The sequence below is a fragment of the Notolabrus celidotus genome, chromosome 2 (assembly GCF_009762535.1).
Source record: "Notolabrus celidotus isolate fNotCel1 chromosome 2, fNotCel1.pri, whole genome shotgun sequence".
Taxonomy (NCBI): Eukaryota; Metazoa; Chordata; class Actinopteri; order Labriformes; family Labridae; genus Notolabrus; species Notolabrus celidotus.
Window position 1 is genome coordinate 35,170,505 of NC_048273.1, and position 72,089 is coordinate 35,242,593.

At 40.2% G+C, this 72,089-nt stretch overlaps 2 protein-coding genes across 2 annotated transcripts in view; both read right to left on the bottom strand.

Moving 5' to 3' along the window:
• Positions 1-9,323: 9,323 nt before the first annotated feature.
• Positions 9,324-20,737, bottom strand: lmo4b (LIM domain only 4b). The gene is made up of 5 exons (XM_034676139.1): positions 20,246-20,737; positions 18,439-18,679; positions 13,854-13,950; positions 12,446-12,601; positions 9,324-10,264 (listed from the first exon to the last, which is right to left on the bottom strand). The coding sequence occupies exons 2-5, from the start codon at positions 18,672-18,674 to the stop codon at positions 10,256-10,258; spliced, it is 498 nt and encodes a 165-aa protein (XP_034532030.1). The 5' UTR covers positions 18,675-18,679; positions 20,246-20,737; the 3' UTR covers positions 9,324-10,255.
• A 47,826-nt stretch (positions 20,738-68,563) lies between these two features.
• hs2st1b (heparan sulfate 2-O-sulfotransferase 1b) overlaps positions 68,564-72,089 on the bottom strand; it is a 16,827-nt gene continuing 13,301 nt past the window's right edge. Inside the window, exons 4-7 of the mRNA XM_034711990.1 lie at positions 71,779-71,917; positions 71,596-71,693; positions 69,395-69,552; positions 68,564-69,214 (exon numbers count right to left, since the gene is read on the bottom strand). Coding sequence (XP_034567881.1) covers positions 68,988-69,214; positions 69,395-69,552; positions 71,596-71,693; positions 71,779-71,917 — 622 coding nt within the window. The 3' untranslated portion in view covers positions 68,564-68,987. The remainder of the gene's footprint in view (positions 69,215-69,394; positions 69,553-71,595; positions 71,694-71,778; positions 71,918-72,089) is intronic.

Consider the following 72,089-nt stretch of genomic DNA (forward strand, 5'->3'; position numbering starts at 1 on the left):
GTGTGAAAAGGCGTTCTTCACTCATCGTTTTAGTATATGTGCAATGCTGCAGTCACACAGAGGCTGAAATCAATCCACAGGATACCCATTCAGCACTTCATTTTAGGATGGCTGATAAACAACAACATTTGGTGACCTTTCGGTGTTCTTATGGGGGATTTAACCCCCTGCTCAGAGCTGCACCACGCTGCTGACTCCAGCAGACAGGAGCATGATGTGTGCTGAAACTCACATGGGACTCTTTTTCAGCAGGCATCACAGGATGCCTGCGCCAAAGCAGTCATATCACACATCCAGGTCCTCTGATTCACCGGACAGTGCGAGACCATGTCTGACGGGGATTTAAGACTCATCACTCAGAGTCACAGACAGTTTGTAGGAGTCTATTGTGAATGTGTGTGACAGAAAAAGAAGAGTGGGGGGGGGGCTGTGGAGGACTCTTCACTCTGTGGGACGCTGTATAAGATGCTTTCAACAGCAGGCAAACTGGTTCTGCACTTACTGTGAGAGGAAGCTCTGAGTGTTTAGAGTACTCAGCCCACTTAATGCATTATTATTGTTACTACATTCTTGAGGAGAATGGGGGAAAATGGAACAAGGAATGCTTTTCAAGAGTCAAACCAGTAAAAGGTTTAATGTGGAGTGTGTGTGTGTGTGTGGGTTTGTGTGTATGTGTGTGTGTGAGAGAGTGCGCCCGCATGCAAGGGGGTAAACACAACACGAGTGTTGACTGTCTCATTCCTTTTATATTTATGCTCATTTTTTCAATAGCGTCTCCTAAAAGCAGCCTGAGCTCAGATGTCATGTTTGTAATATTCTCTAGAGAAATAAACATTTATGCCAATGAAGAAAGAGTGGCTCCCATTCCTTTGTGTGTTTGTTTTTCAGTGAAGATGCATTCACTTGATTATTAATGATTAAATTTCCTTATCTAAATTGTCATTCCTGATATAACGAAACCAAGGGTCTGTTTAAAAACTGGGAAACAGTATTTCTGTCATTTCTTAGGAAATCTGAGACTAAGTTTCCTGTTAAGACTCATTTATTAGTTTATTTTTTCAAGTCACAGCACTCCATGCAAACATTTTCTTCTGAGGTAATGTGACTTTAAGAAAATACGAGTCCTGGAGGCAGGAGGTGCTTTGTTTCTCCTGTTGCATTAAGAGTGCATTTCCCCTGCAAAGCACATCTGAGCGTAAAGTGAGCCTCTTTTCGTCAGGACGTGGACCTTTTAACAGTAAAAAGCAAAGCTTTAACTGTGCTCCTTACACCAGAGTTCACAGCATACATAATGGAAAGGATAGTGTTACCTGCTACTTCAGGCCAAACATGACTGCCAATAATTGCCTTACCAATATTTGCATGCCCCTCTCAGTGTTATTGAACACCCTGCTAAGTAACTGAGAACCTCGGCACTGCACTATTTTTAAGTTGTTTGCTGATTCCAAGATAGGCTGAAAAAAGACAATTATAAACCACATTTCACACCATTATGGTGTTTGAAGGGGTTCAGGTTTCACTGAGAGCTTGGATTCTGACCTAAGTACCATGCTCATGTACCAGCATCTAGAGACGGTGTGGCCCTTTAAGGATACAGACATGGTGTAATATGTGAGAGGGAGAGAGTCAGTCTTTTGAGTCACTGGATATGGAAAGTCTCTTAACTCCAGAAAACGAGTTGTAAATACCTTTGCACAGTGATGCTTTGACCTGTAATCGTTATAATCTGCCAAATCTGGAGCGTGCTTGATGTGATGCTTCACTCGCCCAAGTTTTTGTCAAAAGCGGATAAATGGTTTATGAGATACAAATGAACAAAGGAACAGACAAAACCCCTTGGACCTAATCAGTGTAATTACAGAGATGCTGGAACGCGATGGTGGGATGCATAATTTTCACAGGTTTTGGCAAAAACTGTTCCAGACTGGCCAAGGAAACAGATGGATGGATGAGCTAATGAAGGAACAAATAAAGAAATGAAAGTTGAATGATGGTATGGAGCAACTTCTGTTTAAGAAATATTGGAAAGGGTTAAAGCAGCATATAGTATCATTGTTGACATATTAACTTGGTAACATGGAACAAATATTTAACCACCCTGTTAGTGTCTGAACGCAGTATAGAGAAGATTAGCTGAGCTCGTTAAAGATTTAAATTGATTTAATACTATAGTATAAGCATATCAAAAGTTTTTAGAGGCCTTGAGGCTAAAGCTAATGTTTTCTGTCTCATTTTCTGTCCCCCCTTATTTTGATTCCAACACTTTTGGGACTTAAATAAGAGATACTTTGCATGACGACACTAACCATGTGTGTGTAACGTGAACTACTATTCCTCAAATACAGAGATATATCAAAAGGTGAAGCATCAACAGCAGCTATCTTGGTTGTTTACAAAAATGCCTTGACTGCTATAATTGGTTAATAACTCATCTGATTGATTACATTTGACTTAAAAGTTATGCATGCATTTGCATGATTAGAGGGAGAGCTGATTTGACTGACGGGAGGGGATAAAGTAGTGTGTAGGCTGTGTCTGGTTAAACTGGTATATGATCACCTGACTGGAGCTAAGAGTATTTAGCACAGGCATGTGGAACCTGCAAGGAGGACTGAGGTCTGGTGGTGCTAGCTCTGCTACTGTTAGCCAGACTCAGCAAACCAATTTGACGTTTACTCATAGACTCGGTGATCCCACATTTGGGCAGTCCCTCCAGGAAGTTGCGATTTCGCGATCGCAACTATCAACGCAAATTCAACCAATCAGCGTGTTTTTTTCGCGGCCCTGCAATTTTTTACAATCAGCGCAACTTTCCCGCAAATTTGACCAATTACCTCAATCTCCGCCCCTGTACGTCATCGGTTTTGTCATCAATTTGACTTCCTTGGAACATAAACATAAGTCCTCACTTGATCTGCACTTTTCAGCAACAAAACACGCACAGAGAACGGGTGAAGAGAGGGGACAGCAGGCAGAACAAGTGACCATGACAACGTTATTATTTATAGATTGAGGGGCTCAGTGTTAGCTTGGTCTCTACCTGCAGCAGGTGTGCTTTATGAACCAGCTCTCCTCACCTCCATGCATCTGTCTCATCTTCATTGCGGATTTGACAAAGTGCGTTAGTGACAAAGACACAACCGGGGGACATCTGTTTACTATTTGATGTTTGACGTTGTTGCCGTGGTTACCGTAAAAAGCTCTGCATCTACAGCTTGATTTAATCCAGTTTGGTGATACATCAGACACATTTAGTAAGTTTTGATCAACTCCTTGTCATCAAAGATGCAGATAAATTTTAGAGTGCCGTGAACTGACTGTGCATCAGTCGCTGCGAGGTGCATTCAGGGACCGTCGTAAATGTGCAATACAGCCCTTTCATGGCATTTTTCTGTGAATCAAGAGAATCAAAATACAGTCAGTGGCCACATCAAGAATGTTTTCTAAAAACAACTGTAATTTAGCATATTTACTTGCCCCTGAGATGTTATTGGGGGACAAAAGCGAAGAAAAAAAAAATCGCAACTTTCACCGCAATTTTTTCAAAAAGCTGTCGCAAATTCAGGCTTTTTGGGCCGCAACAATCACAAAAAAATCCCGCGAAATCCTGGAGGGACTGTTTGGGACTAGTCAGGTAGTCAGAAATATAATCTCCATTTAAATCACAAACTAATTGCTGTAGAACTTATATATTTTGTGATGTGTGAAAATGTGTCATGTTTAAAACCAAATTGTATCATTATTTCATCATAGGAGTAACTTTTGAACTTCAGCTTTGTACCTTTTCCGTTACCAGATTCACACAAACAACTTCACCGAGTTGATGCAACTTTTTCTAAACAATGTTTGTGTATTTATCTGAGTCACAGCAACCTCTTTGGATTATATGACCATTGTCCTTAATTTTGTTGCGAGCCCTAAAAATATTTGTCCCTTTTTAAAGAAACCTCAGAGTTCATGCCAAGTCTATTTTATTATTTCTCACATACTTTAATCCTTTGTTTAAGGGAAACTTTCCCAGCATGTGGCCTTTACTTAACTGAAAACTGGCCAGTAAACAAGCATTGTTTTCTTTACACTTTTACCAAAGTCAAATCTAAAGAATTTTGCAAAGTTGAAAGGCTTAACTTTTAATTATTTTGTATATACTTTAACAGTTTTCTTTGTGTATTTATATTGTTTGATGCCATCGTATGGAATCCATGAGTCTGACATTGGTCAAACATTTCTGATAGCCAAGTTTATTACATCTTTTTTGTATTTTGCCACAATCATTCCTCATCATGTGACCTTTCTTCTCCTTCTGTAGCTGCTCTATTTTTGGGTTCCAGCTCACTTTTCCCCAATTAAATGATAAAAGTTCAGGTGAGATGTAAGCACCATTTGGGATACGTAGCTGCAGTTTAACTAAGGGGTTTGTTTCTGCATGGAACTATTTTTTCAAATGGGTAGAGCTTATGAAAGAAAGCAGGATAATGACACATAATATATAATATGAAGGTTTTATGTTCGATGGATGCTGTAAGATCAGTTGATGAATTTGGAGGCACTGAGCCCTGTGTTACACAACTCAAGATTAAGGTTTGTACCAAAACACGTCCTCTTCCCAGGTCATAAATCCTTTATGTGCGCAATAAATAAATCTTGTTGAAGTTATTATCTCAAAGCATGTGGAAGGTGTTTCGTGTAATGATTGTGTGACTGTAAACAAAAGGAGAGAAAAGCAGTTTGGCCGAGTTCTGCACAAAGTTGTTTGGCTGGCACCGTCTGTTATCCAGAACACAACATGTACTCTTCCATAAAAATCCCCCTATCATGTTGAGATCTCTGATAATCAAAAACTTGCGGCAGAATGAAAACATAAACTAATTATGAATAAATACAAGGTGACTAATCGTAAGTAATCCAGTTGTGGTGCATCAGCAGACTCCCCGGTGAGAGCAGGAAGGAGCTGGAGTTGCAGCAGAGTGATTTCCCTCAGGCAGACATGCCATTTAAGTGTGCTCCATTGTTGTGGGTGAGATCCATTAGCCCTCACTCTGGTTTGCCACATCAAAGCAAATTTTCACATATGGATTATGTGTAAATAGAGTTTTTTTGAAATAATTTCTCAGAGTGTAGCGCTGACCTATTTGACTTGTTCAATAAGTTGATTTGGAAAAGAGAGACGTATGAAATGTGTGTGTGTGCCACACGTGTACAGCTTATATTTATGTGTGTGTGAGAGAGAGAGAGTAAACAGCTTAATGGAACCAAGCGGATTTCATAATGGAAAAGGCCAACGTCAGTAGCACGACATAGTGTTGTTATGATGTGGATTACTGAGGGCACTTAAAAGCAAAATCAAACCCAAAATCAACTTAAAGGATAATTCATTTAAAAAAATCGGATACTCAAAGGCTTCTTTGGCCTGACAGGCCTTTAATAAGCAGGTGAAAGTGAATGCATGGTCTAGTGCTATCGTCATCAGCCATGGATGACAACTGTAACATGTTTCATAATCAAATCATCCTAAAAGACATTAAATCAAATGCAGCAGTTAAGCTAAATGAGGATGATGTTTTTGAAGCATTTTGCAGTCATTTAAGTATTAGTGCCGACTGCATTTTCATCATGTTTGCATAGCTAGTCCCTGAATATTTCAGTTTAAGTGGTTCATAGGACCTCCAGCCAAGGGTCCATTTAAATGCCACGTGAAACAGCAGAATTATCCCGTCAGATTGTTTTATTTTCGGTCATCTGCATGTGTTGCTTTTGTGCATTTGCAGTGCAAAAGTGGGAAATTACACCACTAATGTCCACATGAAGGAGCAGGGCTGATGTGGGTTCCAAAGTAAAAATGCATGGTATCTATTGACTCTGTTTAAGAATTGCATTACTCTTTTTAAAATGTGCTACAAAGTCACACTGTGCTGATCAGGCTGGTTTGCACACCTTACAACTGTGAGTCTGGCCTGAACCAGGGTGTTGAGTTAGATTTGATCTACATTTCATCAGTCGTACTAAATCAATCAAAGCATCAGCTTTATTATTATTATTTCAAAACAATTGCAACAGTAACGAGAGGCCTGTCAAAACAAGATCAGGAAAAGTAAATTCAGGCACTTGTCTTGAGAAAGTTGGAGAGCTCTTTGAGTGATTCCCACAGTTGAGGATCATTTGTCTGTTTTTTCAACTTATTAAAATTTTCATTACGGTAAAGGATGGACTGGTGTACACATGCCTGACGAACCTGAACAAACTTGTTTGTTTACTCAAATGTTACCTAATCTACCACACATGGCTAAAGTTCACACTCGCTCCACAGCCGGTCATGTCAGTGCAGTTACCTGCTTTGATGAATACCTTAACATGGACGTGAGCGTCTCCATTATGAGCCTTATCCTGTTTTGATCATATTCAGGAGATGGTGTTAACACACACACAGAGAAACCTGCTTATTCACACCTCTTTATACATGATAAATATTTGTATCCCGGTTTCTGATTACTGCATCTTTTTTGCACATGTGCCTGTTATATATATTTTTTTACAACATAAACCGCAACAATTTTGGAACCTGAGAAAAATGAGACCACTGTGGAATTAATTAAAAAGTTACTGGAGCAGAGCCGCTTCTTTTGTTCTGACGTTTGGCCATGTAGTGATGTTTCTTCAGTACTTTCTAACGTGACCTGACTTGCTTTGAAAACTGGCATCCTGTAACCTGTTCACTAAAGACTTGAATAGGCCGGCATTCTGATGCTTTCTACTATCTAAACTTCCAATTATAATGAATCCTTTCACTACTGGGAGACAAAAGTCAGTGTCTTTGTTGCACCAGAAGCAAGATGCTCTTGTTGCCGCTGCCATGGTTGTTTCGCTGTAACGTCACTCGGCTGAGGCCTGCGCAGGCAGAGGGCAGCTGTCAGAAACCAGAGTAAGGCGAAAACATGCTATAGTGTCCTGTTTTCCTTTGAAGTTCTTCCAGAATTGGGTTTCCCAAAATCGGAAGAAGGGGTTATTCTGAAATTGAGATAAGATCTTTACATGCACAAACACAAAAACAGGATACTGGAAAAACACAATCAAAACTGGGATACTCCAGTCCATTTTACCGCACTCTCTGCGGTTATACTGTGTGCTGGAGTAGCATTGTGAGCTAGCACGCTGCTTACTCCGTGTCTTTACAACAAGCTGGTGTCCGTCCATAGCTTCACATTCAGTCAGGGCCAGTTTGTTTGTGCAGTGTCACGGGTCATCAGAAGTATTTCAGTTTATCCAAACATCAACTTGACAGGGGACTAACTTTGTGAGGTTCAAGTCCACAGCGTAGGTGTAAGGCCAGCTTAAAATGTAATACATACTGTATATACAAATAGGTCTCATCATCTGAAGACAGATCTGCAGTGCTTATACTGAAAGTTGGTCCTCAGTTGGACTCATGTCTTAGTGTAAGTTATACTTTTGAAGATTCTTCCAGACACATTGACATTCAGTTTCTTTAGAGCCTTGGAAGGTTTTAATGTTCAAACTCCGTTATAAAGCACAAAAGTCTGTTTACTCTTTGGGCCTATTTCCTCTTTTTTTTAAGCTGATTTTTGCATGAAAGTCTTCTCCTGTATGGCAGCATTGTTTCAGCAGCGTCGGCGGCGGGCTCATGAGGGGCCCAGACTCTCGGCAGATAAGCGCATCAGCCATTACCGGGTTCCTCCTTCAGACCTATTAGGTCCTGCAAGGACTTCAAACACCAATTTGTTCTGCAAATAGCCCATTCAATTTGTGGCTGCCTAAGAGAGACACCTCTCTCCCTCTCTGCAGTAATTGAATCTTCAAAGGGACATTTTCCTCCATTTCTGTCAGGTATTAGAGTGATGAATAGCAAACGGTCATTTGAACAGAGAGAGAGGATACATGTTTATCCATTTTCAGTTAGACGCTCATCATGCGCCTTGATGATTGCTGGGCTGGAAATTGAATGGCAGCACTGCAGGATCTTCAATGAAGGATTTTCAATGGTGAGACTGACAAGTCATGCACTAAATATCAGGCTTCTGCATGAGAGATACATTCTTTAGCACTCTGGTGAAAGGGATCTTGGAGTAATTATGTAATTCAGACATAAGAAGGGCCTTGGAATTATTCAGTGATACAAAAAATAAGGAATCAATAAAGCATCTTCACAACGTTTAGTGAGCGAAGCAGACTCTTAAAATCAGTCACATCCTGCCTCACACACAAAGTTACGTGTCTGACTGTTTTCTGTTTGCTTTGTGTTGTCTTGTCCCTTTTTTAGATAAATCACATCTTAAATAGTTGTTAACCAACTCTATCTTTGCTTTAACCCAAACAATAAAACTGTGGGTGACCTTGTGTTAGTTGTAACTTCAGTTACAGCTTAGTGGATCCTTACTTTGCTGAAACTGTCTAAGATATTGCTCCTCATAATTCAACTGCTGACACAAATGTGACTAAACTTCCTGCAGATTTTCAAATAACTTTAATGCAACTATCTGCAGAATCTCATGATGACCATCAGGAGGCTATAGAAGGTTATACTTGGAAACATGTACAGCTTAGTTGTGCTTGAATATACATACACATTGAGATGGGTTACATTTAGTTGAAGACCAACATCTGTTCAGACTGGGGGGGGCTGTGTTATGATATGAATAAAGGTCTAGAGATATGTATGAACCCACACCATGACTCTTTCCTGAACCTAACCTAAGTTATTTTGATGCCTGAACCTGAGAGTGAAACTGTCACAGGTTTGGCACCAAAACTTTGTGGTTAAGTTAAAGACAAGATCATGATCATGATGTTGGTTTCATCGAGGACTGAGTCTCTGACAGTTGAGGAAGCTTGCCAAACGGTGCCTCTCCTTTAAACCGGTTTTATGAAATCATTCTTATCCTGTTGTGTTTTTGAGAGTCCTGTGTCAATTTCATAATTAAAGCTCCTGTGAGGAACTTTTGGCGCCCCCTGTGGATGAAGTGATACCTCTATTCTTTGCTGAGATCATCCTGTAAATGTGAAAGTCAAACTCTGAAATGTATCAGCAGAATTTTTTACCATGGAAAACAAGAATGTCTGGCTTGAAAAACAGGCTTTCAGTCACGGGCGGTTAATCCATTTGATCAACACCTACCCCCCCGACGGCAGTTTTAGACAATACAAAAGCTACATAGAAATAGTCAGCAGTAATAGGCTGATGGTTTTGTACATCATAAAGAAGCATCAATACTAATTTCAGACAAATGCAAAAAACTCCTCACAGGAGCTTTAAAGTCAGTCCTAACTTGGAGCGACAACTCAAAAGTTTACAATAAAGTAAAGGAGGCTTTTAAATCTTCAATATTTTTATTAATTAAATACACCATACTGGAGCAAATGTCTCGGAAAATATCACAAATAAATTTCTCTTTCATTCAGCATTTATATGTTGGTGATGATCTCTACGTTACGGACTATGAGCAAATTTCTTCAGTTTGCCAAGGGTTCAGGTTTCAGGGGGGGAGGAGGGAGGACTGGAGCTGAGTGCGGAGGGTCAGATGTACTGTAGCCACGCCTAGACAACGACATATACATGCATACTGTACATACATGGTAGTTTTACAAATACACCAAGAGAGTGTTCATGATTTGTTTTCCACAAAAAGCCACAGATTATTTTAAAACCCCATCTTTTTTATATATATATACCACCAAAGAAAAAGAAAACACATTCCCCTTTGACAACACTTAAAATATATAAAGTGAAAACACCATGTTGTTGGGAAATGAGGATAGAAAAGGAAGCAAGGAAAAATGAAAAGTTCCCGGATTTCCCCCCAAATGTCTTTTTAACAAATATGCAGAGTTGAAAAGTCTGCATCTCTTTAACCTCATTAGTCTTTTTCTCTTTCCATCACAACATCCTCTTGCATGTTATGTGATTTCTCTTTCTGAAGAGTCCCCTTGGATTCTGATCGGTCCCTTTTTTTTTTTTTAAATCCAAGGTTATGGAGTCCTCACTGTTCCGATTCAGGTATGTATAAGTGCAAGTATCCACCCATATTTGGGGAAAAGCCGAGGTTGAAGACTGCGCGCTGGGCATGGGTTTGCAGAAATAAAAAGTCTGGATACTGGTAGGATGGGCGGAGGATTCCTTTAGGGTGAAGGGGTCTGGGAGCACAGCTAAAAGGCTGGGGTGCTGCTGATCCACGCTGTCTCGGGTGACAATGAGCAAGGGCTAAAATGAAGGCACACATTCTGCTTCCCGCACGGCTCCCGCCTAACACACCTGAATAATGAGAGATGAAAAATAAAACATTTTAAAATCTCAGGCCCTCATTAAGAGGATCAGTTCAGAAAAATGCCATAAATATTTCACCCTGATGAGTCAACTTTCCACCAGCTCGACTGTTTAATTTATTGATCAGCCAGGCTTTGAAAACCATCTGGTGTCCCATTTACTTTGCATTAACTTAAAAGTGCATCCATGAAGCGATCTCTCTTTGGTATAATTATAACTGCGCTCACACATAACTGCAGGAGATGTTCAGTCCTGTGAAACAGAGATGTTTTTTTCTTCTTCTTCTTCTTCTTTATGATTCTAAGGGTTGATTTACTTTTCCCTTCATCCCTCAAATCACTAGGAGGGCTTCAGTCTATTAGTAATTGCAAACTCCTACTTGGGGGCTAATTAAAGTGACTGACGCTGGGAGGGTCTCACTCCCCTGGGTCAAAGCAGCGCCGTATGAGAGAGGTAATTTGTCTGTTCTGAACAAAGAGATTAGGAAGAAGCTGGGAAGAAAGCTTAATAACAGAGCATCAGATGTCCTGCGAACAGAGCACGGACACCAATTATGTCACGGCAAACTCACACATAATCAAAACAGCGTTCTGTAGATAACCCTCTGTTTCCGTATGAGCAGTGACTGCTTCATTTTCTCGCTGCTAAACCAGCCCGTGTTGTGCTGCTGAGGATACATGAGTTTTATTGATTTGGAGAGCTGTTATCCTACTGTACGTTTGTGTTATTCAAGGCTGTCCACATTCTGTTAGAGCAGAAGAAATGTTTGTGTGATAAAGTGCTCCAGCAGCAGGATAATTCTCCTCATTTCACTCAGCGAGATAACAAAAGCATCCTGAGACTGTTCCCACTGAGCGATGTGTCTCTGTTTATTTAATAATTCTCTCTCTGCTATAATTAAAGCACCAGAGCCAATATTCAGATTGCATTTTAGCATCAATAATTCAGCAGTTTTCACTACAATTGATGTTAGCGTATAAATAAACAATGAGGCCTCATATTTACTACACCAGCCACGCTACAAGAGACATCAGGGGTGGGAGTAAGGACTTAAACAGACATTTAAAATTAAGCTAGATAATGCAACGGCTTTCAATTTGAATGTGAGAAGCTCTAAGAGCTCTAAGAGCTGATTTGTAGAAGTGACAAGCCCTTAAAAGGCCTGTGACGTGGAGGGAGGGGGGAGGTGGGGGGGGCTTAATGGAGTTCTACCTCTCCTCTACTCACAAAACCACTCAAGGTGAAATGCATGCTCCCAACAATATAATTCCTCTTTCAGTCAGACTGTGACACACTCCAAACAGCCTGCCATATCTCTCTGTGTGCTGTGTGTGCAGACAAGGTATCAATAAAGCTCCTTGTTGTGAGGCAAAAATGATTATATCTCCTGCGGGCAGAATGAAGCTATCCCGAAGAATGAAGTTATCCTTAGTATATGATTAGGCCTTCTGTTTTGCTTTCACTGGAGGCATCAAGATCAAATCAGGGGAAAGCCATGATGACAGCTTTCATGATATACTGGCTGCTTCAGCTTGCTGTCTGTGTTCAACCTCAGGGCCCTGGATACATATTTCTGGCCTTGGAGTAATAACTTAGTGCAGGTGATTGTAGTCTTGTTGATACAGTAGTCAAATGCTGTTTAAAAAACTCTGTGTTATTGTCAGCCAGCACAATTTCTCAGCACAATTGGAAGTCTGGCTCAGGATGGAGGATAAATTTAAGATGAGTCAAATATTGTACCTACTCATAACATACTGGTTGTAGGGACAGCAGTACAAAACAATCATTTTCACATGTTTTGTGCTGACGGTTCATACAGATTTTCTGGGTGCGTGTCCTCCCAAAAGAATGATGGAAAAATCCATTGGCTGTCTAAGAATAAAATTCATCTCTGCTCTGTAAGATTTAATATCCAGCCCATGCCTTGCAGTGAAGTTGCATCGACGACATCAATATAAACAGAGTGAAAAATGTTGGCGTGAAAATTACAGATGTTTTTCTTGCCCTGCTAATGACTCCAGCTGACTGATGACAACCTTTTACTGACTTGTCCTTTACTTAGAAGCCCCCTGCTTCCATTATTATTTTGAAATGTGATCACAAAGAACTCAAGGGAGTACTCTCCTCCATCAGGAAGAAAAAAAAAAAAATGCAGGGTGGGGTTCTTACCTTCTGGTCGGGCAGTAGTGGGTTCGTCTGCAGTGAACTCAAATGGCCGTTGATGAGTGCTGTGGGTCTGTCGTGTTCGCAGAACAGGCTGCCGTTGATGTAGTGGAACCGATCCCCGGGGACGAGCCGGTTCCGGCAGGTGGAACATGTGAAACACTGCAGGAGGGGGGCAGAGAGTGAACAGATCACAACCAGGCCTGAGAACCACGATGCAGGACACATTCCTACTGTGAAGTAACACTTTGGAGCAAACATACAGAGTGAGTTTGAGAACGCAAACATGTAAGCACGCCTGCACAGTTGTGGTTGCAGGTGATGCTACTTGAAAATATGTCTTTTCTGTCTGTAAACTTTAGAAAACAATTAAAAGTAAACGACAAAGCAAGATCTAAAATACCAGATAATTAATGTGCCACCACTTTAAAGAAGAAAAGCAGCATTTCATTTAATCTGCAGCTACAGAAAGCTAACGTTCAGCATTTTGAGAATAACAATAAAAACACAAAACGCAAAGTGTAAAGTATCAAGGAACGGATTTTCTGATCATATTTAGTTGTCTAGTTGGCGTCACATTAAAGCCTTACAGCAATTTAATTATTGACTTCTGGACTCAAAAGAGGTCAAATGTTCACTATGAAACTTTTTGATTTAATGTTTTTCTCATCATGTTAAAAACTGAGACTTAACTTTGTTTTCAGCTGAACTTTTTATCTTTTGGGTGAAAGAGACATGAGCATTTTGGTACGTTTTATAACACATCTCAAAAATGAACATTGTTTTTTAATAAAACTTTTCATGCAAACATTTATTTAACTATGTATTTATTTAATTCACTGATATGTGAAAATGTTAACTCTGTTGCTCAGCCTGCACAGAAAAGAAGTTCTGCAGAGTTCAATGTTGCCGCGACTTTAATAAATACAAACGTTGATCCCTCTCGCCTGACTGCATTAAATGTGTTTTTTAACTTATCTTTCATGCATCATGTGCAAGTTGTTCTCTATTCTTAAAATTGCTGCAAAACAGCAATGCATTGACTTGTTTCAGTGTTGCAATCTGCTGAATCTTAACTCCTGTATCATGTTACAAAGATTCTTGCTAATAAATGGCCCTGTTTGTCATCAACTCTCACTGAGCTATCCTCTACTTAACTTTTTCAGTTTACTATCTCATGAGATATCTTGATTGAAACAAGCCGTGTAATTATCTGCTCATTACTTTAATTAGATGCAACTTTTTTTTATCCCTCTAAGCGTGCAGCAGCTCGCCGCTCTAACTTAACAGATAAATAAACAATAGGCGGGAAAAGACAGAAAAATATTCTTCAACCGCCAGGCTGCACTTTTTAAGACCGGGCGTGTTGCATCTTTCCATAATTTGTCTCAAAGCTCCATGCAGGAAAGTTTACCTTGAGATGGTACACATTGCCCTGCGCCCTCATCACCAGTTCGCTGGCTGGAATGGACTGACCACAAGCACTGCAGGCTCCACTGTTTCCGAATAATCTGAGAGAGAACAGATGAAAACAGAGAAGAAGAAAAATGTTAGAGGACCGGCCGTGTACTTCTGCAACAACGTATATACCTCCATCTGTGGAGTGTGCCTCTGAATGAGAACTATTGAATAGTCCGTGTTTAGTTCACTTTCTCCCCGCTGCATTTCTATCTTGAAGGGAAAAGATACAGAAGGAAGGAAAACAGGATGAAGAAATAGAAAATCATCACAATATCAGTGTAAAAATGAATCCTCCCGCACTCTGCTCCCCATAAGCATCTCACACTGAAACTGCATATTACTTTTCCTGCACATTTTTTGCAACCTAATAATAACCTGGAACATAAGCAATCAGGACCTAAGAGGATTTGATTGTACATCCAGGCGGAGACATAGTGCTTTTGCCATTAGGACTCCTGTGAATGCTCTGTCAGTGCCGCGTTTCCATTAGAAACCCGTAGCTACTCGGGTTGATATATAATGTGCATGGGTTAACCTTTTCAATCATGGTGTCAACACTTTAGATTTGCTTCTGCTCATCTCTTTCGTCCCTAACCTTCTCTCTCTCTCTCCCTCCCTCCCTCCCTCTCTCCTTCCCTCTGCCTCTTGATAATGAAATGCTTGCTCCAGCTTCCCTTCTATCTTCCTTCTGAGTCCACAATTTAGATTACTTCATCTCGGTGAGCAGCAAACTGAATGAAATTTCGATTTGAGCAGAAAGTAATTTACTGGGATCTGGACCCATTTGTCATCATATCTCACCGGGTGTTTGCTCTATCACTGCACTTTTCCTAAGCAATCAAATAAGAGCACGGCATCTGACATGCTCCGGAGAGAAGAGAAGGGGAGAGAGGGATGGAAAAAGAAAGGGATGGGGAGGGGGGGGGAGTGGTTAACATTGGTGTGTGTGCATCAGATAAAGTTAAAGAAAAATTAGAAACAAGTGTAAATGGATGTAGGAATTACATTTTTTCTGTTCAGGCACTCTTGAGGACAATTTTACGTAAAGTATTTAACAAATTCGCTCTGAGATGTAGCGAGGGAATAAATGCTTCCACCATCCCAACTCTAACCCAGGCAGTTGTTAGATATATTGACGAACAAACAAGCCAGAGCTCTTTGCAAAGGGGACACAGAAATGGCTTTCAATAAGACAGCCGAGGCAGAAGCAAATTTTGTCTTGGCATCATTTGGAAAGGCTCCATCAAAACTCAATTTCAGAAACTAATTAACTGGAGACTGTCGTCACAACGCTGCCAATTCCCTGCTTTCACTGGGACAAACATGATAGTGGAAATGAACATATAGGCCTTTGCTTTAAGACTCTTATGCTTGTGCAATGTGTGGGTAAGCAAAACTACACTTTTCCCCACATAATAAAGCTGCCTCGTTCTGATAATCAAACTTTGCTTAAATTGGAAATATGTTCCTCGTGTTCACGTTAAATTTATTCCTCCAGGAGCTTCCTGTGTCGAAACAAAGTCTACTTTTCACCACAGCCTTTTATATTTCACCTATACCAGGTTAATTATTTTACCAAGAGAAGGCTTTTGATAGCATTTGATTTAAGGAGCCAAAGCCTTTAGGTGCTCAATTAAGTTGCTATATCAGCTTGAACTTGGGCTGTAATGGCCTCCTCTGCCAGTGACCTACAGCGCTGAGGTGAAGTAGACACCCCAGGTCGGTATAATTAAGGCCAAGGGACTCTTTAATTGCAGTGACACATCTGGTTTCGGCTTTTCCCTCCTAAAGAAATCAGCGGTTCGTAAGATGTTTCTAGAAGGGGCTTTATCTTGATTTATCTGTTTTCCTCCCCCGAGGATGTGACTTTGCTGCGACCATCACGTCTGATTAAATTAAATAACAAACGAAAAAACACATTTGGAGCTGTCTGTTGTCTACACAGGCAATGACTATTGGATTTCATTTCAGCAGTGACTGCCAGGTGAAATATAGCATGGCTTTGCTGCTAGGCTGTCTGGTAAATGCAGACCTCATTCACCAAGGCCTTTGAGTGGGGTAAAATTACCCCACAACAATGATTTCTGCAACACAGTCCATTAAAAATGCCTCTCTACATCAGCAGCCAAAGCACCTTAAAAGCACTAAGGCCATATTGATACTGAAGCGGGGCTTTGCATAATGGCAAGAGCTGCATTAGAGGAAAGGGTGGAGGGGCCGAGGACGGGGTGGGCTGGGGTGGGGAGATTGCAAGGATGAGGGAGGGCGTGCGTGGATCTGTGTATGTGCATGTGTTTTGGGAGGAGGGGGGATGGTGAGGTGGGTTCTCGTGTGTGTGTGTGTGTGTGTGTGTGTGCGCGCAAGGGTGGAGGATGGAGGGTGGCTGTGGTAGGAGGAGGGGAGGGGGGGGGATCAGCCAAATTACACTTGGTTAATTCAGAGTAACAGATCTGGCCCCAAGTGAATTGAAGGCCTTGAATTAATTCTGTTATGACAAATCAAGATAAACGTTTCCCCTAAATTGCATGCGATTTAATTAATTTCTGAGATCCCGTTTTTTTTCCCTGGCCTAATAGTTCACATTCTCTTGTGCTGTCATAGTGCTTGAGTGGGCAGACTTCAAAGTGATATTAAATAACCAACTATTAGATTTACCTCACACGTTCTATTGGAAAAGTGCCATTTAATTACCTAGGCTTATTCAATTAAGGGGGACAGCATTCTCCCTGAATCCAGCAGCCACAAGTAAATTAATTCTCCCTCTACTAGCAGCCCGCAGAAATAATATCACCTCCAGCTTAGAACAACATGATCCAACTTTGGCTTTAAGTTTGACATGAAAGCACAGACACGGTGCTCGTCCTGTGATGTTTGGTATTATTCCCACTTGATTGATGGGAGATTGGTATCATCCCAGGCCAGGCATACATCCCATTATAGCTCTGATGTGATGTGTTCCAACTCCAGATCAATCATATGAGCATTTTCACATCAGCTTTATTAATATAAGTTTGAAGCAGCTCAAAAGCAGCTTAAAAAATGTATGTCGTACGGGCAGTTTAGCAGTCTATTATAAAAATGAGTCTGCCCCTTTAAGATGAAGGGGAAAAAACAGCAGCAAATGGCCTTCGCAATAATCCCTCTTCTCTAGCTGTCTTTCTCTCTTGCTCTCTCTCAAAAGCCAATTTGGTTAATTAAATGTTTTGTTTGCAGTGTGGCTCTCATTCATTTCGGACACGTCATTGGGAGCGGATACAAGCCAGGGACCAGATCTCATTAGATAAAACCCATCAGGACTAAAGGAAATGGAGGGGGACTATAATTAAAGCATTTAATTGTGTAGACTCACTGTCAGATGTTTTTTTTCCCTCCCCCCCTCCTCGCTCCTTTATCTCCACAGAGATCTCATGGTTCCATAATATGCGTTTTAGCTCTTCCACCAAGCATGCTCTCATTACAAGTGGAAAGGTGTATCCACATTTTCCCCCCTTCCAATTTTAATTACGTTATAGTCCCATTATGAATGAAGTACCCCATTGACTTCCTCATCCTTTTCATGAGGTGGGTGTTTCAGAGCGTACAGGCACACTTTGAATTCTTTTTTTGCAGATTTAATAGCAGTGTTCATGTTGACTCGAGTGCAGCTCCAGTTTTTTTGATTATTAATGGTAAAAACTGAACTGTTCCCAGCCTCACAAACAGAAATGTACACACATCTAGTTTCTTAAATTTGAAAAGTATATCTTGAAAACATGCGTTTTATAGATATCAAAGTGTCAGACAATGACGGTCAAAACTGGTATCTACAAGGATGTTCACACCCAAGTGTGACTCAAGAAGGTATTTGAACTTGCAGTAACCTGTGCCCTGCGCTGTGACATCAGACAGGTCTACATTACCAGAATAAGAGTGTCTTCAATAAGCTCTGGTGTCTGGGACACCTACTACAATATTTAAAAAGGCTCTCTCTGCTAATTAAAGTGTGGTTTTCTGCTCCATTAGCACACACCAAGAAATAAAACAATACCCTGTGCCAAGAATAAACACCGTGCCTGTGTCTTGTGGCGCAAAAAGAAACCTCACGACACCGATTTATTGTCCTTTCCATTGACCAGGAACAGAAAGAAGGACAGACGTGCAGACGGTCTGCAGAGCAACTCTTCTGCTGTGCACTCTGTCAACATGTCACTGTGTTTGACCTCTTTCAGGGCAGACTATGGAGACTTAAACCAGGATACTTTAAAGAATTAGCTGAATTTGAGACACATCTAAGCAAGAATACGCCCAACTCTGCTGCTGACTGCATGACAAGCACAGATCTTTGATAACTCAGCTGTTCAGTTTTTGTCTTTCTAACTTGTTTTAACATTACGTCTCGCTACGATCGGGTCTTTTGAAAGACTAAATATTTTACTTCTGTGGAAGATTTTTATTAAAAATTGCATGCAATAACTTGTGCTGTAACATTAGGACAACTACGTCAGATAATCCGTCATGTTAGTGAGAATAAGTCTCAATCTGAAGACGTCTTTTCTCACCTGATGTAGTCGTTTCTACAGAGGATCATGCCGCTTTTTGTGTAGCATGACGTGCCGATTTCGCCCAGCTGGGCCTGGCAGCAGGAGCACTTGAGGCATCGGCTGTGCCAGTAGCTGTCCATGGTGTAGAGGAGGAAACGGTCTGCGATTTTGCCCCCGCAGCCTGCACACCGCTTCCAGGACAGGGAACCTGTGCCCACCGGTGGTGGCTGGCTGCTGCCTCCAGGATTCACCATTGTCCCTAAAAAAAGAACACAAACAGAAGAGATGATGTTGACAGTTTGCTGGGTTTAAGTCGTGGGTTATGTGTTTGCCAGTATTGTTTTATACACAAGCAAGTCCTGGGAAGGGTCACAGGGCTTTTGGATCCATACACAACAGGGTAATTGGATCATGTATCTGCAAACAACAAGTCAATTTATCAATTTTAAAATACCAATTCTACCAAACTTCTTTTTTCACCAGCTTGTTCTTTAAAGAGCTGAAAATCTTCCTCAAACACAAAAGCAGACCTCATAAAAGGAAGCACTCTGAGCCCTGCTTTACAACAACAGGACTACGAGTCATTTAGCGAACTAATCTGCCCTTGATCTCCCCGTGTCAGCCCTGTGCTGTTGCTTCACTGGACCTCTCATGATGAATGTCTGTTAACTGATAACACCGGGAGCAAGAGGAACAATTATGCAGAGCACGCTTTTGTTGAGCTGTCCTAAGAAATTCTAAAAAGCAGTACAATACTTCAGCGCACAAGTCCTCACTCTATTACAGCTTGAATGGCTGCTGAGGCGGTGATGATTATAACATCACATGTTTGAAAAGGCTCATTTTAAACATATGACACAGTTTTGCTTGTTGTGTTTACCAACACTTGATGCATGCAAGGCCTTTGACCTGCTGCTGTGATATAAATATGATCTGTGTTGCAACCAGCATTTAACAGCACCTTAATGGAGCAGATAAACCACAGATCCGCTGTAATGATGCTAAGTGTTTTAATCTGATGCAATGCAGGCATTTGTTCAAACCACAAAATTAATGTGGTTTCTTTCACATGTAATCCTCTCCAATTTGGTGAGGCAGACTACATGGATAAAGCCAAATCTTTGTTGAAAGGCAGGTAGGCTAATTAGAGTTGGGGAGGCGGTGGGAGGGGAGGGGGGGTGCACACAGAAAAGCATTCAGTAAGCCCATTAGCGATGGCTCTTAGGGACAAACCACAGCGTACCTTAGTGCTGATTAAATCTAAAAGGAGATGAATCAAAAGGCAGACCTGAAAGTGACTCCCTGGATAAACAAGACGGACCATCGTCAAGTTTCATTCAGAGAGGAGTTTTTCTTTTTTTTTCGCTGAGGGATGGAGGGGACAGGAGAGGGAGAGGAGGAGGAGGAGGAGGAGGAGGGGAGGAGGGGGGTGGCTTTTAACTTAAATGGGCTAACTCAAGTAATTACACGGGCAGGCAATTTGGGCGCAAGTCATGGAAATAGAAGAGAGAGGGAGAGGGAAAAAAAACACACCAGACAGCCATGTGCTAAAAGGTCCTGTCCACTGCTTGGCTGCTGCTTTTTAATGGAAAATGAAAGAAATATAGCATCACGTTGGTGTTATTGCGGCGTTAATGTGTGAAAATGTGGGATTAGGAGAGGGAGAATGTCGAGAAAGCTATCAAATATCACCGCAAGCATTCAACACACCAGAAAAACACAAGTAACACCGACGAGCCTAGTTTCCAGTGTAAACAATCATTGGAATTAAAATAAATGACATTTTAACGAGTCACCATGCAACAGAACATCAACAAGCACCCACCTCGTTTGTCTCTTTTAAGAGTAATGGCTGTAAAGTTAAAGACTGGAGGGGGTTGGAGGGTAAACAGGTACGCAAGAGTCCCAGAAAAGTACAGGTACACCGCGGACACACTACCGCGTAAGGTCGGCCTCCAGCTCCGCGCGTCGAGGAGGACTCGAGCTCGGGTATTCACTGGCAGGCAACAAGCGCAGCGCCGAGCAAATGGAGTTATCAGATAGTATTTCCACTGGATGGTTCCCGTTTGACTGTTGCTGCTTTACTGCTCTGCTTTTCGCTGGAACAAAAGGAGTCCATTGCAAGCTGTAATTAAAGGTCTGTGCGCGCCGTAATTTCCTCAGAGCGAAAAGAAGTGCGTGTTCTGGCAGAAAAAAAGAGAAGGGGGGAAGGAATAACGAGGGCTGGCAGAGAGGATATAATTGAGTCTCCTCCGGTCTGCTCTGTGGGTCCCGTTAGCTGCTTGTTCTACATGTGTCGCTGACAGGAAGAAACCTCCAGTAAAAACCCCTTTTAGCCGCGTGACGAAGGTGCCGACGCAGCCAACCAGCGCGCAGTTCATTTAGGAGGAATAACAAACCCAGCCAATCAGGGGGAGGCGAGAATGACTTGGACACGCAAAGGATGGAAACGGGGGAGATGGACCGAAAAGGTGCGAGGAAAGAAAAAGTAAATGCACACACTTCCTAACATTAAGGAGATCATTGAGAGGCTGCACAATTGGCCGAACAGAGGGAAGAAACGATGAAAAACTGATGAATGAGTGATTATTAGTGTGTTATTCAATTTCCTGCATTAATAAATATTATTTAGACAATCCTATTTAATCACGTATGATATTCATAAAGGGAGGTATATATCCTTACATCCTAATTAAACTGTTTGATCTGCATTTTTATTACTCTCCAGTGAGGAAAAGCTGAACATTTTTCTAAATTCTCGCTGCATAGCAACATCCCCTGAACTGCATTCATCTCACGTCTGACTTTAATTAGTTGACATTCAATAACTACTTAGTTTACCGAGGGTGACTCCAACCTCTGGGAAATATCAAGGCCTAATAGCTGCGTGGTGGCGCCATCGTCTGTCACTGAAAATAATCGCAGCAAGGCCTGCTGTCGTTTACAACCTCATTAAGCCTCAGGTCATTGGTTTCAACACCTATTAAGGCTAATCTGCAAGACCTCGATTTGGCTGAGATGCTTTAGTTCATTCATCCTTATACAGCTCAGTTTCTTCTCTTCAAAGACAAGATAAAGTAGAAATAGTTGCAACTCCTTTCAACAAAAATAAAGTGGTGCTGACATGCATGCTAGTATTTTCTTCAAGAAGAAGCAAATTCCTCCTCTTTTATATCCAGCTTTTAGAAAAATAAACATGCAGCACCAGTTGTCTCCTGGAAAAACAAGTGACGTCTTTGGTAAAACTTAAAAAGTGTTTCTATTGGAGAAAAGTTTGTTGTTTGAGATTGGTGCAGTGGTTTTACATGACAAAACAGCTTCATTATAAGATGCCCCCGGCTTCATTAGAAAGACATCAGATGTATAAAGATGATCTTTTTCTTGACTTTAATTGTTTAATTATTCTCGCAGCTCCAAAGAGATTTTGCTGCATCAAGCTGATTTCCCTTTGGCAAAGCCGATGCTACTCCACCTTGGTTTGAGCATCGTTCTCCTGACACACTCATCAAGAGTCACACTCGCTAGAACAAAAAACCCCACAGAAGATGGCAAAGAATATCTTTTCCACCAAGGAATGATTAATTGATATAAATGATTAAAACAGAGGGAAATTATGAAATGAATTTGAAAAGGGGCCTCCCAGGAAAAGCTTTGTTTGTTCCAGGCCTATTTTAATGAGCTTTTCATAACTGGGCAAGAGAAATTACTCTGCCTGTTTCTTTTTCTGGAGCTCTTTTGCAAAATAATTATGGCTAGTTGAAGTGAGGGGGGAGGAGCGGGTGGAGGGGTCAGGGAGTTGTGAGGGGGGGGAAATGTTCCCCCAGAAATTGATCATCTCCTTTCTCCACAGAGATCTTTAAGTCCTGTGGCAGTTTCCAAGCAGCTGCATTATGAAGCCGACCAGATTAAAAAAAACACACAACAATATGGCAGAACACTATTTCAATGTTTAAAGAGGGACAAGAGAGCGTCAGATGTGGCTCACAGTGTTGATACTCCCCACAGGGGTGATCTCACTGAGATGAAAAGGAGACCACAGTGCTTCATAATGAATCTGCTTGTCCTGTGGGAAAAAGCAAGAGAGCCACATTCAACATGGTGGTTAACTTCAGATTGGGATTCACTCTATGTTATTTTCTATTAACATGACATTGAGCCACAAAGAGGTCCGGCTTCAATCTGAAAGTTTACACACCCGAGGCAATCTTCTAACCAAACAACACGCAGGTCATCATAACTTTCTCTCACACTCATCTCAGTGGATTGTTTACCACAGCTAAGTGTGGCCTTGTCGTCTGTTTGTGATATAGCAGTGCACTCGCCCCAGCATGTGTGTGTATGTGTGTGTGTGCTGTCTTTTAGAGAGAATGATATTCAGTTAGCCGAGCCCAACAGATGAGGGAAGATTAGAGTTCAGATTATCTGCAGATACAGAAGATCCACTCCATGACTGATGGTGGACTCGGCAGAAAGATCTCCAAATGAAATCTTTTAAGTTACTGGCTACTTACCTAAAAACACATTAGGAAGTTTAGCTCAGACATTTTGGTAAATTCACTTATTCACTCTCTTGCCTGGAGTTGGATGAGATCAGTATGTGTCTCAGATCTCTATTCTAAATATGAAGCTAAGACCAGCTGCCAGTTAGTTCAGCTTAGCAGAGAAGGTGCACAGAACTAGGAGACAGAGACTGGAATAAGAGGAACGGTGGCTGATTCATGTGTATGTGCCTTTTAAACTGCAGTCAGGACATGCTTAGCCTAGCTTAGCATGATAACTGAAAACAGTGGAAACATTTAGCATAGATTTGCCTAAAGGAAATGTATACTGTAGTTTGATGCAATGCAAAAAAAAAACCCTATGCAATAAAAGGAGCACATTTCAAAGTCTGAGTTAAGGAGGACACGACACTCACATTTAACTAGTTTATTTGGCTTACATCACATTCCACACACTTGCACGTTTTGGCACACAGCCTTCTTGGGAGCGTTTGTTAGCACCCTAGCACTCTACAGAGAATCTTCACTGGTGAAGCAAAGCCTCCCCTCAGACTGAAACTGGAATCATACTGAGCGTATTTGTCTAATTTCTTGTCTAAATATCTCATCACACTAAATGTGAGCCAGGTTGACCTGACTTATCAACATTTTCTCACACGTTTCTTGTAATTAGTGCTAAATCTGGTTTAAAGAAAGTTACCAAGACAACTTAGCTTGTTGCATTAACAGCCACCTGTAGTCAATTTAATCAACTAAGTACTTTTATTTGACCAGAAATATCATAATATACAATTTATGTCTGAACCTGTCAGGTCAACAATGCAAAAACTCAAATCTTAGCACGTTTATTTTTTTTTCATTTGTGTTCAAAATGCCTTATTTGACTTAATATAAGCTATATGTATGTAATGAGTCCAGATAAACATCTGATTTCAAGATATAACAAATAAAAAATAAGACCTGAACTGCCTTCAATTAGTAAAAATATCTGACAATGTAGTAAGGAACATGTACTTGTTTCTTGTAATCAGAAAAAAGTCTTATTTCAAGAAAGTCAATATAGTCTGTTGCATTGGAAGACAATTTTACTCATTGCAAGCAATCCAGATCGTATATCATTCTTTTATATTGTGAATAGAGAGTAATAGGACAGATACACTAACTTAGATTTGGGTTTTCATCATCAATCAATCAATCAATCTTTATTTGTATAGCGCCAAATCACAACAAACGTTATCTCAAGATGCTTTTACAAACATAGGAGGTCTAGACCACTCTATGTCAAATTATGAACAGAGCCCCAACTTCAAGACAGGATAAGACTCAGTCTGACCCCACCTTAATCCATCATGAGCATTGCACATCGCAGTATTTAGCTAGTTACAGTGGTGAGGAAAAACTTCCTTTTAACAGGCAGAAACCTCAGGCAGAACCAGACTCATGTTAGACAGCCATCATGCCTCGACTGAGTTGGGTCTGGAAAGACAGATAGAGGGGAGTAAGAGAGAGAAGTGATAGTGATGAGACGAGTCGTAGAAGCTGTTGCCGCTGGAGTCCAGGAATCTACGAGACAATGGAGCTCAGGGACGCCAGAAAGGTCTATGGTTAGTAACTTTAATGGGACAGGCAGAGTTAAAGTAAGTGATGAGGGGGTTGGGGGGAAGGGGGCAAGCTAGGATCCCAGTGTGTCAGTGTGCCAGTTCCCCCGGCAGTCTAGGCCTATAGCAGCATGACAAAAGCTGGTCCAAGCCTGATCCAGCTCTAACTATAAGCTTTGTCAAAAAGGAAAGTTTTTGCAGTAAATGTGACTTTGATGAGTGAAAAAACACATTTTGACAATAAATGTAGACAAATACACTTGGGTAGAGATGAGTTTTTGCAATTTATGTCTTAGCCTAGCTTCCAAACATTGTCTGGTTGAAGGCAAACAACTATAGTCACTAAACAGTCCTCTGGTCCTGTAAGTCAGGACACATTCATTGCAATTTGTTCACAATCCACTTATGCACAAAGTATTGTGACTTTTGGTCCCAAAAAACAAGATGGAGACGGTAAGAAATGCAGAACTTCATGCTCTGAAAACAATAGTCCACAACTGGGTGATATCAAGGTGGTTATATCTTCATATAGAGTTGATCCATGAACAACTGTGAGCTTCAAAGGAACTGATGGGCAAATGTTGTATGTTTGGATATATTCTTGGCAGCTGTTCATCCCTGTTGTGCTTACAGCTAAGATAGCCATCTGATGTGAGCAGCTCCATATTTGCAACACAGACATGAGATTGGGATTTATCATCTTATCTTTCTTTGGGTAATCTGGAAATAAAGTTAAGCAGGGGTTTTCTTGAAACTTGTTTAAATCAGCCTACAAATGGTTGGTTACATTTGAGAAAAGAAAAAGGGAAGCTAGAAGTGTGTTCACTCCAGTTCATGGAAACATTAATACACCCCAGTTCATGGTTTTGGAAAAGTACAGTCATGTGATTTGTATTTGAGACAGCATTAAAATAAGCAGAGTTACTAAATCAGTGTAATCATACTCCTCAATCTGAGTCCATGGCTGCTTTGTGTTGCATATGTTCCCTGCACTGTTCCACTTTCCCATGTGGTTTCAGCTCGACTCGGGTCAGGAAACAATGAAACGGTCAAAAGTGTTATGCTCAATATTCTCCCTCTCAAAATATGCCTCGCTTCATTTGTTTGGTGGCATTGATCATGTCTGCCATTGTTTGTAATTAAGCAAAGAACAAGTGAGCTCAAGTAAATAGTAATCAACTACTCAATACATACACCCTGTATGACGCTGGGTTTCTATAAGGCCTGATCAGGGATCCCTGTCTCTGATAAATATTATCCAAACTAAGGCTGACACAATATACCAGTGTTTAAGATAACCATCTTTTAAAGAAAATAAAACAGGGAATTATGCTAAAATAAGCAAGCAGTAACAAATTGGTTCGTAGGAAGGAGCAATCAAAAACTAAAACTGATGGAAGACAAAGAAGAAGCAGCAGAAGAAGAAACTTGGGAACCAGCTAGCTAGCCTTTTGACTCCTACTGCAGCACAAATCATGTCGTAGGAGATGACAGAAAACAAGGTACTCCGTCAGGGTGGTTTTGTACACTACAGTCAGCAGATAATTAAAACCAACTGCTGAAGATCCCCTCAGCTCTGTGGACCATTTTAGAGTCTTCCAGCTCATTGTTTTGGTTGCACACTGTAACTGATTATGCTGTCTCTACCCAGTGCCTTGGCCACAGCCAGGCAAAAAGACATTCATACATTTTACAGTCTTAACAGGAATCCAAATAATCTGCTTCTGTATGTGGTGGGTGTTTAAGAGGGCAACTGCTCCCTGTGTTAACATAAATGTCGATACACATGGTTAACCTGATTTACAGCTCATTCTACTACCAACAAAAGCAAACAAAAAATGGCTAAATACCAGTTCTGTCTCTACACTCATGAAGAACTGACTCTAAAAAAAACAGCATTTAACTCAAAAGAACATGGTTTTGCATGATATAGCAGCACACACCTTGCAACTCCTTGAGACCCAGGAGGCTGCAAGGCGATTTATAGCTTAAAGCCTAAACCGCAACCGCTTTTACAAAGATTTTTTTTTTCACTAAACTTTCCAGAGTTTGAGAGGGTTAAGGTGCAAAAACCACTCGATTATTGTTTTTTGGAAAAGGGCACAGTTTTGCTTAAATGTATCATCTGTAGGCGGACATCAGATTCAGGTCGTCTCACTGAGAATATTTCTAATAATTTGACTTGTTTGACTCCATCTAAAAAGTTTTTGACAGTGGTTGTACACATTTCCTTGTACAACATCAGTTAAGCAGTCAAGTTGTAGTTATTTAATGATCTGCAAGGAAGTTTAGTGGAAGTTGCAGTAGTGCCTGCAGCAACCAAAGAGGCAGAAATCTAACACTACCTTCAGAAACATCATCACCAAAAAGATTCAGACAGAAAATTTCAGTTGAGGTTTTTTACTATGATTCAGTTAACAAACATTTATTTTGGTTCACTGTTACGCGAGTTTAACCAAAAAGTTGGGATACAGAGCAGTGTAAGTAGATGCACATGATTCAAAGACACTATGTGTGATTTAGACACATGGCAACACCCCAAAGTTTAAGGGAGTTTCCTTAACGCAAGGCTGGGTTAATCATGCTCCATCCCTATTCAGAGATATGACTTAGCTGTGTCTCAGGTCAGGGCTGCAGCCGTCAGAGGCCGTATTTAAAGACCGATTGGATCACAGCGGTGTGTAAGAGGCTGTCCTATTGTGAACTCCTTCGATTGTGGTTAAAGTGTGTCCTACATGGCCCAACATATCCCATGATTCTTTGCGTAACAATTCAAACAAAAAGGTGAACTCCCAAATAGCCGGGTAATACACTGTTAAATATTCATATGTGGTTTCACCTTAAAAAAAAACAAGCTGCACAGATGTTAAAAAATGGCAGATTTCTTCAAGCTTGAAATTATCTTTAAAATGTTGGTGATCGTGGTTGAGATATGTTACGCTAGCTTGTGTTAGCTAGTTAGCCAGCTAGCTACCCAAGGCAACAGGGGTGGCACCCTTACCCCTATATGTGATATAGGGGTAAGGGTGGGAACAGCTGATGACTCAAATCATGAAACCCTCCTTAATAGACTGTTGCAGGTCAGTTCAGCCTGAGCGATCTGTGCAGTCTACGAAGGCTGAGTCCTCTGAAGGATTACGCCCGCTGACATAGGACACAGCTTTAAGTATTATCTTTTCAATCTCCTCCTTAAGGTCAACAAACAAATGCTCAGCAGGGCTATAGTATCATCTTATCTTGTTGCAGCAGATTAAATTGGTTATATGTTTATCTTTTCCACCATATGTCTTTCTATATCACTTTTTGAGGCGTTTACTGCTGAAACAGGACTGAAGGGAAGTCTTGACTCTAACAAGAAAGATGTGAGAACCAGTAAGAAAGATGTGAGAGCCAGTAAGAAAGATGCTCAGGGTTGCTGTTTGTGTCTTTTTTATTCCATATTCGTAATTGAATTGTTACTCTCACAGCCTTATTCTATGTTCAAATTGAACCTTCAACACAAAAAAGGTTTTATTGTTTAATATTATTCAAACAGGAAGGAGCTTATGTGCCTAATCAAGAGTTTTGAAGCTCATGTCTGCAGGATTTGGACTTCAAAAGTAAACTTTCCCAGTAGAGCCACACACATAAAGAGCCCATCTCGTCTGCCATGACATTTTTCTATAAATGCATTGGATTCTGCAGGTTTTAATGGACCAGGGTGCACATTTTCAAACGCAACTGAAGCCCTTGACGGTAATGAATGTGAACAACAGGCCCAGAAAACATCTCAGTGATGAAAAAAGGGAGATGTGAAATGATGGAATTCAAAAACTAAATGACAGAGAAGCAAAAGCAGCCTCTCCTTTAAGTGCTTTAATCGTTGGATAATTGCTGCTACACACTCTTTGAGACTCTCTGCATGCGCACACGTACAAACACAAACAGAGCACCATGTGCCGCCTCTAACAACATTGCTTTAATGAAATGTCGTGAATCCTTAATGAGTCTCAATGTCTTGTGATAAATTTCATAATTATTCAACCCCACAGAACTACAGAGGGAAATTCATCAGTCAAAGTAAATTAGTTGGGATCCATTAGGGTTCTGTGTCTTGTAGGGACATTCACTTTATTAGCTCCTTACACCCATTGCCATAATTGGGAGCATATTTCATTTGGCTCTAACCCCACTTTACTGAATGACTGCTCTTTTCTTTTTTTAATTTTATTTACAGCGATGTGCTCTGTATGCATACACTCTCTGTGGCTTCTAAACAAAACAACAACACAATTGGTTACATGTGCAATTATTCTTTAACCCAATTAAAGTTAATATGATTAGAGATTTCAACTTGTTTACATGGACGCTAAATAATAGGGGCAGAAATCGCAGGATGGGTCAAGCTTGATATATTGCAAAGAATATCTGAGGCATACAAACTGGCCCTGTGAAGATACATAATGAACGTACATATTTTTAGTCTAAAAATTAAATTAAAAAAAAAACAGAAAAAAAGTAAAACGAAACAAAATGCTTCCTATAAAAGATAATAACACATTTTATTATTAACATCCCCAACATGTGTACTGTATGTAAAAATGTTCACATTTTCTGCTCTGACTTGAAAACAATCTTAACCAGTATGACTGAACCTGTAACAACCACAGTTGTATCCCCTGTGATACCAATAACTACACACTGGTCTTTTCCAGTCAGCGTCCACTCCCCCATAGCCTTCAGTAAAACCTCTGCCAGATGAGCACTGCTGCAAGTCTTGTGCATCACACTAGTTTGTAGCACAAAGGACTACATTTCCCACTCATCAATAAATGGGCAGTAATCCTCATGTCGAACTCTATGGCACGTTGAGTCCAACCATCACAGCTCTCTCTGCAGGTTGGAATCATAGACTGTATGAATAATGGAAGCAGTATCCGTGACGTCACCCATCTGTTTCTGAAGCACCTATCATTGGCGAGTGCCATATTGGAAATGTTGAACTCAACATAACTGCTGTCGAGCAAGTGTGACGTAAAGAGGCGGGCTTTGAGCCTCCTCGCCAACAACTACAATGTTCCCGCCTGTCAATCAAGTCAGCTGTGCCTCTCATTGGAAGACCCGTAATCTCAATATCTTCGAAATTGCTGTGTTATGAAAAAATTCACCCCCCGTACAGTGTGTGCCGATAGAGAAACGAGCTATCCAGACTACACTTGTTTTTTTGAACCAGGCTGTAAACATGTTTATTTCTGCTGCAAAGATTGTCTTCTTTGAATGGGTGTGTATGTGGTTTCTGGTGTTTCTGCAGTCAGCCTCAAGTGGATTCTCCATGAATTGCAGTTTTTAGCACTTCTGCAATGGCTTCAATTCTCACGGCCGGAGGTTGCCGCTTGGTTGGAATGCATCCTCCACCTTTACTCGAGCAACTCCCTTGTTGTCTTTTCCCAATTTCCCACATTGTCCCTCTGACTTATTGTACAGCTTTCAGCTTCTTCTTTGACCAGTTATGTGCAGTTCATGTTACCTTCGTATTCCATCAGTGCCACCACGAGGAGTCATAGAGCAGTGACATAAAGCATCCATAGACTGTATAAATAATGGATGTAGTATCCGTGACGTCACCCATCTGTTCCTGAGCGCTCTTTTCAAGTCAATCGGCGGCGGCAGCCATATTGGTAATGCTGAACTCAACCAGGCATAGTGTGACGTAAAGGGGCGGGGTTTGAGCCTCCTAGCCAACAGCTATGTGTTCCTGTCCCGAAGTCAAGTCAGTCATGTCATTATTTGGGCAAAAACTCGTAATCTTAATATCTTCTGGACCGTCGGGTTAGAAAAAACATTCATCCCCCGTACAGTGTGTGCTGATAGAGAAATTAGCTACGTAGACCCAAACCGTTTTTTGAACCAGGCTGTAAACATGTTTATTTCTGCTGTAAAGATCGTCTTTTCTAAATGGGTGTGTATGTGGTTTCTGGTGTTTCTGCAGCCAGCCTCAAGCGGATTCTCCATGAATTGCAGTTTATAACACTTCAGCATGGGCTTCATATTTTGAGACCAGAGGTTGCCGCTTGGTAGCATCATTGTAACAAAGCTGGATGTTGCTGTTTTGTTTGTTTAAAGTTTACTGTATCAAAATGTTTTTTCTTTTACTTTTGCCCTATTTGCTACTTTTACTTTAAACAAGGAACATCCCCATTTCTACCTCATTCTTCTGTCAAAGCTCCTGTGAGGAACTTTTGCTTGACTTTTGGCGCCCCTTATGGACAAAGTGGAACCTCTCATGTCTTTGCGGGTTCGTCCTGCACTTTAGTAATCAGTGTTTTCTGATGAAAAGTCTCATCCTGCTTTTTAGGTAACAGTTGCATGTATCACTCATCAAGCATCTTTGCCATGAAAAAAGTAAACAGAGTCTGTTTCTGCAGTGTGCTGTTACTCTCTTTGCTTTACTCTTACCCCACGACAGCAGACTTGGAATAGCAATATAGAAATAGTCCATCACATGTTAGGCTTTTAGTTTTTCTTTGTTTTTTAGAGAGAGAGAGAAAGTGAAGAGTGGGCTGCAACCACAAAGTACCCAAAGGGTACTCAAGTGGCTGTTTGAAATAGTCTTCTGTAAATAGATGTAGTTTATTGTAAAGATTGTGTGATGTCGACGATCAGACCAGTATTAGTATATTTTTGCACTGTATTTCTGTTGGCTTTGACACTGACATTTTCTTTTATTAAAAATATATACTGAGAAGTATGTAATCTAAATTCAAAGGCTCAAAGCTGTATGATTGAAGATTTGGGTGGCCTCAGAATAATCTTTGATTTCAAATTGCCCTGCTGCATTGTTTCTGGCAGGACTGACATTAAACTTCAAATGAAAGAAGTGATAAGAAGCATTGATATCTGCTCCCTTTAATGTAGATAAAAACAAGGCAGTAATGAAAGAGGGTTTTGTCCCCCTGTGAGGAAGCCTTGGTCTGAGCACGCAGCTCCTTGTTGATCACTTGCACACGGTGGAGAGGATAATTTCTTTAGGATGACTGATGATGACTTCCACTCACAGATGCCTCTCTTGTTTGTCTTGGGGCTGCCTCGGGGTTCGACTTACCCTCGCTCCTTTCCCTCTTGTTCTGACAACCTGCAGACATCTCAGATGAGCGGCATTCTTCCCCCAGAGACACCCAGTCTCAGACGTGGAAGAATGAACAGGACAGCTTCTCTGTTTAAAGTCAGGGCCATGAGAAACTGATGGTGGAGAGTGGAGACGATTGTTCAAAAGTTAGTTGAACTTCAGGATTTGCAAAGATTATAAGTACTGAAAACTTTTCTTTCATTACCTCACCTTGAATTTGAAGTTAAAGTGACTTGCTTTAGAAAACAGTTAATGACCTCAGACTTTGTTGCAGCCATGAGCATTTTAAGACAGTTTCTGCAGCATGATGCTTCCAGTTTCTCCAAAGATCCAACGCATTTTGAACAACTTTCTTGCCCCTTGAGGAACATTGAAATAAATCATATAATTTATCAAACAAATCTTACAGCACACCTGGCAACATACAGTTATTTATTCCCTCTTATGCAACACACAAGAGCCTTTACTGAATCAGCACATTTGCAGATGTTGGACGACACATATTTGTACCCACATGATTAAAACAGAACAAAAATAAGCTGTTAGGTGTTTTCAGCGCTCAGTGTAATAAGCACAAAATGCCCTCTGTGTTGTTTTTTGATTGTTTTTTGGTACATCACTGCACTAACCAATGTAGCTTCTACCTTATCATTGAATCAAAACCAAGAAGTTAACTTTGTCAACAACAATGGTGGAGGAGAAACTAATCCTGCTTCTGTGAGTATAACTTCTAGGTCTAGAGCCATTGCTAAGCCAGCGCACAACTCCCTTTTATTGTTGTCAAGTTTTCTCTGTAAACCCTCCCCCCACCAAAAAAATAAGCAGCATACAGAGCAATTTAAAACAGACTTAACAATCACTACTAAGGAGAGTGGAAGTTACATAAGCCAACTTACAAAAAAAACCGTACATACTTTGTGCAGTACTCAAGGGAGCCTGAATATTCAGTGGTGCGATGATAACCAACTTTTAATCAATGTGAAGAAGACACAGGAGATGGTGTTTGACCCTCGCTCTGTGGGTGATCACTCTCTAGTCCATATTCACAACAAAAACATCTGTCAGGTCGGCTCCTACAAATATTTAGGCGTCCATCTAGATATTAAGTTCAGCTGGGAGACCCACATTGATGACCTGTGTTCCCTCGAACAGCAAATGTTGTACTTTTTACGTCAGCTCAGGGTGTTTGGTGTGAATCAACAGACTATGTGTTTGTGTTATCAGGCTGTACTGAAGAGTATATCAGGTACGGGATGACAGCATGGTATAGTAACCTCTCTGTTCAGCTGAAAACCAAACTCTCTCGCTTGGTGCAGACTGCCATGAAGGTCATAGGAAAGACTGGCAACCCTTCCCTACAGGCCATTTATGAGCAGTCTGTTCTTGGGCAGGCTCAGAGAGTACTTTCAGATACTGTGAGTATGAACTTTTACCGTCTGGAAGAAGGTACAGAGTCCCCAAATAATGTAAACTGAATCATTTTAAAAGCTCCTTTGTGCCTCTCTCTATCAGAATTTTAAATGGTAAACAGCCTGTTACGGTTGGGACAGTGTTATGATGCTCTTTAAGAGTATGCTGTGTGATGTATGACTGTGTATTATTTATTGTATTTATTTATGTGTGTTCATGTTGTCATTTTGATGTGCAGCACTGATTTTAAAGACACATTTCTCTACTGGGACAATAAAGGACATTGTATTGTACTGTATAGTAATATTGCCTTAACACTGCAACACTGAGTTGAAATCTTTTTTTACCTTATTCAAATGTTGTGCACGCCTGCTGCCAATGACTTACCACGAGGGGGAATCATACTTAAAATGCAACATGGAATAGTTCAACCATTACTCTAAAAGTTAAAAGGTAACATTCTATGAAGAAAGTACATTGGATCACGTAGACTGAGTTGATAAACAGTAATGTACAGATGTCATTTGTTTGTTTTTTTTAAGATATTTTTGTTAAATAGATGTAGTGATGAGACTCTTCTTAAAGTTGAAAGGCAAACTTTGTATATAGTGTGAATTGAAGCATTTTATCAGTTATCACATGGTGCTACATTTTCCCCAGCACTAGAAGGCCCCTTACTGAGGCCTTGCAGTGTCTTAATCTCATTCTGTCCACACCGCGGCCGTGTTTGTCCAAAAAGCCTCTGCTTTGGAGCTGACCTGATTGGAAGGTAATAAAAATCTAAGTCGAACAAAGAAAAGAAATAAGCTACATTCAACCACGAGCACACACACATGCACACACACTCACACACACACACACACACACAGAAAATAGCACCCTTATCATCCCTGTTTCATTTAGAGTTGATTGCTGTCGGATTATAATGCAATCACCACGCTGTGTGAGCCGTAACTATGGGAACTGGTTTTAACTGTTTATCTTGCCAGAGATCTTAATTTAAGTTTGAACACTCTGGATCACTTAGATGTGAGAGACATGGGAAATTGACAAAAAGGGGGGACAACAAAGAGAAGGGAGGGAATGGGAGCTGTGGAGGAAAAAGGAGAAACAGACACTTTCTTGTTCTTTCTGTTGTATTTCATATGCAATTTAATTTGTCTGTCAGAGAGAAAATCAATTTATGATGACAATCCGTAGGGCAGTAATGAAAGCAGCCCAGTTCCTTTGCCATGGGAAAGTTTCTGCTGGAGAATGCCACTAATCTTGGCAAAATGAATCATTCACACTTTATTTGGACATCTGTGTTAACCCCCCCACACCCCCACCTCTCCCTCCGCCTCCCCCAACTTTCATTCATTTGTGACAGTTTTATTACAAGTTGCACAGGTGGCTGGAGGCTCAGGAGCCAAGAAGAATGCCGCATGGAGATGATCCAAGATGTTGAGGAGTTGTTGAGTTTTTAAAGATGTGTCCTCCGGCTGTAACTACACTTTAGGACTCTCTTCACTAACAAACTATGAGTGTCTAAAAAGGCACACTGGACAAAGCCTCCCACTATGCTGCAGTCTGCTTCACAGACATGTTGACTTTAACGTGTGAACAAACCCAGATTAAAGGCTCTCAGGCCATGACTTTGTGTAAGCCTGAACTAACTCCATCCTAAATACAGGAAATTGCACACACTGCCACAGTATCTGAAGATTGGGACTCACAGCGAGCAGCTTTATCGTCTTCATGGCATTTCAAGAATTTCCTCAATACAGCAAGAGACTCTTATTTTGAAATTTGCAACAAGAAGTGATAATAAAGGTTTTGTAGATATCTTTTTATCAAGTTAAGACAAAAGTTCTATACTTGCATGTTTAATGCATGAGTTCTCTGCTTTTACAGTGTAATCTTAAAGCTCCAGTGAGGAGTTTTAACTGTTTTGAAACAGAACTGAATTAAAGCACGCAGAAGAAACTGTCTATGTTGGCAGTAAAGATCCACAGTGAGTGATATGATTGACGGTTAGAAGACAACAGGAAGATAATTTTCCACAGAAAACACTACTTACACCTGTAGGACAAGATAAGTAAAGACATAAGAGGGACTGTTTTGTCTATGGGGACGCCAAAATTGACACAAACATTGAGTCCCTCATAGGAGCTTTGAGGCTGCACTCGTCACAGGGATGTTTCCAGCTGCAGCTTTAAGATAAGATAAGATAAGATAAGATACTCCTTTATTCGTCCCACAACGGGGAAATTCATGGAGTTACAGCAGCAAACAAAAAGGCGTACAGTGCAAGAATTTCAAGAATATATATAGAAAAGAAATGTCCATCAGAGACGACAGATTGGCCATAATTCTCCTTTCAGCCACCACCTCCACAGGGTCCAGGACTGATCTGGCCTTCTTCACCAGTTAGTTATGTCTTGCTCTCCTGCACCCTGTCCACCCAAAGCAGGTTTAATCCTTCCAATGTGGTATTCGTGTCCGGTGTTAGCTCTGTTAGCATGATGCTACTATGCCAGTATTCCCTCTGGTGCGGGGTTAGCTCGTCCACCTTATCGTAGATAGATCTTACATTCCTGGGTTGAAGGACAGGTCGATGTTGTCTTTTTTAGCTTGCACCTCAGTACCAGCACGTCATCCTTGCCTCCTTCTCCTCAGCTCGCAGGGAAAATGGGGCAACAAATGAGTCATTAAAATTCATGACAGGCTCCAAATACAAAGATAACTGAACAGATATGAAAAAAAGTCAAAAAAAGAACAACAAAGAGAGATATGCTGCAACAAGCAGCCACTCGAGCGGCGCTAAGCAACGGAAAAAAAAGATTTACAATCCAACCAATTGAAGATTGTTTGTTTGGTCTGTTACTGCATACCGACATATGACGTTTAAATGGTAAATGGACTTGTACTTATATAGCGCTTTTCTAGTCTTTCTGACCACTCAAAGCGCTTTTACACTACTCGTCACATTCACCCATTCATACCCATTCACTCACTGATGGTAGAGGCTGCTACAGTAAGGGACCATCAGTGTTAGCTAATCTCATTCGTACACATTCACACACCTCTGAACTACAGAGGGAGCAATTTGGGGTTCAGTGTCTTGCTCAAGGACACTTTGGCATGTGACTGCCGGAGCTGGGATCAAACCGCCAACCTTCCGATTGATAGACGACCGACTCTACCCACTGAGCCACAGCCGCTCAAAGGTGCTGGGCCTCACCAGGTCCCCAAAACATCTTCACTGAATCTTTACAGGACTCACTGGAGCGCCTCCCTCATGTGGTGTTTGGATAATCTAGCATGTATAATACAAATGATGCTGCAGTTGATCACACTGAGCAAGACAGCAGTTTGCTTCACCATAGAGAAGTAAGATCCATAGGCTTTTAAACACAAGCCAAATTAGCTTTCCCATAAAAGTTATTCAATAATGAACTCCACTTTGGTCATAACCACCGACTCACTAATCTCACAGTACATCAGCTATCAGCTGGAGCTTTCTTCCTTCCAAGACTTGAGTTTCCATGCAGGTCATTGTTTACAGTCCGACCAGCAACTGGAGTCCATGTTGTAAAACATCTAAGAGTATCAGCTGCAGGATCATGAAGATATCTGTTCAAAGAGATAAACTAAAGCTGTTTGATGACTACCGATGAGTCCCTTGATTCCATAACGGCAAGTTGCATCCTGCCTCTTTGCCCTCCACACTGACTGGTTTCCTGCGAACTGCCAACGACCCTTAAAACACTGGTTGTTGATACTGTTTCTGTCAAATATAGAAGCAAGAACCCCTCTAACTCAAAAAATGTGGGCCCAGGTCAGCAGATTCTACAGTTTTTTTATGCAGAATCTATACATAGAGATCATTGGTTTACTAATATGTTATCCAATTTCTCAGTAAGACATTGGGCTAGCTTCTCATCAGTTTAAGCCATTCTTAAGTGGTTCTCCAAGTCTGTTTTAAGAATTGTCATTTGAATGCGATGGAGAAATATTAGAGATTGTACATGACTTTAAATACCTTGGTGTCATCATGAATTACAATGGTGCATTTAAAAGCACTGTTAAGGAGCTGTATAAGCAAGCTTCCCGAGCAATGTTTTCCATGTTTAACAAATGCAGAAAGTTTGACCTGCCTGTAGACGCCATATTAGATTTATTTGACAAGCTTGTTATGCCGGTTACGTTGTATGCATGTGAAGTGTGGGGGTTTGAAAATATAGATCTACTGGAAAAGTTACACCTTAAATTTTTGAAGTATACCTTAAAAGTTAAAATGACAACCTGCAATAACATGGTGTATGGCGAGCTGGGAAGATATCCACTCTGTATTGCAGTTAACAAAATAATGATTGGCTACTGGGGGAGGTTGATCACAGGAAAAGAAAGTAAGTTAAACCGTATTATGTATAATTATCTGCTTGACCTGCACAACACAGGTGCCTATGCATCACCATGGGTTTTAAAGGTTAAGCAGATACTGGATGACTGTGGCCTGTCTTACCTCTGGATCACACAGCAGTGTAACAACATTAACTGGCTTAGACAAACTGTTGAACAGAGGCTTAGAGATCAGTTTTTGCAAAAGTGGCAAGGTGAACTGGATAAAATGACATCATGTGATTTATATGTACAATTTAAACAAGATCTAAAACTAGAAAAATATTTGTTATTTGAAAACCAGAAGTATAGACAGGCTATTTGTAATTTTAGAACGAATAACACCAGGATCCCTAAGGTCCTGGGAAGGTATAAAGGCCTGGATAGAAAACAGAGGATTTGTAATCTCTGTAATGATGATAGTGTAGGGGATGAGTACCATATTTTGTTTGAATGCAGGAACACAAGCATTCTGAATAATAGAGAGAAGTTCATACCCAGGTATTATTTTCAACATCCCTCTGTGTTTAAATTAATTTTGCTTTTGCAATCAGATAAACCAAAACTTATCTGTAAATTAGGAGCTTTTCTGAAGAATGTCCTTCCATTGTTTAAGTAAGATCTGTTGTACTTCAAACATGCCGTGTGCCATCATTATATCGTTTTGTTATTTGTAATTTATGTCCTGTGGCTCCATACCATGTGATCATGGTCTGAGCATCAAATTAAAATGAATGAATGAATGAATGAAAGATTACTCAGTGCTCTGAATGCTCAGTGAAATATGTGGATCAGTGAACTTTCAACTCCTGACATAAATCTGCTAGGTGTATGTCTGCACAATGTCCCAGATTTCCCTTATGAGGTCCTTTATGAGCTTATATTTTGCAGTTTTGTGTATTCACATTTCTTATTTGTGATTATTTTTTTACACCCTTTGTGCTCCCAGCTTAAATATGCCAAACAAATTCATGTAAAGGCCCTGGGAGTTTTCATGTTTTGTTGATTATGGTGGCCCCTTTGGACAAAATCTGTAATGCATCCCCGGGTGAAGACTGCATTTCCCATGAGCATCATAACCAACTGTGAGATGTGTCTTTTGCCAAAACATGCATTTGTTGGGGAAGCAAATTAATTAATATAGATCTTCTAAAAAGGACTTTTCTTTGTTCAGATAACTTTATGCAGGATCCAGAGTGATAAGGCAAAATGAGGTCATGTCATTTTGTTTCATCAGAAAACAAGCTGACATTCACAGAGGAGAAAAGTACATTACAAATGTCAAATTTCAGACGAGGTAGATAGTTATATGCTCAGTTTGCTGCACATTACACAGCATGTTCACATACCTGAAAATGTCACATGGTTCAGAGTGTTCTGAACTCTTCGATACCCCTCTTTGTAAAACTGTCTATGGTTATAAGTGCAAATGTGAAAGACATGTGAGGATTGTTGCTATCAGAAACTATGTTTGGATCATTCAGGTCCATTCAAAATGACTAATGGCAGGAATAAGGGTATGTGCTTTGGTCCACTGCTTTATGTACAGATGCAAAGTTTTCTGTGAATTTCAACTTGAATACCTTCCTCGACTTCTTAGATTTCTGCTTCAATAAAACTCATCATTTATTCTAGAAAAAAAATCCTCTTGCTCTTACTCGTACACTCTGTTTTCCCCGAACACAAGTTGACTGAATTGTAAGCTGAAGTGTGAAATGGAAATAAGTTGAAGTGGTAGGTCAGCGATCAATAGGAAGTTAATTAATGAAGAGTATGCAATGTTGTGAAGTATGGATTTCCGAAGGCCTATGATTGTGCTCCAATCATTGAAATGTCACCAGCATTACATCTGGAATAAAATCAACCTGCCTTTCACTTACCTTGAATTTCTAATCTAATAAAGGGAAATATTTAATAGCTTAGCCTGAAAACCAACCACTTAAATTGAAAGTGTGTTTTTTTTTTTCTGGACTTCAGGGTTGAGTCGAGAGGAGAGAAATAAATAAGTTAATGAAGTTGCAATGCATCAAATTTTGTTGTATTAAGTTTTGAGAACTGATAACATGAACAGCTCCCCACAGACACCCTTTTCAGCCGGCTGATTTATTGAATGTTGACCTTATTTTAGAGGTTTTTAACATTGATTTACAAAATGAGACATGAATGGAAAGGCACCACTTTTATGTAGAATTTAATAGGCTTAATTCCATGTTTTCAAAGGGCCAGGATGAGGTTCATATTTTTAATAGATGCACCCAATTAGAAAAAACTAAGTATATATGGTTAATGTGTTTGAACAGCAGATGGGGAAGCTGGGTAATTCATGAAGTGCTATGTTTAAGTTAGGGCTATGCACATACTGACCGTAATTAGTATCCATTGCCATTGACCCATATAGAAATCCAAGTGTGCCAGTGAAAGATCACTGTGATGTGTCTATGTTTTTTTATTGTATGTAGAACATAGCTGCACTAGTGTTCAAGCTTTAAAAGTTTGCGTGAGAAAAGTTGTACCGTGGAAGAGAACAAGGGTAAAAAAAATTAAGTTCTGATTACAATTACGGGACGTGACACTTAGCTGATTTCAAATCAGCGAGGCCAAATTTCACAAAGCCTGTCAATGGTGGCAGCAAGCTCGCCAGATCCCTCCCCAATCAAAAGTTTGCTCTATATAATTTTACGCAATCAGATTTCTCCACAGTCATCCAGTGCAATCAGGTAATCAGAGGGGAGCATTAACAAGACAAATGGGGTTTAAAAAGTGGGTGCACTCTGTTTGCAGGAACTTCCTATGGAGAAGCCCCCTCCCCTCCTTGATTACTCCTATCACCCTCATACAGCGCAACATCCCCGCTAAACAGCTTTCTACTACAGTACAGGCTGTATGTTCAGCAGGAATCAATGTGATTGGCTTTACAGGTAAAACTCCACCAGTAAATTGTTACTTTTAAGGCTATTTATGTCAAGTGATTAACTGCTCCAACTAACGGTTTCATTGAATGAGTCGTGCACAGTAATGGCCTCCTTTTCACCTGTCATTAAACGTGAATTTCTGGAGCTCAGATTGCACAGTCAGGGACTATTTATACCAGGATACATTTAACCCCATGTATGCAGATGTAGCGTATGTGACCGGATATGACTGCTTCACTTTGGATAATAGTATTTAGACTCACTTGTATGCACGGTTCAATAGAGACTTAGAATCATGTTGATACAAGGGCTGGGCTGTAACAGTTATTCTTAAATATATGAGTTCATCCATAACATTTAGATAAGTGACTATTTTAATGCCAGTGTGCCGGCTTTAAATAAAGAACATTTTTGGTACACAAAGTCTTTTTGTTTCATGAATTTGTTGCCATGAATCTTCTATAGCAGCTCCAATCAAATGCAGTCAACAATGTAAACAGAAAGTCATAAACTTTTCCCATTAGGCCTATAACTTCACATGGTTTTATTTTAATATAAGGGGGTGTATATACTGTATGTGCAGTGGGAAGGGGATGATGTAAAATGAGCAGACTGTCATAGTGAATTGGAAGGCTGAAGTGGAGGGGTTGAAGGGGCTCATCTGCTATAACAACCCGCTCACTATACATTCACCTGTTTATTACACTGCTGCTCACTGTAAAATTGACAATACACTGTAAGTCACATCGGCTTATATGAGGATGCAGTCTGTTTTTGGAGGGCTCCTAGAGGGGAAAAGGTTCTGTTGGGGTCAGCAACATGCAGTTTATAGGCAGATGTGTAGCTCTTTCTAATAGTATGTGTTACTATCCACCATGCAAGCTGCCTTTTTGGTAGTTGAGCACAGCCTATGGTTGCATTAAAAGTTGTAAATGTTAAATGGACTTGTACTTTTACACTACTCTTCATATTCAGCCATCCACACCACATTCATACATTGATGGTAGAGGCTGCTACAGTGAGGGACCATCAGTAATACTATGTCCAGTAAATACATCAAGCACATCATCTGCAGTACTTCTACTATTTTGTCACTTTTGTTTGTCATGTATTGTCTTGTACTGTTTGCTGTTTTGATGTTAAAAGGACTCTGCAAACAAAATCTACCTTGTTATTCCTTTGGTTTTGCAGCAGCTAGCTACTGGAATAACTTACAAAACACCCTCAAACTTTCAACCTTGACTCCACTCACAACCTTCAAGCTTAAACTTCAACAGATTGTAGTTGACTGTTGCTCCTACTGATCACTTTGGACTTTACTTACATTCATACTTATATATACATACATACTTTTCTTAAACCTCACGCACATTGCTTCTTACTTGTTCACTTTTGTTCTGTTTTCTGTTTATGTGTCTATTTGTGACTGTAGTTTACATGTGTATGTGTTCCTGTTGGCGCCTCAAGGCCAGGCCATGTTTGTAAATGAGAACTGGTTCTCAAGCATTTTTACCTGGTAAAATAAAGGTAAGGAGCTCAGATCGAACCGCCAGCCTTCCGATTGATGGGTGACTGACTCTGCCCACTGAGCCACAGCCGTAGTGAGATTTCACCATGTGGTAATTTTTGGTCCAACAAATAGAGGAGGTGCTGCTTTATCACAGGCACCTGCTGAGTAAACACAAGTTTGCTAAATTTTAAAATCAGTAGAGACAAAACCGAAAAGGAAGACTAAGTAACGGCAACTTTTGTGAAACCTGGTTTTGAAAGATAGTATTAGCTGAGCTATCTATGAACCTAGCCAACTTTGTATCCCAACATTTCAACTTCATTCACAGAATTGCATTATAACTTTTTAAAGCTAGGGTGGGTAGTCAGATTTGGATACACTTTTTGTTATGCTGGCTAAAATGATCTTTATGTCCTGATGGCAATCAATACATAGTGTTCTTAAAGAAGAGTGAAAAAAAGCTGCTATCTACAGCCGGAGTAAACCTGGGAAAACACCAACCAATCCCTGCCATCAGGAGACAAATGATGAAACCAATCAAATCCTGTCCTGCCATTCGGCCCGCCTCCTGCAAAGCGTACATTTCATGTTTGCTTGTGTTTTTAACTTTCACTATGAATCAGTCACCATCATATGGTCGCCAATCAGCAGCGCTCGTGCATTTGAGCGGGGGCGTTGTTTTGGAGGACCTCAGTCTGGGGTTTGATCCTAGGTCCCGCTGTCCACCTTCTGATGTGACCTTGACCTTGTGGTGTGAATTGGTGAATGTGATGTGAGATGTAAAAGCACTCTGAGTGGTCAGAGGACTAGAGAAAGAGATATATAAAACAGTCCATTTACCATGTATTTATTCATTTATCATCCCTGGTCCTAATAATCTTCTCTACATGAATGCATCAATCAATCAATCAATCAATCAATCAATCCATCAAGCTTTATTTATATAGCACCTTTCATACAAATCAAATGCAACCCAAAGTGCTTTACGGCGATTGAAAACAAGAAAGAAGCAGAAATAAAATAATGGCAAGACATATTAAAAAACAAAAATTGATCTTAAAATAGAGACTAAAATAAAATAGGGAATGATGCACACCGACAGCAATAAAAAATATATAATGAAATGTGTAATTAAAATAAGTTAAAGTGTCAAATTAATATTAAGAATATTAATAGGTAAAATAAAAAAATTTAAAGGGTAAGGATAAGAGTTGAAAATAAAATTAAGGCTAAAAATATCAATAAAACTCAGTAGATAAATTAAATAATTGAATGAATAAGTAAATAAAAATAAAATAAGATAAAAAGTTAAAATTAATAAAATAATACAAAATAAATAAAAATAAAAAGATAGTGAGAGATTCTTGTTGATGAGACCTTTTGGGTCACTGGTCTTTGTGCTAAGCTAAGCAGCTACAGCTTTGTAATGTGCAGACTAGGACGCATTATTGATGCTATCTAAATCAAGAAGGTTAATAAAAGCTGTCCCTTTAACCACAGACATCTTCAACATTATATTTTGCTGTAGCTATTATTAGTAGGGCTGTGACTTACAGTTTGTCATGGTCGGAGCCTTACACATGTGGGATGATAATGTTTGACAGTATTGGATTTTTTGATCTTTTCCTCTAAACTCCCAGTTATTGTGATAAAGTCTGCGAAATGCAAGAGACTGACCTCTTCAGACGCTTATCCTTCTAGCGAATTTTCTTGGCTTGGAAATAATTAGGGAAGACGACGCGAGGACGACAAAGAGACAACAGGAAAATGTAATGGGCCCTCTCTCTCCGGCCCTGAGGGTCTTTGCCAGTCTTTGCAGCAATTCTAATTAAGCCCATCCAGAAACAGAGGAGCTGGATTGAGGCAGTTTCTCATCAGGGTCCCTCCATGAGCCTCTTTTGTCATGAACACACAGCCAATTACAAAGCCCAACAATAGAGTGGTGGAGTCTTATACCCTCCACAAAGACGGGAGACTATGGAGACCTCAAAATATCCATAAGCGTGGAATGACTTTGCGAAAACACTCTCACCTTCCAAAGAAGTGAAATCAAATATGCATTCTCTTTTTGTGTGGCCTAAATTGCTTGACATTACAATTAAAATGGGCTCACAGGTTCAATTAACTTGAAGTGTACGCACTCAAGCAATTTTACGTTTCCAAGGGAACACTACTGATCCACTAATGGAGTGTTTTTTTTTTTTAAATAAGTGCTTTCCACTAATTAAAATGAAATATATTTAAGAGTAAAATAAATCAGAAAAACTCCCACTCCATATCAAGACAAGCCAAAGATAACCTCACTTGCTTATCATCTTTGCATATTAGTCTTGGCGAATAATATGAGTGGCTGTGTAATCTTCGAGCTTGCCAGACCTTAGATTATGGAGCTGTCTCTCATTTTATTCATTGCTCACAGAGAGTAATTACCCAGAGATAAGTGTTCCTCTATCAGGGTCCAGTCACTGCGCTGCGAAAGCAATCTCCCCAGACACGGGTCCCGTCCCAGGCTATTTGGGCGACACAGAGTGGGAAGTGGGTGCTGCAGGACGCCGGCTGAGCTTTGTGGTTGCCTGCGTTTGGATGAGGCCTTCTGACAGTCACGGCCAGGTGGGCCAATCTTTCAATCAGACACCCTATTTACCATTGCAAAGCTCTGCTGCCTTGCCTCATTTATAGCCGCTTAGGTTGCTTGTGATGAAAGGCAGATAACAGTGTACGTTCAACCTTCCACCCCTCTCCTCACATGGAGCGAAAAAACATCCTCTGGGGGACCTATTATTTTTTATGTCACACAAAAACGAATGCTTCATCGGATTTGTAGGAAAATCAGACGACGTGTCAGAAAGTGCAATTAGTCAGTGAAAGAGCGATTTATTTTCTGTGTGTGATTTCTGATGGGGATAAGTGAGGCGAGATTAATGCTTCTCAGGAAAATCAATGAGTGGAAGAAAAACATGCTCTTTTGTATTGAGGCTTCACACAGAAATAGATGTAAAGCAAAAAAAAAAAACAATAACCCAACACAGACTAGTAGAGATGAAAATGTTAAGAAATTGGAGTCAAAAGTCTCCTGATAGTGTATGATTCTTTGAATATGAAGGAAACAAACAGCATTACAAATGACTGCATTAAACTGTATGGACAGAACTGTTTGACTGGCATCCTCAGGATCTGAATAGACTGTTATCTCAAAAGCATAATGAATGGGCAAAATAAATCAGAATAATCCAACAAAGGACCTGTGAGATACAACCAAACATACACCTCTAGGGTCAGGGGATAAAGGATTAAGGTTATCAATCAGTCTGAGCGGGATTAGATTAAAGATGGCATGAATTAGATTACCCAATAAGCTTGTTTAACAGGGATGAACCATGCACTGTTGTGATTTGGCCGTTGTAGGTGTATGCTCTTCTCTGAGCCTTAGTGATCTTGACGTGGAGACCTGGAATTTGGTGTTGGTAGTGTTCAGGTTTGTGTTCATAGTTCTTGTATAATGATGCACCAGTGTTTCTGCAGACATTTGCTGTATGCAGGAAAACAAACAATGTTTAATGGGCCGTTAGTAATCAGGATAATAGGCTCCTTGGAATGACAGTGCTTCATTTAAACACCTCAGTCAGAATAGACTGATCCAATCTGGCCAATTTGGAAAGGTGGTTAACGCATTTGATGTTCGGATCAATATCCATGTAAACACCTGATCCAATCATTTCTTTATGGTTGGGATAAAATAGTTGTGACTCTGCAGGTCTGTCTCATGTGACATGAGGTTTCTACTTTGATAATTGATAGAGAAGTTACGTAGCTAACAAAACTTGTGTGTAGCTGACTTCTAGCGACATCTAAAGTCACAGGTGTAGACTGAATTATCTGGTGTGCTGCAAGGGGGGGTGGAGGGGCAATATGTGGAGACGTGCAGCTACAGTGGGGTTTTTTCTATCCACTTTAATTTCACATTACTGTGATGGAATTCAGCAACAAACTGGACACTGGACACAGGGAGACTCGGACGGCTTGCGTTGAAATAGTTTATGTAGAACTTGATCAAGGAGAACTAACATAACAGTACACAGGCAGGAGAGTGCAGTGCAATGCCAAGTCAGTTCTGCCAGACAAAACCCTTGGCAGGGTATTTATTCCCTCTGAAGACGACACTAAAGTTAGACAAGTTTGGACTATAGGAACACAACAAGTAAGAAGAAGACCTGTGCTCTAGTTCTGGAGACAGTAAGTCAGCCATAACACATAGATAAAGACAGGAGCAGGGGGAGAGACCTTGACTACTACCCTGACACGATCTCGCCCGTCACAGACGACATAGGAAACAAGTTACTCTAAACATGACATTTAGACTGAAAGAATACAATAGTTAAACATTCTTACATACACATATATAAGACTATGAAAATTCAACGACAATTACGTTACGATGACACAGCAACAGCTGGTGGGTGACATTTTATTTTTCCAGTTGTTTTAATTTGAGTTTCTTTATAGCTTTGATTTTCATCTCATAGCCACATGTGCCACGTGTGTTTGTTAAAGGAACAGGTGGAAGGAACAGCTTCTTCTGCTACTTTTGTAACATTACACCAGCAGTACAACTCTGCGCAGGGCAAAATGATTTTCATGATGCATGCACACACTCATCTTAAATGGAATCACTTAATTTAACATCCACGTAAATAGTGAATCTGGGATCTCCAATCAGAATGATTTCAAGCGGTTTTAAAGAGAATTTGCACATGTAATCTATGTGGAGAGCAAAAGACTCAATCCCAGAACCCATCCGTGGTCACCAAACATCTATTCATTTGGGTGAATGTCTTTGCACAGATACCTGCATGATATCAGCTCTGAAACGTTTCTCAACTCACACTTCATCCTTCCTTCTCAAGTTGTAGTCTGACTGTAAACAAGGAACAAGAAATGAAGTCTTGGCTGAGCGTTACACAGGAAGACCTGAAAAGTCGTCTGCTGCTCTAAGTAGCTGTAACGCTGTCAGATGAGAACTGATGAGTTCTGAGAATGAGGCCTCTGTGAAGTGTGGCGGAAACTGTAATTGTCCTTGTATGAACCAAAAATAAGCGAGCTAAAGAAAAGTTACGCTCACCAATGAACATGTCATATCTCATCTATTTCATCTGTAAAGAAGAAAGTTAACACAGTATTATGTTCTGTTTCAGATGGTTATTTGCCAGACTTTGTCTCAGCTGGGAGCGGTGACTTTATGAAGCTAAGTTGTCAGCTGAGCTCAAGCGGCAACCTCCAGACTCAAAATATGAAGCCCATGCAGAAGTGTTATAAACTGCAGTTCATCGAGAATCTGCTTGAGGCTGGCTGCAGAAACACCAGAAACCACATACACACCCATTCAAAGAAGATGATCTTTACAGCAGAAATAAACATGTTTACAGCCTGGTTCAAAAAAACGACTTGGCTCTACGTAGCTAATTCCTCTATCAACAAACACTGTACAGGGGGTGAATTTTTTTCTAACGCGACGGTTCAGAAGATATTAAGATTACAAGTTTTTCCCAAAATAAGGACATGACTGAGTTGATTGACAGGCGGGAACACATAGCTGTTGGCTAGGAGGCTCAAACCCCGCCTCTTTACCTCACACTTTTTTGGATGAGTTCAGCATTTCCAATATGGCTCCCACCAATGATTGGCTTCAAAACAGTGCTCAGGAACAGATGGGTGACGGCATAGATACTACGTTCATCATTTATACAGTCTATGGTTGAGCTTGCTCTGCAATCAGCTGAGACACAATGAAATCACTGACGACGTGCAGGGCTAGTAGTTAGTTTTGGAACTTTTTGCATAAATCCAGGATCTCTTTGTTTTCTATTCTATGTATCAAGCTAACCTAAAGAGCTACGGGATGTAAGTCTTAAAGGTGACATATCACGCTTTTGTCATCAATATATATTGGTCTAAGAGGTCCCCAAAACATGTCTTTAAAGTTTATGCTCAAAAAAACACTTTGAAATCAGATTTTGGCATGCCTGAAAAGTCCTCTGCTTCAGTCCTTCTCAGAACACTCTGTTTTCTCTCTGACCACGCCCCCTGGAAGTGGATGTGCCCTCGGCTCTCCAGCAAGTTGATCTAATGTTTACATGTTGGCTGAATATACACGGCTGCTCAGAGATCACGTTACTTCAACCCTCTGAATCTGATCCAGAATCTGATCCTGACAGAGAGGCGCCTGCAGCAGGACCTTTCTGAACCATTGGTCACAGATTTAGTGTTTCTTGTTGTTTTATTTGTCAGCATGTAGACGTGTGTCTTGGTACACAGCTACGAACATATAGCTATGTGGCTATGCTAACTAGCGCTAGCACTTATCCATGATAAATAAAAATCATCCACTAGATCTTCAAATCTGCAGACGTGGGGAGTAAAACCGACCTCTACCAGAAAGGCAGCGGGACCTTTCTGAAGGATTGGTCACAAATTCTGTGTTACTTGTTGTTTTATTTATCAGTATGTCGATGTGTGTCTTGGTACACAGCTACAGCTACAGCTACGACATGTAGCTATGTAGCTATGCTAACTAGTGCTAGCACTTTTCCATGACAAATAAAAATCATCCACTAGATCTTCAAATCTGCAGACGTGGGGAGTAAAACCGACCTTTGTGTTTATTAAGACAGCCTACCACTAGCATGCCTCCCTCCTAAGCTCCTTGTTAGCACACATGTGTGCAGGGAGTGAAAAACAGAGGAAGGGTTCAGTATTATTTTATACAGTCTATGGGCTGAACAAGCTCCGAGCTCTGACTCCATGTCAGACCGGATATTGTTGTGACGTAACAAAAACACGGAAGTCTGAAACGGCTCGTTTCACACACATTTAGATAGATAGATAGATAGATCTTTATTTGTCCTTAATAAGAAGATTTGTTGCCACCGTCTGTACAGGAATACATGTATACATGTATGTACAGAAAGGTGTAGAAATCAGAACAGGGGCAGAATGGATTTTTTTCATTCTCGGGGGGGTTTGTAGACATGCCAGGGACACATATTTCATGTAGAGAACCATTAAAAAGTCCATTTTGCATGTCACCTTTAAGAGTCTGCAGTCCAACTTCAGACTAAAAAATGAGACAAAATAAATGATAAAACCTGCACTTTTAGAAATGACCAACAGGTTGGAGCAAAAAAAGTGAATGCTCATGCCCGGTTCATCACCATGCAAGAAAACATGCATGACTGCAACAAATGCTACAACTGTATTCTCCTAAGTCCTGGACAAGTCTTCAGAACCTCAGGTTGCAGAGTAGGAGCGCTAACCTTGGTGTCAAATAAGTTAAGGAAAGTAAAACTGACTTTGTTTTCTTACAAATTGTACAAAAAGCATAAGGTTACCACAGCAAAAAACACTGTCCTTAGTGACTAACCACACATATCTGTGACCTATGGTTACCCATGACATCCGTCTCTGTTTAGAGCAACAGAGAAGGTTGCATGTATATTTTAAAACTCTGCTTAATAATAATCAGTCTGTCTATATAATCCCTTTTATGTTCGAGGACATCAGGGGACCTCATGTTGGCCACGTCAGAGTCACAAAAGGTTTTCTTCTGAGACTGGTAATGAACAGCACTGAGTGAAAGCTTTTGATTAAAGAAAATAAACATGTTACCTCAACACTCGACATGGAGCCGCCTCATAGGTCAGCCCACTTCTCTTTTCAAAGCACACACTGAAGATATTTCCCGCAGCTTTACTTCATTGTACACCTTTGCATTCACTCATCTTTATGATCAATAATCCTGTGGTCACTCCTAAGGATAAGTTACCATGTCAAGTTCTTTTTTATATGTGTTAACCTGGTTGTTTGACCTTCTTGACCTCAGTCTGCTGCGAGTACACACAAAGTACAGCGAGCCCTGAACCAGCGTCCTTACTCCCAGCAGGTTATTCTTGCCTTGAGAGTATACAAGGATTACGACTTCCTTTTAAGTCGGAGATAGATGCACTTACAATTGAAAACATATGAATGTGTTACAAGGTGGCTTTTTATTTTTTCACTTATTTTGATTTGGTTTTTTTTTATTGCTTTGATTTTCATCTCAATGCCACATGTGCATGTTTGTTATGAAAAACTCTCACTGATCTGCACACGTGGAGAGTTTTGATCAGGTAGTTCAGTCTAGAAGAAGAGGGTGAGTTGTGAAATGGTAAAAGGAGATAAGAAGGGACTGGCATGAGCATAACTGTATAATGATATGCTGAGGACAGTGTGCACCACGGGGTTGAGATGCTGAAAAAGATGCTAGCACAAGGGGCTATAAGGTGAGTGCTTCTCCTTCCTCACATGCCATAACTTTTTGTTCCACAGTTGGGTCTCCTCCGAAACTCTGGATTAAAATTGATGGAAGCATTGACGCCACAGTCCGGCCTTGGCACAGATGGAGTTCTGACAAGGGTTACAAGCATTCAAAACCATAATGTTAAAATTTTCATTGTGCCTCTGAATGTGAACTTCACTCAGATCTAGCCCACTTTCTATGGACCAGTCCAGTTAATTTCCCCAGAACTAAAAACATTTTGCTCAGATTATCAAGAAGAAACTGAACCCTGCGTCACTCAAACAACCCAAGAAAGCCGCGGCAGAGCAGCTGTCCCTGAGGTTGTTTATGTTTTACTTTTTACTCATCACAGGAAAGGTTTCGCCTGGTGTGCATGTTCTTTTTCCTGCTCTCCTGACTACAGATATCTTGTTTTGGGACCTTCGAGCAGCACTAGCAGAACAAATGAGAGTAAAGTGGTTGTTCTTGGAGGTGAAAACCTAACTCATTCCTTCTCAGCTCAGAGATTTTTCCAGCTGCTGCAGAGAGTCCAACAGATACAAACCTACTTTTCTCACTTTGAGAGAGACTGCTGCCTCGGTTCAGGTTCACTTTTTCTTCCAAAATACACCCAGTGTGTTCAAAAATTTAAGTGAATGATAGAGTTACTTTTCTAATTAGAGGGATTCAAAACATCTGTTCTGCATCTTTTCAGTTCTCTTAGCAGCATGTTTCTTTTCATCCATACAGTCCAGTTTCTGAATAGCATCATCGCTACCCCTCTTGCCAAAAAAATCCACTCCTTCTCTCAGACAAGAGAGTAACGGCACCAAACCATTTCATGGTGTCACATGTTTCAACTCTGCAAAGGGCTGAAACAATTCTTTCTTTCATTTTAGAGAAACATGAGATGCCAGATAATCTCATAAATATGTGTTGTATTTCTTTTTCTGCACTCGCGCCGCTCTGGAGAAAGAGGCAGGCCTTTGTTTGTGGCTTCCTGGCTCACAGGAAGTGATTGCAGTGGGACAGTGAGGGACACTCATCTCTTGGAAAAGGGGGGAATGCTGGAAGACGTATCCCTTTTTGATCAAGGCTTGCTGACGGATCGCCCGGAGAAAGGCAAATGGGGATCATACCGGGGCCTGATGACAAGAGGCCAATTTTGATGTCCCTTTTCTCTCATTGCGGTGCTTCTCTTTCAAGCCCAAATCTTGTTGAGCAGCCTGGGAAAACGGCCTTTTACCCACCTTCCCCTAGCCACAGAGCTGACAGGACAACCCAGATCCAAATGGAATTTAGATGAATGTTTAGACTAAATAAACTCCTCGCTCGTAATTCTGGTTGCGATGAATAGGCCCCCTGATTACTTTGTGGATATATTTTTCATCTTGTTATGTAGAATAAAACATTCACCAGGAGTCTTTTAGCTGTGGTCATTCTTCTGTTTTTATCACTAGCCTTGATGAATTCACTATTCACTCACAAGTGGTCCGAGTCTGCCACAAAAAGCAGACAGAAAAAGTGAAAATTCAAGTCCTGAAGTTCAACAAAAGGTGGACAAAGGGACACGGATGCACTGAAATAAAAGCTGTCTGCAAGCAAAAACAAGGACAGTGCTTTGTTTCATCCCAGATTGTTTAATTGAAAAATGTTGACCCATGTGAGAAACATTATATCCGAGCAACATCAGGCTTCATATTCAGTGTAACCATAACCTCAAAGGCCACATGTTCTCGCAGTGTTTATAATGCATTAGTGGAACAAACTCTACACTGTACTCTCCTTACAAATCCCACCTGGCCATGTATTAGTTGCAGATGTGGCTCTCTAATTCATAATGAACTAATAATGTTTTCGTTAGATTGTTTTCCTTTCCTCCCTCGCACACACATAGACGGAGCTAATCTGGACTGGAGGAAAGATATTGCGCCGCGCATGAAACATAGACTTTGGAATGTGTTGTTGAAAGATAGCAGGCTTTTGAATTGTCTTAATGTGACTCAGTCGTTGTGAATTGAAAGGATCTGTATCATTAAATAACAGCTTTTTTCTTTGGGGAGTCACCTTTCTGTATCCGCCCAGATCCAATCAAAAAATCCAAGGATGAGCTCTTCAGCGTGCGCAAGGGAACCTGCAAAAGTTCACCACCTTGCTTTATTAAATGTCTTTGACTGTGTTTGCAGCAAATTAAACCACATGTCACAGAACGGCAAATTAATGACTGCATACTTTGATCGTGCCATGATGTAAAGGGGAGCTCAAGGACTAGACATGAGATAAAGAAGAACAAAAGACGCAGATCTAAGGGCATCAATTAACAGCCTGATTCAGCTTACACCAGTGTCAAAAAATCTCTGAGTAATTTTTCATCTACAGTGACAGAGCTGTATTAATGAATATTTCAACTTTCTTTTCAATGTACATACTGATTTTTTATTTCAAAGGATGTGCCTAATGAAAGTTTTCAGTGTGTTTACTTGTACTTGTATTGAAACTGACAAAGTGGATGTGTTTCTTTGTGCACTGTTATCATGCAAACACATTATTGTCAGTTTTTATTATGTTAAATGTCTCTCACATTTGAACTCTGACAACAAAGTATTTCACCAAGCTGCTTCATAAGCCCTGAGCTTGTTTGTTTCTGCTGTACTGGGATATTGACTGTCAAGTGCTAGGTTCTTGAAAGGCACATATGCAGTCGTGTCAAGTGATAACAGTGACCGATATATAATTAAAAACCCTTACAACTTGTTAATACAAGAAGACATCTCACAGGTGGAGCTGGCTCTGTCTGCTCCCAGCTAGCAGGGAATGTTCTCACCACATTGGCTGACCTTCCCTATAAGTTCTGATTATGTTTCAAGGCCAGGTTTGTAGTGTAACATTCAAAGAACATCTTAAGGATGTTTATAGATTTAAACAATGTTCCTTTTTTTGTAAACTAGCAATGAAAGAAGAACATTTGGTGTTTAACATTCAGAGGATGTTTTGATAATATTCTTTAGGGAACAGATTATTGAATGTTTTCTATTAAATGTTCCTATAATGTTACTTAACAACAAAGAAGCAACTTTCTCAAAGCAACATGTAAAATATCTTTTCAGGATGTTTCTGACGCCTCAAATCACACACTGTTTTATTTAAGCATTCTGCTGATATTTAATTAGAACAAAGATATAATGTTTTATCTTTAACATTCAGAGGATGTTTTCATAATATTATTTAGGAAAAAGATTATTGAATGTTTTCTATAAAGTGTTCCTATAATGTTACTTGATAACAAAGAAGCAACTTTCTCAAAGCAACATGTAAAATATCTTTTCAGGATGTTTCTGACGCCTCAAATCACATACTGTTTTATCAGCATTCTGCTGATATTTAATTAGAACAAAGATATAATGTTTTATCTTCAACATTCAGAGGGTGTTTTCATAACATTCTTTGGGTCACAGATTATTGAATGTTTTTAGATTACATCATCTGAGATTAAATTATGAACATAAAGAAAACCGCACGCTGAGAATGTTTCAAGAACATTAGGGCACTGCTGTCACTTAACATTTTATTAATGTTTTTAGAGAATGTTACTAAAGAACATTCTTTGAACAAAAAGCAAACTTCCTGCTGAAAACATTACAATAACATTCTCTGTAACATTAACAGAATGTTTTTAGAACATAACATTACTAGCTGGGCTGTTGCTCCCTGAAATTATATTTTGGCCAGAATATGTGGGCTAGCAGGCTAGGTAGCTTATTTTGTTAGCTCATAGGGAATAAAAAAGCTCTGGTTCAGGACATCCCTGAGTATGCAAGTCTGTGAACCAACCTGAAACACTCCTCTAAAAAAGTAATCAAGACACATCAGGTCAGAATGTGCTGGGAGGGGCACTGTTTGCCAAGCGCTTCATATACAGGGGCTTTAGTTCTCGTCCCAGCAGTCACATGTTCGACTCACAGCCTCGAACATTTGCTGCATGCCTTCCCTCACTCTCTACTCCACAAATTTCCTGTCTCTCTTCAGGTGTCCTGTCAAAGAAATGCAAAAATGGCCAAAAATATACCTTTAAAAAATGTGCTGTGTGTATAGTGGCTGCCATCTGCTACTGTTTAAGGGCCTGTGTCCACCAATGGCATTTTGTGTGCCTTATATAAAAATGATTCAGTTAAGCGTTCTCAGCGCTCAACACCCTAAGCTAAAAAAATTCCCTCAGCGTCCACCATTTTTATCATGGATGTGCTCACGACACTTTCAGTTGAAAAGAGGTCAACTTTTGGCACCCCTCACTCCTCAGTGAACTTCCAATATCAACTTTATAAACAACAATGGCAGAGGAGAACCTTATCAGACTTGTAGGCCCAGAGCTGCTGCTAACACAAGGACATGATTACATTACATTTTGTTGTAGAAGCAAATATCAGCAATATTGTAAATATACAATTTAGAACAGACTTCATGATCAGGGAAGTGGAAGGAAGGGAGTAGCAAACTGTTGTCAGTGGATACAGGCCCTTACAGTGTCAAAGAAGAACTTTTACCAGGCTGCTTATAACATAATAAAAAACACACGACCACAGTCAGGTGCTAACAGAAAGGGCTGCAATAGTCTGAGCTATACATTGAATAAAGCAGTTAGATGATCAGAATGAGAGATCACATTTATGCTAACATTAGCTCAGATGCTTGTTTAGAGTTTGGGATTCAGGAAGTATAAATTGTTCATGAGATTTTTTACAAGGAGCCAAGCCCTGTTCTTGATAAACATGGAAGAGATGTACCAAAAAAAATCTCTGTTTACCAATTATTTTTAAACATTACCCTCCTGTTATGTTGCGGGTCAAATTGACCCTTTTTAAAGTCTATTTTAGGTAATACATGCCTTCCAAAACAACTAAATGCAGCATAAAAATCTGGGTAGCATGTGACAGAAGAGGAGACGTGTCAATATGTCAACATCACCAAAATGTAAAGTAAAATAAACAAAAATCTATATCATGTAAAACTATTGTATTTATATTTAGGGCTTTCCAATGTACATTAAAAAAGTTTTAACATTAGTTTTAATGAAAAACAAATGACTTCTCCTCATTGAACCATGATCTGTGAGAATTAAAGAACACCATTGCACTAAATATTGATTTGAATGGTTAGTAATGGAGTTAAAAAATTAATGTGTTTGGGATTTTTTGGGGTTCTGATACTTTTGGATAATTGAATATGTCCCGGGTCAAATTGACCCAGGAACATTATTGCAGTTCCAGAGAAATGAACATAACAGGAGGGTTAATTAAATTATTTGGTTGTTTAAGTAATTTTTCAGTTACCACTGGCAGTTACACAACATAACTGAGCATGGCAGTACTTTGTTAGTATATTTACAACCATACAACATTAACAGCATAACATTTTGATGCTTTTGGGCAATGCACTGGTATGAGATCGGTGCTCTGCGTAGGCTGCTTTGCAAGTTCAGGGATCAGGAACTGTGTTGGGAAGAAAACATGTTCTGAAAACATCTCTTCCTTCTGGGTAGAACATACTGCAACGTGATACAAAAACATGCAGGGCCTGGTTTCACTATGGTCGTAGCAGGGTGTTCTGGTGTGTCTCTAGTAGAGAAAAAGGGATGCAGAGACTTCTGTTGCCCTTCTGTTGAGGTAAAGATCATTCAGTGCACTAATGCAGCAATGAAGAAAAGCAAAAACATCATGCAGTGGTTCATAGATGGACATTGTTAAAAACTAGTTCTCCATACATTCATGTCTGTATGCAGTGTGATACACAGAGGTGGGTAGAGTAAACTGAAATAGTACTCAAGTAAAAATACTGTTACTTTACAATGATGATTACTCAAGTAGAAGTAAGAGTACTTGTAGAAATAAGTACTTGAGTAAGAGTAAATAAGTACCTGAAAAAAAAAAAATACCCATATATACAATTGTATTGTTTTGGAAATGCTAATAACAATGTGAAGTGCACACTGCCTTTAATAAAGTGACATAACCAGGAAAAGGCGAAAATGAATGCTGTTAGGCATGGTCTAATTTCAAACATTAAAGAAAGAGAAGCTGCACTGTGTTCAAACTAATGTACCCGCTTTCATTTTTTAAAACAGGCTGAAACTTCAAACTGTGTCTGAGATCATCTCTGATACAGCTCCATAAGCAGCTTGTGCCCTCTTTACATTGTGTGTCAATGCCAGCAGAACAGGTTGATACCATCACTGCATACAACACGTTATAGTTTTGGTGATGATTTTCCACTGTGCAGTTAAACTTGCTACTGGAACAAGATGTTAGTGAAACTTCTGTAAGTAGTATGCCAATTAGGTGCACAGCTCATGCTAAGCAGTTCACAATGGAGCATAAAGGTATTTTAATGTCTGGTATTGCTCTCACTGCAGCCCCATACACAACGCTTCAGCATGCAGAGACATCTAAAACTCCACAGACCTGCTTTGCCTAGTTACAGTTGCTAAGCAATCTGGTGAATGGTCAATTTGTGTCAATTTCATGTCAAGCTCAACGTCAACATGGAAATCCCTCCTACTGTACAAGCTGCCAAATTTAAGATCAGCCTGTAACCCCTTAAAAAAAATCTGCTTATGATTTTAAAACACCACGGGCAGAGCCAAACACAGGATGCATTATGTATTGAGCAGCTTATTTTTATGATTAATCTGTATGGATTGGCCCGATGGCCTCTGCTCAAATCAAGCTCTGAGGAAAATTGAGGAAAAGGAGACACTTGGAAGCACAAGGTCTGAGCATGCATCATGTTTTAAATTTATATCTAGTGTGTCTACACAGAACGACCTCTCATGTATCAGAGTGCGGTGCTAGACTCAGAAATAGATCCTGATACTTGAAATATTGGAAAGCACATTGACTGTAGAGGTAACACTCATACCAGGTGCTTTAGATGCCTCTCAAATTTCCATTATTTTGCGCTGTGGAGTGTGCCTGCAAGCATTACGTTTTTCACACAGAGTACACACACTCTGACAAAGACAGAGCATATTGCACCGAGGAGCATGTCATCCTGCTTTCAGCTTTTCAAAGGTTGGAAATCATGTTGATGACGTGCAAAGAACAAAGCCGGAACACGTGCGGTGTGAAGTCTTAAATTAAAACATCTTCCTGTTACTTCCTTCATAGATTTCACCTCCCCACTTTGATGTCTGACCTGTGAGGAAGAAGTAAATTAAGCTGCACACTCTGTGTTATTGCAACATGTGTGTGTGTGTGTGTGTATATAGCAAAATCTCATTTGGGAATTTTACCCCTTGAAAGATTGTGCAATAAGGAAAACAAGGATGATAAAGAAAATGAAAGACAGGGAGAAAGCAGGAGGAAATCCAGAGGAAAAGAGAACTGGGGATATTGTAATTAGTTGCACCTGTTTCCTTTAACCCAGCTCCAGTTTCCCTCTACAAACGCATGCAGATTACCCATCAAAGCCCCTCGTCGCTGCCTCTGCTCAATGGATCCTTTGTTGCCAGTTGTCAGGGAGGCGGCCTACAAAAGTATGTAACACAAGCAGGCCACATTGCTGTGGAACTTACAGTACATGCAAGCCTCCACCGGCCACAACAAGAATAATGAGGGGTGTTTGTAGACTCACAGTCTGCATGTGAGACACTGATGGCACTTTCTTTTTGGTTGTAACCACAACAGTTGCATCATGTGTCAACACTCTATAACGGGCCTGTATTAGCTGTTAGGGAAGAGGAACGAGCTGAGCCACACAGGCCTGAAATCAACAGTGGAAAGAGGAATTTGCTTATTTGCATGTCTGCTGAGAAAATACATATCAATGCATTTATGTATAAAAAGATTATAGAGTATTATACTGATACTGATTTGGCTGATACAAGTAATATATAGTCTGTTTGATATTAGGTTAGATATGATTTAATTCATGTTACCATGTCTGTTTTTATAAACAAAGAGCATCCAGTCTTTCATGGCCCTCTGAGTGTTTCTTTTTACCAGTAATGAATATAACAGACAAAAAGGTCATAATTGAGGCAAAAAAATACATGGCTTTACATTTTCCTTCTATCACCACTCAGTTAGTCAGTTGTCATGTAACGTTTCTTGAACCCTGTCACACAGAGTGGTCAGCATGGTGAACAGCTTTTCAGAAGAGGTTTTTAAAAGGTATGGCGTTTAAAGGAATGGCATTATGTCAGTCCACTTAAAGCTGGGGTTGGTAGTCAGATTTAGATACACTTTTTGTTATACTGGTTGAAATTATGTTGTTGATATGTTCAATCAATACATAATGTGTTCTTACAAAAGAGTGAAAAAAAGCTGCCATCTACAGCCGGAGTAAACCTGGGAAAACACCAACCAATCCCTGCCATCAGGAGCCAAATGATGAGACCAATCAAAACCTGTCCTGCCGTTCTGCCCGCCTCCTGCACGTTCATTTCATGTTTGTTTGTGTTTTTAACTTTCACTATGAGAATGTTTTGGTGTTTTCTTACCGCTGAGTGAGACATGAGTTGACGTAGTGCAAAACACAAACGATGTTCTGAGGACCGGTTTTGAATCGTCCCCCATCATATGATCGTGAATCAGCGGCGCTCGTGCATGTGAGCAGGGGCGTCGTTTTGGAGGGGCTCCATGGGGAGGGGTTAGACGGAGTCCTGAGGACATTCAAATTCATGCTAGTTTTCTGTGACTACCAACCCTAGCTTTAAGTGGATGTTAGCTAGTTTTTCACACACTACCACCTACTGGCCAGACTTTGTACCAGTGATATCAAAATCAAGAAGGTCGACATTAAGTTAGTTATTCCATAAGGAATACCTCATAAATACCCCTTTTCTATTCCTGTATTCTTCCTGCAGTTTAAAATGAAAGTAACACCAAGTGACAATGAAGGAACCATTTAACTTTTTATGTCACTTCTTCCTGTTGACACTGTGGCAAAAAAGTTAGTTTCTAATAACACTGTGATATCAACCAAATTAAAGAAGCAGGCACAAAGCAACCCCAACACAGTACGGGCTTTAGCACAGGACTGTTTGAGTGACAAGAAAATGCCAACAGACTTAAAAAGTTACAGGAAAAAATACCTTATATAGGTGCTGCGGTGCATCTGTTCAGAATGTCATCAAAACACACACGTTTGACTTTACCTTGAATGAAAACATTCAGTTTAATATGGGTTCTAACAGTAAAGCAGGCTCATGAGAAGACTCAAATGTAATGAAAATGTTAAGTTTGTCTTGTCTTACCACGTCTGGGTTTTATTTGTATAACCACCCGCTCACTATACATTATCCCTTACTCATTTCCCTCCAAACCAAATGTTTAATAATGACTATTTGCTGTCTTCTGTGCATTATCTGAATGTAGCATCACTAGCACAAAACTGTAGTTAAAGAACAAGTGATGAGCTTTCAGGAATAATGTTGACATTTGCTGTAGCAACATGAAAGCAGTGCCTCAAACATCACGGTCATACTGCATTGAGCTCCTGGCTGATGGCCTCCATAATCAATATCCCGTATGGATTGTCCATGTTTCAATTTGTAGATAATCTGGACCCAGCAGCTTTTCTATTTCCTCCATATGGTCACCAGATAATTGAAAACACTTAGAGGAGTGACATTTTGGTCAGAGTGTTCCTGATCTCAGATCAGCCAGTTCCCCTGCACAGCTGCTTCAGTCTAATAGCATTCATTTGAAGAAACTGTCCTTGATTAGGTTATTATCAAGATCACTTAGTGTTTCAATAAGAGAAGTGCGGGGAGAACTGACGGCGGAGTGGTGGTTCAGTAGTATTCTCTGTCATTGAATTGGACGCTGATAGGTTCACATGCTCACCTCATGGAACATCTCTGACAATGAGCTCTGCGGTGGAGGCAGGGGGTAAAAGGGGGAGAGAACGTTCTGCATTCAAGCGCTAATTAGAAAAATTAGATCTATGAAAGGCAGCAAGTGATCTAGGCCTTCAACCTACGTCTGTGTACCGCTGTAGCAGCACAAAGAGGAGGCAACAATAAGCACGGAGGAGGAGGAGGAGGGGGGATAAATAATTTAATCCATTATCTACTCTGCAAAGCTCATCAGCACTGCTACACAATGGCCACGATTGAATTGCTGATTGCATTTCTCTCCTACCCTCCAGGAGAAAATGCCCATGCACCACTATGTGCTCTCAGCCTGCCAGCACTACTGAGAGCAAGAGAAAGACAGAGAGAGACAGAAAGAGAGAGAGAGAGAGAGAGAGAGAGAGAGAGAGAGAGAGAGAGAGAGAGAGAGAGAGAGAGAGAGAGAGAGAGAAAGAGTAGTGTAGAGTGTCTTCCACCAAGGTCAAACTACAATACAGCAATCTAATTAAGAGTATCAGAGAGTTTCCTGTACAGGGTCAACCTCCCTGTTGTGCTCACAGGCTCACATTGTCCATTATGTATTACATCATGTTCTCCTACATGTTAATGATGGATGTGATGCTGTGATCTTCCTGTCCGTGTTCTTTCTAATTGATAAGAGTGTTCCCATAAAAGTAAAGCAGCACTTTTCCCACTAACAGTATGAACACGTGGATCACTGCCGAGGAGAAGTGTGAGTGATTTCTGTTGTTAGCAATGAGAGCACAACATAGCTTGAGGGTTATACAGACCTGTTTTGACATCCGTTCACCAATTTGGACTAATTGAAATACATTCTGCAACTTCTGGATGGACTGAGTTCAGGTTTTGTACAGACATTAATTGTCCCCAGAAGATGAATGCAGTAACTTTGGAGAGGTCCTGTTTTTCCTCTTGTAGCACCACAAAGGTATTTAAAGGTATTTTGAAAACTATTAAATGGATTGCCACAGATCGTAACAACATATGACATCACCCATTGGGACACCAGTATTAGGCTGTTTCAGGGTGCAATGTGTAAATACAAAGGCATTGGGTTGTCATGACTTTTCCTCTGGAGCCACAATGAATTTAAAATTTTGGGCTTTAGTGAAATGGCTCAACAACTACTACAAGGACTAACATTCTCAGACGTTCATGGTTTCCAGAGGATGAATCCCACTGACCAGGTGATCCCTGGACCTTTTATGAAATGCCCTCCACTCACAGTTGTTTTTACTTGTCTTTACTTACTTACCTAACATCTAACAAATGGACTTGGACTACATTTTGAAGACAGTCATGGCTCCCAGAAGATTAATTCTAAGGTCTTAAGCAATCCACAACTTTCCTTTTTCAGAACCATACATTTCACTTTTATTGTTCTTAAAAAAAAATGCCAGGACAGCCACTGGATGGGTTTACATATACATTTGAATGAAATTGAATCATCCCCATGGATAAATCCTACCAACTTTGGTTATCCCTTGACTCAAATGTCACAAGTTTACAGCTTTTCATTCCCAATTAAAGTAATACGTTTACAGATTTTCAGTTAAATACATGAACATCAACAAGGTATATTAGGACAGTTGTGGTCCTCAGAGGATAAATACCTAAACAGACTACTGTAATTCCATACTATCTTGAGTCTACTATTCTGCAAGTCCAAGTTTTAACTCCTCCTGTGAAAGTCCTTGACGTCTAGCTCATGAATTCACAGACGTGTACTTAGAAATCTCTGTGTCTCTGATAATACATCACAGTGTTGTGGTTTTGAGTTAAATTTGGCACAACAGTTGGACAGATTGTTATGAGTATTGGTGCAGATGTTCACCGACCCCTTAGGAGAAGTGAATAATGTGAGTGAGTTTTGGACTTTCAGTCTAATGCTGTCATCAACTGAAGTTTCAGTTCACTCAGTATTGATAGTATTTCCTGATACCTGCTGAACAGATGACATCCCCATCAGCCTCAGTTGTAATTCGTGTTAATTGCTGTTTAACGAACAAAAGTACGCTGAAAAACAAAATACAGATTTTAACATGAAAATGTTATACCTCCGGATTGTGGGCTTTCTGTTTGCAGATGGTAACATTTAGCTGGAGGCACCAGTGTTTCTCTCCCCATCTTGAGCTTCTCCTGTATTTATGTAACGTTAGTGTCTCAAAACTAAGAATTATTTTCTCTAAGAGACAAGTACCAAGAGATATTTGGAAAACTTCCAAAGATGTTGAAGAACACTCAAAACTTTCTGAAGGTTTAACCTTCAAAGACATTCCTCACTATGAAGGGCCAGTTGATGAAAAAAATCCACTCAGCAGCATGATAAAAACAGAAATCTAACTGATTTCCCAATTAAGGATTGAGATTACTTTTCAGGTAACCATTGGCTACCATCTTTGTTTGGGTGAGGCATTTAAGAATACGTTCGTATAGTATAGTACGTTTATTCATCCGTGTGGTCAGAAGAGTCTCTGAGGATTCCACAAATACCTTTAGACAGCAAGAAGTCTTTTTAAATGACCTTCTACACATTTCAAACATCACTAGGCTCGAATGCACTGCTACATAAGAAGCAGTCCTCACAGAGCTGCTAGCATAGCTACAGACCCTCAGTCTTATTTCACATTGTCATATGTCAGTGTGTTGCAGACTAGAAAACAAGAAATCATTAACGGATGAATCTGGCAATGCTTTATGAAGGTGATGGCTTCCATGGTTTTCTCTGACTGTAATCCATCATCTGCATCAGGCTTCAGTTAAACAGGAAAATCAGGAACACTCAAAGTTTTCTTGGCCCGCTGCCTCTGACATGCTGGCTTAATTTTACCTTCCATTTCAGCTTGGAGCATTTACATAAAACACAGTGAAAAGTAGTACACATAATGGTCCCCTTTGGCCAAGCGCTTTAAGGTCCTGTCCACAGTCCCAGTCAGGGGCAGTCAAGCTGCCTCTGCTCTGCTCTGTTTGTTTTATGGAGCAGTAGTGAAACCACTTTGAGGTCAGCAAGCAGCGAAAACTGTGCTGGGTCTCCTATGGTCTGCTGAAAAAGGTTCCAAAACCAATCCAGGGAGCCATTTCTAGTAGTCCAGCCAAGTTTCATTGACAAAAAGAGGTCATTACTCTGTGCACAGCTTCAGCAATAACAGGATCAAATGCTCTGATGGCTTGTAATGGAGACATTTTCCCCGTGTTAGGGCTGCTGGCCCTGCTGATCAATTTCTCTTGCAAAGGTGGCTCTACAGGAAGAGTCACATCATTAAAAAAGCCCAAAATGTCCCCGTTCACAACGTGCAACGATAAAGGTACTCCATTTGCACACCCTGAATTAATTTGAGTGCTGTCATTATGCAAGTACAGCACAAATTGTCCAAGACCAAGTGAAACTATTTATAGCTATCACAAGGCCTGAGAGCCAAGTGTGCCTAATGGTGTAATTTGTATTGTTAATGGTAATGCACTATTAGTTTGTTCCATTTGGCTTTGCACAGGTGCATTAATGGGGGCTTGGTGAACCGCTTCAGTCAGTCCATGCTCCAATGCTGCTCCAAAGAGGCTTTCAGAAGGACCACGGCTCCCTCTAGTGGCTGAGAGCAGAGCAGAGGGACAGAATTTGTTGCTAAAACTGAACATTTGAAGAAAACAAGCTTTGGCCGAGGTTGAGGAGAGAAGCAAGTAATTAAGCTGAAACAAAAGACAAACAGTGTGTTAAATAGAGAACAAAAAGGAAGACTTGCACTGTCTTTCAAAAACTGCACAAAAGCAACAAACTCACCAACAAACAGTCTCCACAACAACAACAACAACAACAACAACAACAAAGCAGGATAGTCTTTTAAAATATTGTGTTCCTAATTAACCTTCAAGCTCATCAGCCACAATCAATATAGAGTGCAGCCTTTTTTTTCCTAATTGAGATGAAGTAATTATCAGACTGTATTCATCTCATTAATGAAACAATGTTCCAATATGCCTGCAGCTAAACTGTTAATTGAGTTCTATTTTCTGAGACGGGCGGCCTCTCCTTGTGTCCATGGCCACAAAGCGTCAAATATGGGTTGGGGCCTTTGTGCTTGTCTCTGTGTAGACACAAGAACAGGCTGTGGACTGGTGGAGCGTGCGAGTGCTTCTCCCTGCAGACACTCTCCCTCCCGCCTGTCTATTCTCCCATCAGAGAGTCGAGGCAAGAGTCGGTAATAGCGCTGACTTCAGCAGATCATCCCTTCCCAGTCTGTTATTTCACGGTTTCAGTGGTTAAGTACTCCCTGTTGAGTAAGATATAGCGAGGCAATTATTCTGTAATTATGGAGCCAAAAGACGAGAAATTGAGTCAAGAGTGACTGGGCTCATGAAATCCCTGCAAGGGAGCCAAAAAGGGTGCAAAAACAAGCCTAATTGTCCACATATGGGAGAAGTCATTTTTCACATTTCAAATATGAAATAAAAACTCTTATCCTGACATAATCAACTTCAGAGTCCAAGAATATTAAAGAATGATCCAACATAAGTATCCCGAATCAAAAAGAAAAAAGCACAGACCCACATAAACAATTAGATTTAAAATGGGACTCTCTTTTATCATCACATCGATGGCGATTGATCAGTAACAGGAAGTGCTACTCAGCTTATGAAAACAGTCCTGGAAATGACTCACACTCACAGACAACATATCAGGTCCAAGCTTTTGAAATGTGAGGAATATTTGCTGTCTAAGTTATTACCCGGCTTTCTTGCTAATCGCCTGTCGTTGCTGAATTCTTGATTCTGATTGGTCAAAACTCAATAACAAGGGTTTGTAAATCTGAACAGCAAGAGCCACACCAGGGATGACCAGATCATACACGTCATATCAAATCCGCAGAAAAGAGTCCGGCACATTTATAGTGTTTATGATTTCCCCTCTTCCTGTTGACACTGTGGCAAAAATGCCTTTTTATGATAGCATCAGTAAACAACATGGAGGATGTTTTTTTTATATTACTGTTATTTGGAGGGTACATACTTTACATTTTTGGTTAATAACTGACCCGTCACGATTAGAATAAATAAGACAAGAGGAGGAAAACCACACAGAAAGTAGGGAGGGATGATATAACACATGAAGCTGAGTTAAAGAGACGTCGACCAAATAGAAGAAAACAGATAGAAAGAATTGGGATTTTATCTCACCCTGTCAGGATTCTATTACATAACCACCTGCTCACTATACATTATCCACTGCATGGAAATCTTTGCATATTAGTATGGTTGTGGGAATGCATGATCCAGAGTTTTTCTGGAGTTTGACCTAATTTTGGGAGCAAAGTTCTCCATTAAACAGACCATATAATGGCTTTACATTGAAACTTAAAGCTCCTGTGAGGAACTTCCTGTTTGTGATGGTTTTGGCGCCCCCTGTGGACAAAGTGATACCTCTTATATCTACTGATCTTTACCTGTACGTGTGTAAGTCATGTTTTTTGACAGAACAATCTGATACTGATTTCTTGTAACAGTCAATAAGTCTATGAAGTATCAAAAGACACCTACCATCTTGCTCCAGGTATTGAAAATTAAAAAAAAGAAATGATCAGTGTTTTTTCTAATGGTCTTAATATCTTTGTAGTTCATAAAGAGGCATCACTGTTCATTTCAGTCTGTTTAATAAGCAGGTACAAACTCCTCACAGGAGCTTTAAGTAATCAAACGGGTTATAATTATGGTCCCTGGGGGATGCATCCTACTAGCTTTGTTAATCTCCTGATCTCCAAACACTACTTGTGTTATATGTTAGATGTTTCAACAACTGCTGAATAGAGTAGAATGAAATTTTCTGTAAACATTCATGTTCCCTTCAAGATGAAGCATTACAATTTTTTGATCCACTCTAGCACCAAGATGATTTAGTTTAAGACCCAAAACCTGGATAAGTTCTGACATGAATATCATCCATCATTGCTCTTTGTGTTTGGTACTGATTTTAAAGTGCTATTTTAAGAGGATTCTCCTGTAAGACATTGCTAGCTTAGCATCAGCATGTTGGCATCATCATGTAGAAAGCCATTAGTACATATCCCCGAGCGTTCAACTCACTCACAGTGAGTCAATGTTGTTGGTGTGCGATCAACCAATTAACAATCATTACAATAATCAGTCACCAAATTAATAAAAAACAGACACATTAAGGTATCTGGAAGCAGAACTACAGACCAATAAACCCTGCATCATTTTGAAAGGTTTTAAAGTTTTAAATGTTTTAAAATGCTTGATTAAAGGACAGAGTATGATGTTTTATTTGAGGGCACTGTTGTAATCAGCCTCATAAGGAGATTTTTTCTTATCAAGTGAAAAGAATTGTTGTCAAAATACAATGCCATACCTACAAAGGGTTTGGACATAACTATTGTAATATTGTTCAAGCTAAGGAAGTCAACTTTCAGGCCATCTGAGAAAACTAGATGATATTAAGTTTGATTATGTGAATTAAAGGAATGAGGGATTTTGGAGCTTTATCATCTTAATAAAGGATCAATATGCCTGATCTTTACTGGGAACTATAAATGGCAACGAAAATAGTTTAGTCAAGGTTCAGTCTCAAGTTGCTTTGCAGGTTACCAAACTTGATCAAGTTATAATCATATAACCGGAGTATCCCTTTAAAGAAAATTTAGCTATACAATTTTCACAGAGCCAGAAACCTACACATCAGAATAGATCTTTTAGAACATACTTTAAGATTATTTCACAGCTTTTTAAATCTCTTCATGGTCTTGCTCCTTCTTATTTATCAGATTTGCTTTTATCATATGAGCCAGTGAGAGCCCTCAGGTCTTCAGGTAGTGGACTTTTGATGGTACCAGAAGTAAGAACAGAGACTCACGTTGAGGCAGCTTTTTATCATCACGGCCAACGCCTGTGGAAAAGCCTTCCTGAAGATCTGAGGGCTGCACAGAGCATCAACATTTTAAAAAGCAAACTCAAGACCTACGTTTTGGGTCTCGCTTTTAACTGAGTTTCATTCTTTTTAACAGTTTTATTTATTTATTTATTATCTAGTTCAAATTGTGTCACTTTTTTTCTCTATTATTTATTTATGTACTTGTTCATTTTATTTTTTAAGTATAGCATCTTTTTTCCTTTAATGGTTTAATATTTTAGTGTTTTATTATCTTAGAAATGTATTTTATTTTGGTGATTTGAATTTCCTGTGTTGAGTTTTAACATCTTATTTTACCTCCAGTGTTTCCTCATTAAGATACCATGAGAGTGTTTCCTCAGTTCATTCAGCAACTTCTTTTTTACTTATTTATTCATTTTCTTTATACTGCTACTCTCTATTGCTGCTACTCACTACTGCACTACTGCACTTTTATCATATTTTTTAGCCTGTACATAATAGTCATGCCTATTTGTTGTTCTTTTGTATTTATCGCTGATGTTATTGTTATTATTTTTATTTGTATTCCTTATTCTTATGCCTTGTACAAAGAGAGCACAGTTTACCTAAGTCAAATTCCTTGTGTGTTCAAGCATACCTGGCCAATAAAGCTAATTCTGATTCTGATTCTGATTATTACTATTGTTGCATATATTGTGTTAAGCTTAGGATTGTGGGGTGGGTTTTGGGTAGGGGCTGGGGGTGGGATCTTTTTCTTCATTTATTCTATTTTAAGTTGTTTTTCTTGTACAGCACTTTGTGTTACAATGTCATTGTATGAAAAGAGCTTTATAAATAAAGTCTGATTGATTGATTGATTGATCACCAGTTTATAGAGGTTCCAAGCCACTTCTTGTTTATCAGTGTCTATTAGAAGATACAAGACATATAAATAAACACAAACTACTATCAACAACTCTTTGTAGTGAAAACAGGAAGCATAAAATGAGGCAAGTCATTTTCATTTATGTGTTAAAGTTTTGTTAATGGATTAAGGGTGAAACAGAAAAGAAACATGAACTGCAGTTCATAAAAATACAGACATGAAAGAGAATACATGAATGTGTGGTCACTGGAAAATGACTGAGAAAAACAATAAATGTTCTAATAAAGGCACTATCAATTCAACCTCTTACCTCTGGCTGTCTCCCTACATCATAAAGGACCCTGTGGCCAAGTCGAAGCTCTGGTAAACCCTGTAAACCTAACATTTACTCCTCTTTGATTAGTCCCTCCTCCTCTCCATCTGTGGTCCTTTAACAGAGTAAAACATTGTCTCTCCGTCATATAAAAGATGCTCTCTCTCTGTGATAAAATACTGATATGATACATTAACATGTCTAAAATTGAGAACATCTCAGTGGGTTAAAAAATTATGTCACGCACCAAAGGATGCAATGGTCCAATCTAATATCTTCTGCTACTGTTTGGTCCTTGAACATGGTCACTGCATATTCAAACACTATGTACAAATGCAGCTCTGATTCTTTAGTCGTTTAACAGATTTATGTTCTGAAACTTGTAAACAAGAAACTGTGCATCTAGAATGTCGTGTGCAAAACATGGAAAAGATAACAGATTTCTCGGATTATATTCGTTCAAGTGGAGAGAATAAAAAAATATCTGAATATGGTTTTAAACTTGAGAAGCTTCATGAAGTTTCATACTTTTATTTTGAAAGGTCCATACCCGAAATCAAAGACAGAAGATGATAAATTAAAGGCTGCTTCTGTTTGGGCCTTTAGACACATTCAGAAGCTATTTCACCCTCTGTGGGCTTAGATCGCTCCTCAGCATTTAGATTGACAGTTTATCCTTGTTAAGTCTTCTCAACAGCTGCACCAGCAAGAAAAAAAAAAATGGACACATTCCTCATAAAAATTCCACCGTACAGTCTGAAAGGGATTTTCTGTACTGTAACAAGCTCGAAATCTGAATCCCAGAAAAATCATCCACCAGCATCACTTGATGAGTTTCTGTGTGTTTTCCTCCCAGTGTAAATGACTTTGAGTAAGTCCCTGTGCAGTCACTCTCAGTCCTCCAGCTGCACTTTCAGTTCACTTTTGGGTAAATCTTTTCATAGAAGAAGCTCTGGGCCAGGACAAAAAGTTCCCCATCCTTTTCCCTGACGGCGTGAGCCCGCACAAACTGAAACTGTTCGAGTGCAAACTCATAAAACTCATTTTCAATCTTCCAGATGTTGGACTGCTGCAGCTTGGTTATTGTCTCTTTGGTTGGGGGCTTCTTTTCGGTGGTCTTGCGCAGATGGGACTTCTTTCCTGGAGAAACATCAGAGGCTTTAATGAGTCTGTCAGTCTAGACAACCTCAGACACATAAATATTTCACATTATTTAACTGCCTGCAGAGCTCACCAAGACACCACAAGCAGAAAAATATGTTCCTTCAAAAATGATGGAGTATGAACGGATGACTGTACGGGTGTGTTTTGTGCGTGTACCTGTTCTGTAGAGATCTGTGGCTCCCTTGAAGAAGCGTGGCAGAGCCGCCTCCAGGATCATGATGAAGTCCTCCAGCTCCTCAGTGAGTCCAACCAGCAGGTATTCGTTCACCAGGTTGTACTTGGCCTGCTCCAGGGCCCATCTACTGCCGACATTCCTGCACCAAACAGCACATGGAACCAATCAGATCAATCAGTGTGTATTTATACTGTGTGTGCTCAGATGGAGGCTTCAGGGATTTTCCTCTGAAGACGAACGCTCCATTATAGTCACTAAGTGCTGAAGTGCTAAACTACAGTCATGGCTAAAAGTCTTGAGAATGACACAACTATTAATTTTCACAAAGTCTGCTGTTTCAGTTTTTATAATGGCAATTTGCATATACTCCAGAATGTTATGAGGAGTGATCAGCTCAACTGCAATTAATTGCAAAGTCCCTCTTTGCCTTGAAAATGAACTTTATCACCAAAAACACATTTCCACTGCATTTCAGCCCTGCCACAAAAGGACCAGCTAACATCATTTCAATGACACACAGGTGTCACACACATTAACACAGGTGTGGGTGTTGATGAGGACAAGGCTGGCGATCAATCTGTCATGATTGAGTGACTGGACACTTTAAAAGGAAGATGGTGCATGACACCATTGTTCCTCATCTGTTAGCCATGGTTACCTGCAAGGAAACACATGCAGCCATCATTGCATTGCACAAAAAGGGCCTAACAGGGAAGTTTATAGCAGCGAGTAAGATTACACCTCAGTCAACCGTCTATCGAATTATCAAGAACTTCAAGGAGAGAGGTTCAATTGTTGCCAAACAGGCTCCAGGGCGCCCAAGAAAGTCCAGCAAGCGCCAGGACCATCTCCTGAAGGTGTTACAGCTGCGGGATCGGGCCACCACCAGTGCAGAGCTTGCTCAGGAATGGCAGCAGGCAGGTGTGAGTGCATCTGCACGCACAGTGAGGCGAAGACTTTTGGAGGAAGGCCTGGTGTCAAGGAGGGCAGCAAAGAAGCCACTTCTCTCCGGTGAAAACATCAGGGACAGACTGATATTCTGCAGAAGGTACAGGGACTGGACTGCTGAGGACTGGGGTAAAGTCATTTTCTCTGATGAATCCCCTTTCCCATTGTTTGGGGCATCTGGAGGAAGGCTTGTTCGGAGAAGACGAGGTGAGCGCTACCATCAGTCCTGTCTCTTGCCAACAGTGAAGCATCCTGAGACCATTCATGTGTGGGGTTGCTTTTCGGTCAAGGGAGTGGGCTCTCTCACAATCTTGCCTAAAATCACAGCCATGAATAAAGAATGGTACCAGAACGTCCTCCGGGAGCAACTTCTCCCAACCATCCAAGGGCAGTTTGGTGATGAAGAATGCCTTTTCCAGCATGATGGAGCACCTTACCATAAAGCAAAAGTCAGAACAAAATGGCCCGGGGAACAAAACATTAAGATTTTGGGCTCTTGGCCAGGAAACTCCCCAGATCTTAATCCCTTTGAGAACTTGTGGTCAATCCTCAGGAGGCAGGTGGACAATCAAAAACCCACAAATTCTGACAAACTCCAAGCATTGATTATGCAAGAATGGACTGCCATCAGTCAGGATTTGGTCCAGAAGTTGATTGACAGCATGCCAGGGAGAATTGCAGAGGACTTGAAAAAGAAGGGTCAACACTGCAAATATTGACTTATTGCATGAATTCTGTGTAATTCTCAATAAAAGCTTTTGATACTTATGAAATGCTTCTAATTGTATTTCATTATACCATAGAAACATCTGACAAAAACACCTAAAAACCCTGAAGCAGCAGACTTTGTGAAAATGTAATATTTGTGTCATTCTCAAAACTTTTGGCCATGACTGTATATACATACACACATTCTCATACTTATCTAAAAAGTGAACATTGATGCTTTCTAAAATGTTTGTTTTTCTGTTGTGAAGAAACCAAACTTAAAATAGTTTCGTGAAAAAATGACGTAACAGACTAAAAGTAACACTAGTGGTACACATAACATAACTGATTGATATTTCAATATTTTAATATTTTTTTACTTGGTGTGCCTTGTTAACAAAAAAGTTAACTGTAATTTATTCCAAGTATGCTGTGATCTGTCAATTACAAAAACAATCCAAGCACTTGCACAGATTGAGACATGCTCGTAATGAGGCCTCTGATGGATCCGGTGCAGCCCACTCACCAGCACTCTGAATGGTGTCCACAGAAGAACGGGATCTGCAGCCAGAGTTTCTCAGGAGCGCAGTCGGACCCTCCTGATGACACACACTCATCGAAGGTCTGAAAGACAACCACAGAAGTTGTTTTCATGTGTTCATGTGCAGTCGAACAGTTAAGAGTATGAGACTGTAGATAAGATACACACCTTCTTGTCTCCTTGTTTTCTTCGTCGTAGGCCGGGTCTGTAGTCGTCTCCGAAACGTAAGAAGTAGTAGTATGACACCAGGCGCTCGATGGGGTCCCGCACCACGTTTATGTACATCGGCTTACTCTTTGCACTATATCTGAAGAAGAAGAAGAAGAAAGCACTTTTCTAATACTCTGTTTGAATTAAGCAGACAGATCAGGACTACATTCATGTCCAGCAGACTTCAGACCAATTATCTTAATAGTTTTTAGACCTTCAAGCTGCCACAGTTGAAGGTCTAAAAACTATTAAGATAATTTGTTTCACTA

What these genes read in the sequence shown, in the direction of transcription:
- lmo4b (XM_034676139.1), bottom strand. Translation starts at nt 18,674, where the DNA reads ATGGTGAATCCTGGAGGCAGCAGCCAGCCACCACCGGTGGGCACAGGT. An exon ending in TGTAGAAACGACTACATCAG is followed by an intron (nt 13,951 to 18,438) that starts GTGAGAAAAGAC and finishes GTTCTCTCTCAG; the next exon opens with ATTATTCGGAAACAGTGGAG. An exon ending in GCAATGTGTACCATCTCAAG is followed by an intron (nt 12,602 to 13,853) that starts GTAAACTTTCCT and finishes CCCCTCCTGCAG; the next exon opens with TGTTTCACATGTTCCACCTG.